At 37.9% G+C, this 72089-nt stretch overlaps 3 protein-coding genes across 3 annotated transcripts in view; all 3 read right to left on the bottom strand.

The window, feature by feature from the left end:
• LOC149841742 (uncharacterized) overlaps positions 1–311 on the bottom strand; it is a 3648-nt gene extending 3337 nt beyond the window's left edge. The window contains exon 1 of the mRNA XM_090001138.1: positions 1–311. This exon is cut by the window's left edge and continues 137 nt beyond it. Within this exon, the coding sequence (XP_089857264.1) occupies positions 1–310 (310 nt within the window). The 5' untranslated portion in view covers position 311.
• Positions 312–20205: 19894 nt separating this feature from the next.
• Positions 20206–23076, bottom strand: LOC149841741 (uncharacterized). The gene has a single exon (XM_089998679.1). The coding sequence runs from the start codon at positions 22908–22910 to the stop codon at positions 20460–20462; it is 2451 nt and encodes an 816-aa protein (XP_089854805.1). The 5' UTR covers positions 22911–23076; the 3' UTR covers positions 20206–20459.
• A 12832-nt stretch (positions 23077–35908) lies between these two features.
• LOC149841740 (aspartic proteinase 36-like) lies at positions 35909–68876 on the bottom strand. Its single transcript, XM_089998676.1, has 12 exons — positions 68400–68876; positions 68045–68165; positions 65893–66320; positions 65630–65786; positions 64168–64250; positions 63796–63892; positions 63551–63623; positions 62014–62223; positions 37079–37206; positions 36888–36989; positions 36683–36780; positions 35909–36397 (listed from the first exon to the last, which is right to left on the bottom strand). The coding sequence occupies exons 1-12, from the start codon at positions 68666–68668 to the stop codon at positions 36223–36225; spliced, it is 1941 nt and encodes a 646-aa protein (XP_089854802.1). The 5' UTR covers positions 68669–68876; the 3' UTR covers positions 35909–36222.
• Positions 68877–72089: the final 3213 nt, after the last annotated feature.

Genomic DNA, 72089 nt, shown 5'->3' with positions numbered 1-72089 from the left:
CCCTCGAGAGGAGCTGGCCCTTCATCCAATGCTGTATCCCCACCCACCCTTCCTTCCTCCCGGCCTCCCCCTCCCGCGACGCGTCGGTGTCCGGACCCTCCATGAGCGGCGCGAGCGTCTCTCCGAACGGCCGGAGGCTGCCGGACCGCGCGATCAGCGGCTCCGGCGATGGACACGGCTTCCTCCGGCGGAGCAGCGACGCCATCGGGGACGCGCTCCTCGCCGGGCTCTTCGCCCTCGACCTCGACGGCGAGAGGCCTCGCACCACTTCCTCCTTCAGCGCAGAGAAGAAACCCTGCTTCCTCTCCATCCCCACCCCCCACACCCTCCCCTCCCCTCTCTCTCTCCCCAAACCACTACCACCACCAACTATTACTACTACTACTACTACTACTACTACAGATACGAAGAAGAAGCAAGATTTGAGATACCAACGAAGGGGCAAGATCTCTTTCGCCAAGATCTTCCTTCACTGTTGCAGTTGAGAGAGAGAGAGAGAGAGTTCACATTCATTCACTCTACACACTAGTCTAGAAAAAAAGAAGGGGAGAGTATAGAAACTTTTTTTTCTATTTTTGGTGCATTTTATTTTATTAGATGATTAATGAAATATGGGAATAGAAAATGATGGTTTTTCTAAAACCGCCCCTACCAGAGAGAGAGAGAGAGAGCCTCTGTATGGTTTTCATTTTTTTATGTTTACAAATTTATTGTTTTACTATTACTGCTATAGTTAATTCGTTATACTGCTCGTAGAATTGAGGAAAGTCAAGCAGCCCCCATTTATGGTGTATGTTTTGGCTCCGTATACCACAGGTCCACAACTCATCATCATCTTTGTGTGATAATGGAAGGCTGGACCCTAGCCAAGCCCCAGTTTACCTTCTTTCTTTCTTTTTTTCACAGACAATCTCAGTGGGATTTGAACCAGAGACCCCTTGGTTAAAATAATGAAACTTAACCATCCCGATATATATATATTTTTTGTCATGGAATGTAAATAAGTAAATTCAAGACTCTTATTATGAAAGTGCAACTTTACCATCTTGCTATCTCATTCGAATCCTTATCATGTTTTGTTAGAATTTGTTGGTGGATCATATTTAATTTCACAATAGAAGCTGTTCAACAAGAAGTCGGTACTTGGTCAAATCATGAAGTGTTTGGGCTGTTAGCATGCTTCAAGTTCAAGTTAACTTTTTCCTTTTCTTTTATAAAAATAGAAAACTGCTTTATTTTAGTAAGTTCATTGATGTAAAACCTAAAGTTACCCTTTATCCACAAAGAAATAAGCTCGGTTACCCACCCAGGAATGCATCAACCATTCAAGCTGTCACTTCATCCAAAAGGTAAAACGTTACAACTATCTACAAGTTCATCTTCGCGCAGAAAAAACTATCTACATGTTTATCGATTCAAACCAACTCCATGTTATTTGGATTGGGTTCAATCGGATAAGTTCCCGAAAAACCCATATCATTCTTCTTTCTTTTTTTTTCATAAGCCAAGAGAAACCCCCTTTCCCCTTATAAATCATTGATCGCACCTGTTAATAAAGCCTTTTACATTATATGCAGCGACCTGTTAATAAAGCCTTTATATATAATATAGAGAACCGTCCAACCAAAGAAAAGTCCAAAATCTATAACCCGATAATCTACGGCGTTCCTTCTCTAACAATCAAGTTTTTTATGGGTCAAACTTACATATTGGATTTGTATCATATATTTTTGGATTATGAATTTTTGATGTTTAGATGAGTTTTTAAAAGCATTAAAAATCAACTGGCCACACTACTTTGTATTGGAAAGTTTTAAATGCATTGTGAGTTATCAAATTTTCACTTATCAAAAAACATTCCTATATATTATAAAATCTAGGCCTTCATCCTAAAATAATTGGGGTCGGTGATATGAACCAACAAAGAAAATCATTCTTGTCTTCCACATGAATCCTTCTCCTCCAATCATTTCTATCCAATGTGATGTTTTCGGTGAGGTTCAAAGCATTCATATTTTTTCCTGTCATCTTCATCCAAGTCTTCCTATGCCTACCCAACCTCTTTTAACTAATATATTTTCTCACTTCTTCATCCTTCTAACTGGAGCATCATTAGGCCTTCGCCGAATATGTTCAAACCACCTAAACGATTCTCTTTCATTTTATTTTCAATGGGGTTTGATCCATGAAATGATTAAGCAGCGAAGAAAGAAAACTGTCCGCTCATTGTTGAGTGTAGATTTTGAATTGTGACAGTCAGTTCCCACACACATATATATTTCTATCACTTTTCTGGCCGTGTGAAATTCTGTGGGCTTGCACCCTTGCTCTAAGAGAGTCACCACTCATTCTCTGATACGAGAGATGACACTCGTGAGATTTGAACCTAGACTGCCTGTCTAGTCGCTTAGGCCTATCCCACTACGCCAAACCCTTTGGGAGTCTCCTTTAAAAACAGCAGCGTTCAGAAAATAAAAGTATCTTCGAGAGTCCGAAATTACCATAATTGGCTTATCTTCTTCAAGATAGACGATTTTATGCCTTGACTTCTAAAATGAATGAAAGGGCATTATGACTGGCGTTTAATGGGTACAAGAACGCGGGACAAGGTACGGGCATAATAGTCATTTTATTCGCTGTTTGACGCCGCGTGACGCAGGAAAGAAGACGCGTAAACGCGCGCGTGTGAAAGAGCGTGAGGATTTTGGAAATTCAATTTTGTGCCTTGATATGATTAGAATGACATTTTTTTCTCTCTCATTGTCTTTGAATAATGGATATTGGATCGGACCACAATGTAAACCTCATCTATCTTACCGATCCTATGCTCCAAATTTATGGCTTTGGCAAAGTAAAATGTGGTCTTCATGGTAAGATATCAATAGGTTTGATTTGGAGCCATATGAATCAGAGTCACAAGAGGTCACTTATGATTTTGATTCTCACGAAAATGAGAAGTTGACCCTCATTTGCAAAGGCAGATGAGAATTCACTTATCACCACACAATTTTTTTGATTTTTGGTTAATCGAGCTAACGAGATTCATCATTTTAACCACGTTTGGCTGGCCATTCCGATGAGATTCTTTGTTGTTTTTTTTGCCAACATTTCATTGAGATTCGTTCTCAGGAAACGCTTCCCAACATGCCAGCAATAAAAAAAAAAATCTTAATAGGTAATTGCTTAATACAAAAATTGCTGTTTTTTTTAAAGAAAAGACCATAAATGACAAAGTTTGTTAAAAATAAGATGAAATAACCGTTTTTATACCTTAGGTGGTTACTTGAAATTCATTCAAATAAAGTAAGTAATCGAACCTAATAACCTAAATGTGGGGTTTTTGTAAAAGCTAATAAAATGATAGGCGAAGGTAAAAAAAAGAATTACCGAAAGTGTCATAGGACATGGGGAAATAGGCTTTCTTGAAGTGCTAGGAAGCACCAAAAAAATTGAAAAGCATGCTTTCCAATTTAGGAGAAGCTAGCTTTCTTCTTTTTTTGTATTTTTATTTTTATTTTTAATTTTTCCTCTTTTTTTCCTTTTCCTTTTCTTCCTAATTCGCTTCTGATTCGCTTTCTAAGTCGCTTTCGAGATGATTCCTTGTTCGCTTCTATGTCGTCTCATGATTTTTATTTTTTAAAATTTTGAAAGTGCTTTACTTCCCACTTATGTTTTCTGAATCTCTTTTCGCTCCTGCCTGGGAAAAACCCTCTATCATGGCTGTACCTTGCCAAAAATGTTTGAGGTCCCCTTCTACCCAAACGGGACTGCACCCATCATCAAACTTGTGGCAAGGGTTTCGAATTAGTGACGTTACCTCTTCTTGGTGATGTATACAAGTGGGCGAATTGGCGTTCTTTTAACCAAACTACAGGCCATATAGAAGGGCAACAAGGCTACGTTCTTTCTTCTTTAATAAATATTTATAAAAATAAGCATACAATATCACCAAATTACATATCTTTATGTACGGTGGTGCACAGCTAAGATTACGAGACAATTTATACACTACCCGTTTTTTCCTTTTTTTTTTTTTTAATAGCGTCGTTGCTTGAACGTGTTGTTTTTTATTGGTTATGGTATATTTATTAAAGTGTTTCATTGTAATTTTTTTATTAACTGTTTTATAAAGATGTGTCTAGCAACCTAACAATGGTTTAAGGAAACCGAAGTCGTCCTTCTCGGAGATTTGAACACAAGGACTGAGGTCAGCAGCCTTGCCCCTGCCCAATAAAAAAAATAGAGGAAATTAGTTGGTGATCAATAATGCGTGAATGAGAAATCATTTATTTGAAATTGATGAGTATATATAAACATATTGAATGATGAGTATATATAAACATTTGAAATTGATGAGTATAAATCCTCTAGAGAATGCAAAATGGCATATGTGGAGAATAAAAAATAACAAAAAATACAAGAGTAAGACAAGAAATTCCATCTTCTTGTGCTCTTTGTTGGGTGACTTGGGAGAAGAGAATTCATTGTTATAGAGGATTTAGTGAACTCAAAAGTGTTTGTTTGTGTTAGCTTTAGGGTTTCTCTTTAATGCCAAGAAGATGGATGACATATTAAACAAGTGTTATTGCTTTCTAAGAAATATAAAATGTCTTTTAGAATCCCTTGTCATGCAAACCAAAAACGAAAAAGAAGGATATAATCATTGCATTACATTTTACACCCTTAGGTTTCCTTGTGACCTACATGTAATTCAATGTCTGGAAAATAGAATTTGCGATGTAAATTTACCCATAGGTTAGCTGCCTTTGGATGGCTTTTTTTTTTCTATTCCACACATTTTGTCTTGTTGATTGTGCTTAGGATCACCAACTCTTGCATATTTGAATGAGAAAGGTTTGCCAAAGTTGTCTCTCACAAGGATATGGCTAAAAGGGAATGAAACATTGCTTTTATATATATATATATATATATATATATATATATATATATATATATATGTATATACTTCAAAAAATAGTTTTGAAGTAAAAGGAGCATGAATGTAATTATGACTTTAGGATTTTTAAGTATTTTTATTTTTGTAATTAGTATTAAGCATGAATCCATAAATAACGAAGGTTTGATTTTAGTTAAAATATTTGTGTTTTTTTATCAATTAACATAGATGAAAGATCTATGATTTTTGTTAGGATTTAGGTTTTTGATTTGCATTATTTCAAATGATATAAATGTCCAATTAGGGTTTTGATCATTTTTTTATTTTTTATTTTTAATTAGCAATAATAATCATTCTATATTTATTTTCTTTTCCTTTTAAGATTTTAAGGTTTTTTTTGCATGTTTTCAATTAACATTAATCATGAGTTTTTTTATAATTTAAGGGTTTTTTGTATTTTTGCATGACTTTTTTTTCTTTTTACTGTGCATTTGTGCCCATCCTATTTTAAATTCCTTGCTATGCGCCTTATAGTGACACGACTCTTTGGGAACCGGTGGTTGAGAAAAGTACACCGCCTTCACGGAAAGAGGCGAAGGGAAAGAGAGGAAATAAAACCCCATGGTTTTCCAAAACCCTAGGGTTTTACTACGTATCATTATGATTGATATTTTTAAGCTACGAAAACAATTCTCTTCACCCGACACACATTGACAGGCTTTCGGCTAGGGCTGGTAAATGTGCTGAGCTTAAAGTGTTCAAGCTTGACTCATTTCTTTTAGCAAAAATCTTGGTGAAAAAAATTTAATGATAATTAAATCAAAATTTTGTTTTCGAAAAAAGCCTGAGGAAATGTTGCATATATAAAAAATAAAAAATACAAAAAATATAATATATATCCATGAAGGCATAAAAAAATTAAAAGGCATTCTTATAACACAATACCTCTGCTATAATTTTAAAACAGGTACCAACAGGGCTCCGAGCAGCCAGTGCACGTCACCTTGTGTTGGGACGTTGCAGGTTCAAAACCCAATGGTATAGTTGTTTAACTGGTAGGGGTCTGCCTAACCCCAGCTTGCCTTAAATTTTTTTTTTTAAACAGGCCATGTTTTGAAAATATTGCATTTTTCAGGAATTCTATCTTCTTTAGAGTATATTGTGATAGAACTGCCATTTTTTAAAATATTACTAATATTTGCTACATGGATCTCAGTTTCTGGTAAGGAAAAGTGCTTAAATATATATAATGATTTTATAGTTTCTGCTATATATGATCAAATCTCCTACCATAAGCCAAAAAAAAAAAGAACAAAAGTGCAGGAGCAGCAAGGGGATTATTTTACAGATACATTACTATTCCTTTGAATTTATTTACAGCAAGACAATAATTTATTTGTTAAACCATGTCAATAACGTGCTGAGGAATTTCAATATGGGTAGTAGGTAGGAACTTCATGATATTTGACCTTAACTCGTGAGTAACCTAAAGTTACATATACTTTAATAAGAAAAAAAACAACTGGGAAAATGCATTTCTATGTCATCAATCATCATGTACTAACAGTAACAGTGTGATGATGAAAAATTTACGTTTGGCCACTTCAGGTTTCAAGTATTGATGACAAATGCCTAACCTTTTGAAAATTTGCTTACATAACTGACTAAATTGCTTTTTTATTCACCCGATTCTAGCTAACTTTTGAAAATGACAATTCTAACATTTTTTCCTTGAGATTACTAAATGTGGCCTTTGTGGCTCCATTCTATCATTCATCGGGAAAAGCAGCTCAGACAGTTATTTGAGGATTTTTTTTAAAGGTTAGGCGTCTATCTTAAAATTTGAAACTTGATGTAGTTAAATGTAAATTTTCCATATGTTAGCCACCTATATGCAAATTACCCTAAAATATGGAATTGTCATGGCTGCCATCATAATAAGCAAGTGGGCATTGACTTTGCAAAGATCTTGACCTAAATACACTTGATAGCTGATCGATGAGTTGGGAAAGATAATGGTAAACTTTTTTATTTTTCCAAATTATGAAAAAAAAAGACCCAAGACAATTTAAAAAGAAATCGTTAAAATTTTGATTGGGGAAATTGATTTTGAATTTATACCATGTGATCGTTGTTAATGGGGGGCAGCAAAATCCTGCCCTCCATCCTCGGGTTTTTATTTTAACCTCCATCCTCATTTCATGTCTTCTATTACCCGTTCAAATGGGTCAAGGCAGGGCTGGGCCCCATTTTTCTTCGATCCATTGTCATCTCTAAAGAAGGATTTGGGACAAGCCGAGGTGGGGCAAGGCGGAGATCGGGATGAGGCGGGGGAAAGTGTAAGTCCATCCTTACCTCCATCCCACATGAGTTTTGATTTTAACCTCCATCCCCGTTTCATGTCCTCCATCCTCGGTCCAAATGAGGCGAGGAGGGGCGGGGCCCTCCCGGAGGGCGGGGGAGGGCCCTAAATTAAAATAAGAAAGGACTTTTCAAGTAACTAGGAGGGTTATCTCACTTTCACATGGAATGGTGTTGACTCTTCAACTTAATTTTCCCTTTCCCACTTGATCCTTAGGTTGGTGGATTACTTTATGGGTCTGTCCTCTTTCTTTTGTATCTTTCTATTTGGTCATAAGTGGGGAGACTTAATGTTAACAGATGGCTCTAGCAATAATAGTAGCAGCAATTTATTATAGGTGTTGCTTTGTTAGAGGTACACTTCATCAAGTCATTGCTAACTTCATAGACGGACTGTGGGCCCCGCCATTTTCTAAATAAACAAGATTTTAATTTCAAGAATATGATTTCAGATCTGAAAGGGCTGAGATGTATGGGACAAAATATGGATCTCATTTGGTTCTCTGTTTGGGAACTCCCATCAGAACAAAGAAGTACCATTTGCAGGGTAGAAATGGACTATCGAGTACACTTTTGGGTTGGGAATTGCCATTGACTTCACATTGAAAAGGGTATGCTACCATACTGGATGATTTAAGGGTCGAACATTGCCAATTCCCACTTCAATTACCCAATTCCATATTTCTCTTGATACAAAGCAATGAAGGCTGTGTTTGGGAGGAGACATTTGGTGGGATTCGATGGGAGCTAGGGGGAAATATAAATACTGGAATTCAAGGGAAGTGTACTTGAATGGAAATATACATTTTCTTGATTGTTTGGAAGCACTTGTAATTACATTAAGCAATCCGGTTTACTAGTCCACTTGATTCCTTAGTCTTGTTTGGTAAATAATTTTACACTGCCCATCAAGTATCAACCTCAAGCTTCCTAATAATAATGGCAAAAAAAAACTTGCAAAAAACTTACATCTACAAGCTATAAATGAATTGGATGAGATCTGAATCCAATCATATATCTTAATCGATATATGAAACAAAGTCTTAGGTTTGGACCAAAGATTTGACCAAATCCAATCCATTTTAGACCCTATTATTAAGAATCCAAACAATTTAGATCCATTTGATCCAATTGAATGGATCCATTCAATTAGATTTGGTAAAAAAAATATCTGATTGATATTCAACCTAGATATGGATTTGATATATGGAACTTTTGTCCCAATATGACTCCAAATCCAAATAATTTATATCTGACCCGAGGTGATAATGTTACATAGCCAATAAGACGTGTTTATGATCCAAATCCAATGTTTGACCATTGTGTGGGATTTGGGTTACCTAGATCCAAACTGAATATAAAACAGTTAATATGAGAGAGAGGTGAACGTAATTTTGTAACTACTCGCCGAAATCCCTTCAAAATGAGAAGTTGAGCCACGGTTTATCGCTTGATATTGGGGATGTTGATGGTTCGAAAAGCGTGGGGAGCGTCCCTTGCCACAAAGTCCAAGCTAGTTGTACGCCCGGTGGTCAGAGGGGAGAACAAGGGTTTTACTGACCTCCTCACAATGTGTGTAATGATCTTTTGGAGAGGGTTCCTTGGCTTAGTAAAAAAAAAAGGTGAAAAAAAAGGGTGGAGGCTCCAATTACGTTGTGCAATTTTAGGCCCCATTAAATCTTTAATGGAGATTTTCTTGTATAATTGGCTATCGTAGGGTTGTACCCTATCCGTAAGGTTGTCAATTGGTCGAGAGTTTGACCCATCAGGGCATGTTTGATCTAGGGACGGCAGTGGACCCGGGGGAAGTGGGGGCCCGCCCCGCCTCACCCCGTTTGGACCGGGGATGGAGGCGGGGACAAAGGTTAAAATCCATCCCCGTTCGGGGATGGAGGCGGGGATGGACGTACCCTTTTCCCCGCCACAATCTCTGCCTCATTCCCGCCCCGCCCCGTCCCTGCCACTTTTCCCTCCCTCATCCCCTCCCCGCCACAATCTCTGCCTCATCCCCGCCCCGCCCCGTCCCTGCCACTTTTCCCCCCTCATCCCCGCCCCGCCTCATCCTCATCCCCGTTTGAACCGGGGATGGAGGACATGAAACGGGGATGAAGGCGGTGGTGGAGGTTAAAATCCATCCCCGTCGGGGATGGAGGTTCTAATCTTGAGGCGGGGCGGGGGTGGAGACCTTGTCCCCCGCCCCGCCCCGCCCCGCCCCACGCCACAGACATTGCTAGTTTGATCATGTTGTGTTGGATGTCGTGCCAATCAAATTGTGGACGTGGTAGATGCGTGTTACCGTTCTACCCCCATTACTCTGAGAATGGGGATGGAGGGAAACAAAGATTAAAAAGAAAAAAGAAATGTCTGACCCTCTCTCTCACACCCTTGTGCAGCAGTCGGGCAGCGAGAGGTCAGGTGAAAAGCTGACGATGGCACCCTAGTTCCTCTCTCTCCTCTGCTTCTTTCTTTCCCTTCCTCTCTCTCTTTATCTCCTTCTTTTTTTTTTTTTCTAATTAGGGCTTTGATTGGGACTTTGAATAAGATTTTTTTATTAGAGCTTTGAGTATTTTTATTTAGCTTGATTAAGGGTTTTTTTATTTGATTAAGGCTTTTTTCTTTGATTAGAGATTTAAATCAAATATCTTTAATTATAGCGTTTGATATTTAATTTGATTAGAGCTTTTCTTTGATTTAATTATAGTTTATTTACTAGAGATTTGAATCAATTTTTGTTTAATTAAGGCTTTTTATAGTTAATTTGATTATAGTTGCTTTTCTTTGATTTGTTTTATTAGGGTTTGAATTCCAATGAGCTTCCTCTACCTCTTAGGATCGTCTAATCCACGTGCAAGTGCCATTCACATGGAACCTATCAATGCTTGATATAGGAAGATTGTTTTCATTTACCACAATAATCCCATTTGTGCCATTATATTCTTCTTTGTTAGGTGTCATATGATGTGACACTCTATTATAGAGATACCAGTTTGAATATGTTATGTTGTTTAGAGCCATTGCCACTCTTGAAAATGTCATAGCATTGCTGGGTGGTATGATTTTTCCTTTGGCAAAATTGACAAATAACTTATGACTCACCATGGTTAGAATCATTGGATTTGTCATGCTGTCATTCTGATAAAAATTTTGGTTTTTGTGTTCAAATTTCTATTTTATCCCCAACAACCTAGACCACAGTAAAAAGTGCCACGACCTCTTCCTCTTTGAGTGAAGAAGGCTGTATCACAATTCTGATAATTAACAAGTGGCTTAGGCGCTAAGAATTTAAGCCTCTTTTCTTTCTTGGTTCAGCAACATTTCATAAATATTAATAAAATTCGAAAGAAGCATCATCATATAGTAGTGACAGTGGTTACAAAACTCTCGTACTCGAAAGATAAATCATTGAGAGTATAGCTAACAAGATCATCTTCAAAAACTTCATCATCAACGACATAACGAATCAACCAAAAATTTGATCTTATTCAAGAAATCGACCATAAATTTGTCATTTTTCTTAATGGTTTGCAAGTCTAACTTGAGTTGCAATATTTACAATCTTGAGTGCGAAGCATATGACCATTCAAGAGCCAATTCATGCCTCTAAGTAGTAGGTACGTGAATGATTCAGGACAGAACAAATTCACATATATTTGTCTTATCCAGCTTAGGGCGAACTGATTTGAGCTATACATCTTCTTAGACAACTTATTGAGAGAAATAGAAAGAGGAACAAAGATTTGCATATGGTTTTTATTGATTTGAAGAGGGCATATGATAGAGTACCTAGGGACGTTCTCTGGTAGACAATGATGAAGAAAGGTGTTTCTCTTAAGTACATTAGTATAACTAAAGATATGTATGAAGGAGTAGTAACCAATGTCTGCACTTGTGGAGGGGTAACAACCAATTTTCCTATAACGGTTGAGTAACATCAAGGATCTGCTTTAAGCCCTTTCCTATTTGCTATAGTGATGGATGAGCTTACGAGATCAATTCAAGAAAATGTGTCGTGGTGTATATTGTTTGCTGATGATATTGTTTTGATTGATGAGTCTAGAGCTGGGGTTAATGCTAAGTTAGAATTATGGAGACAGACATTGGAAGCAAGAGGTTTTCAGTTGAGTAAGAGTAAGACAGAATACATGGAATGTCGGTTTAGTAAGCAACGAAGTAGTGATGGGAGTGTAGTGATGCTTGGTGAGCAAGAAATACCGGCGGATGATTGTTTCAAATATTTGGGATCTATCATTCAAAAGTATGGAAAATTGATGAAGATGTAAATTATAGGATAAAGGTTGGGTGGATGAAATGGAAAAGTGCAACTGGAGTGTTGTGCGATCGTAGAATGCCATTGCGGTTGAAGGAAAAGTTTTATAGGACGACTATTAGGCCCACTTTACTATATGGTACAGAATGTTGGGCTGCCAAGAGACATCATATTCAAAAAATGAGTGTAGCTGAGATGTGTATGCTGAGATGGATGTGTGGAAATACAATAAAAGATAAGATTCGGAACGAGGAGATACGTAAGAAGGTAGGCGTTGCACCCATTGAAAATAAGATGAGAGAGAATCGTTTACGATGGTTTGGACATATTCGGCGAAGGCCTAATGATGCTCCAATTAGAAGGATGGAAAAATGGGAAAATATATTAGTTAAAAGAGGTCGGGGTAGGCCTAGGAAGACATGGATGAAGGTGATAGGAAAGGATATGAATGTTTTGAACCTCACCGAAGACATGGCATTGGATAGAAATGATTGGAGGAGAAGGATTCATGTGGAAGACCCAAAATGATTTTCTTTTTTGGTTCATATCGCCGACCCCAATTGTTTTGGGATGAAGGCGTAGTTGTTGTTGTTGTTTGAGACAAGTTAGAAACAACAAACTGGGCTGGAGCTTGGGACGACCCATCCATGAACTTTATCAGGTCCTGCAAGTACATGACACACCGGATCTGCAACCTCCACAAGAAGTAGTTATTTCGATCGAGTTTAATGGAGACTAAATACGAAAAGGCATTCCATTGTATGGCCTTATTTGGGATAAACTACCTGATAAATTTGCCGGAGACGCCGTAGGCTTTGATACCACGTGAGAGGATAATCAACCTTTTCATAGACTAAAAGAGTCACAGTGCAGATATGCTAGAACACGATAAGGAGGCCAAAAAAGAAAGAACACAATTAACAAAGTAAAACCCTTTTTATGTGGTTCGGCTGAATGCCTACTCCACGATCTCACTCTCTTATCATTCACGTGAGAGTGAGGTTCCCTTAACATATATGAGATTACAATTTCAAGGGAAAGATCTTTCCCAGATCATCAGATCCCCAATCGTCAGGCCACAATTTTTTGCTAATAAGGGTCACAATTCAGGATGTTCTACTTAGTCAGTTCCTTGATTCCACCAACCATATCTTCTTTTCCTTAGAATGTGGGCATTTGCTTGGTGGTCAGTTTTATCTTCGTGGATGGATATTGGCTGACGATAAGCCTTGAATCATTTGGTTTCTTCACACCAGATGGAAGCCGGGTCTTCTCTATCAGTTTCTTGTATAGAGCAGAGCTGAGCTTGAGTGCATGAAAAAGCCTGAGTTAAACGAGTCGACTACGACCTAGTTCATTTACAAAAAAAAAAAAGAATATTTCGGTAAAGACCGTCCCGTCGTGCTGGCCTATTGAAGGAAATAGGCCCGTGACAATTTCAGTATTGAAAATAATAGAATTTGAACCCTAAATCTATTGAGACAAGCTCCAACTGACTTATTTACAAAAATAAATAATCGTTTCAAACTTGTAAACAATAGAATTAAACTCTAAAGTTATTGCTTTCAAGCCAAACACTCCCACCATCTATAATCTATGATATAAAATACATGTAAAATATATTTATTATTGATTAGCGAATCTATATGAGCCAAACCAAAGCAAACTGTGGTTGTTTATGTTTGGCTTGCTGAGAATATTTCATGAGTTTGAATGAGCTCTTTATGAACCAAATATGAGTCGAGACATGACCGGTTCATCTGGTTTTGCAGCCCTAGCCTTAAGGAGCTAATGGCAGCATCGAGTTTGGTCTAGTATTCCAGGGTGCTGGGGAGAGCAGGTCAGAGTGTCCTAACCTTATGCCTTTCACAAGAAATGACCTCTTTCAGGACTTGAACTCGCGATCTTTCACCAGCAGCCCAAACATTTTGTCATTGCACCAAACAATAGATTTCATGAGCTATGGAAATCAAACCTGGTGGTGAATTGGATGCTTGAATTCTTTAATGCTAGCAGATGACAACTCCATTTATAACAATTTGCGTGTCCATACATGTATCTAAAAATGGACTCGTTACAATTTAAGATAGATCGAGGAAAAGAAAAATGAGGAAATTAGTAGCTTGTTTGGGAAGTGGACGTTAGAAAGAAACTTAAAGTGTCATGGTGCTTTCCAAATAATCGAGTATTTTCAAAGACAGTTTTGTTCTTTGGCAGAATTTTTTTTTGGAGAAAATGCCAAATTCCACAAAGAATCTACCCCACCAATTCATCCATTTGCTTTGCTTTGGATTCCTTAGCCAGAACTTTCAAAACTTTTGCTTATTTTTTAAACTATTTACTTTATACCGAACCATATTCTTTATTTTAGTCATTAATGTCCTAAACAAGATAGAGATTTCAAAAGAATTGGTAACATGAATCCTTCAAGGAATTACTAGGCATTCCCAACGGGGGTCCCGGTTGTCAGCTGGTGCACGTCACCTTGTATTGGGAAGTTGCAAGTTCAAAACCCAATGGTATAGTTGTATAACTGGTAACCCCAGCTTGCCTTAAAAAAAAAAAGAGGACAATGAACATAAGAGAGATGATTTTTCTGGTTACCCGGCCCGGGAATTGGGATTGGGTGCAATCACATAGCACAAAATTTATGCATTGATTAAGCACCTGATTGCCCTCCATCAGGTAGGGATGGTAGTGGACCGGGGGGAAATGGAGTCCATCCCTCCTTGCCCCGTTTGGTCCGAGGACGAAGGACATGAAACCAGAATGGAGGTGGGGATAAAGGTTAAAATCAAAACCGATGCAGGGATGAACTTACGCTTTCCCCCGTCTCGATCTCAGCCTTGCCCCGCCCCGGTCCATTGCCATTCCTCCCCAACATGGAGGGTAATTGGGTGCTTAATGCATAAATACTTGTGCAATCCATATTGCACCTCAAACCCCCACCCCGCCCCCCAACACACACACATCCCTGGTCAAGCTTGACCGCATGTGTGTAAAGCTATAATATCTTGAAAATGAGGAACCTCTCCTAGAACCAAATCAACAAGCGGGCGGGGGGGCTGCCCGTTTTCCTGCACAGTGCGTTTGTTTCATGTCCCTTCCACATCCAAGCATGTGAGATGGTTCCCATTCAAGCCCTTAAACCCACTTGCTCTTGCTTCACATTCCAAGACTGATTATACTAATACTGTCATAAATGCTAACCATGTAGCAAGACCATTATATATTTCAAATCATTTACACAACACTAGTACATATATTATTATAGCCTGACATCCATGACTTTCTATGTATAAGTGCTGAAGGGCAATAAACCAACCGTCTTGAAGTCGAACTGGTATGGATGATTGATTCAGCTCCCATGCATGCCCTTCATTTTAGATGAAATCAAATGCTATGTATGATTGATTGATACAGATCCATGTTCTTCATTTTTTATCTAAAGAAATCAAATGCTACAGCTGAATGATTCAGATCCATGTTCTTCATTTTTTATCTAAAGAAATCAAATGCTACAGCTGAATGATTCAGATCCATGTTCTTCATTTTTTCTCTAAAAAAATCAAATGCTACAGCTGAATGATTCAGATCCATGTTCTTCATTTTTTATCTAAAGAAATCAAATGCTACAGCTGAATGATTCAGATCCATGTTCTTCATTTTTTCTCTAAAAAAATCAAATGCTAAATATTTCTCCAAGGCAGCAGGGCCAAAGACTATGTTACAGGGATACGCCATTTTGACCATGCATCCGTGGTGCCACAAACTGACACGATGATTCAGACACCGATTCATACAGCCATTGTTTTTTTTTTTTTAATATTTCAACCGAAACATTTTTAAATATTAATTGGTTAAAAGAACTTGTGTCCCTTTTTTTAAAAAAAAATCGACTTTTCAAGTTAAACCTGCAGAGATCTGTATATTAGGATCTCTAATACATAGATTTTAGATCACTTTGGATTTGAGATCTGAATCAAGTAAATGCACCCTAAGATTTTCAAGCATAACTTTTATTTAATTGTCTTGTCTTTGAAAAGGAGTAAGGTCGAACAGCATCGGACACGCAATCATTCAGCAGCCGTTGCGGAAAGTTACTTTTAGCGGCAGTCAAGGGCGGCTCAAGAGAAGTTGAGGCCGTAGGCATATTTCATTGGAGGCTCATATTTCCTCCGTTGGAAGCCATCAGCATGAGGCACATGCATGTTGTTTCATTGGACGTGAAATATAAGTGTTATATTTTTTTTTCACTTGAGGTCTTAGGTGGTGGCCTCAAATATCAAAGAGGCCTTGCGCCGCTAATTGCACGTGCGATCAGCGGTGAAGGGGTTCCGGGTTCGGTTTTTGGTCGAACTTTATGGGTGTTCAAAACTCTTAACTTAAGGTTCTAAATTAACAAACTGCGTTATAAATGCTTGTAAATTTAAAAGCTTATAAAAATCACCATTTTAAAGCATGCCCAATTTTAAAGATGAAAGAAATATTACTTGAAACGAGTTTGAGTACAGACTAGGTCCAGGTTTGGGTCATTTAGTTGACGAGTCAGCTCGGGTTTGGGTCCGCTCATATTCAGGTCTGCCATGACCTAATCCAAGCTTGATAGGCCCGTACCTGAAAAGGAGTAAGGTCGAAGGGTAATCGGATTTGGATATCAGTGGCTATTGTTTTGCCTTACCAAGTCCAACTAAATGGAGTCGATCCAATCCACTGACATACCACCTGTTTATGTGATGTGGTTCTAGCCTTCTAGGGCTGTCAATGGGTCGGGTTTGTATCAGGTACATGACCAGACTCGGACTTGAATTTTAGGGTATGGGCACAAAAATGCTGAACCAAATAATATTCAGGTCGACTCGAACCCAGCTTGAGCAGTATGTACACCGGGTTTGCATTTTGCCGGGAACCCGACCACCTGGCTTTTTTGCTGGGTATCCAATCAGATCTAAAGTTTTTACAGGTATTTTTAAGTAAAACTAAATTTCTGAAATTATACAGATCTGGATATGAAATTTCATTTTCATGATCAGAGAAAACTCGAACCCAAACCCGAACCCAACAATTTGTTATTTGGGCGGATTCCTGTACACCCTGATGGGTCGCATACCCGACCCGTTTATGTGCACTATTTAGCTTCATATGGGAAATATAATTTACAGTTCGTAACTTTGGTCATTATCGGATAACCCACATCGAGAACCTTCTCCGATACGATTACCCTTTCCTGCCCGGTTCTCGATCCGAACAATGACGAAAGAAGGCAAGGTTCATTTTGAAAAGTGAGAAAAAGGGGGCAAAAGACGTTAGAGATCTTGAAAAAAACAACAACATCAAGATGGAGAAACGCTACTCCCACCGCCTTTCCCTTCTTCTTCTCTCCGCCTGCCTCATCCCCTCGGCGACGCTCCTTCCGGAGATTCAATCGCCGCCTTCTCTCTTTCCGGAGAGCTCTGCTTTAAGGTCTCTCTCTCTCTTTCTCTTTCCGGAGAGCTCTGCTTTAAGGTCTCTCTTTCCGGAGATTCAATGGTGGGTGAGCATGTTTTGCTTAGATCGATCTGCATTGTGGGGATCGGACCACAAATTTGCATCAGGAACGAGGTGAAAGGAAATCGAAGGTGGTGAAATTGTTATTTCGCTTGCCCCACATATTGATCTGTATAATTTTGTTCACCTGAACGAGTTTTTGTCGCAAAATTGTTGCCATCAAGAGGGTTTTGTGATTTCGGTATTGTCGGTTTCCTGTAGAATGAATGTGGGCCTGTTTATATGAATCTCTTATTGTGATATCTCATCTGAATGCATTTTGTTCCTGTTCTTGGGCTAGTCTTGATGCATTGGGTTATCAAAATGATGGATTCTGCTGAAAACAAATTGCGAATTTGTTAGTTTTTTATGTTTTTTATAGGCTGGTTTCAAGGTTAACATAATTGAACTAGGAAGGTAGGAAACAGTTGTCTAGGAGAAATTGTTGCGAGGTGAAGGCGGCGTGTCAACCAGACCGGAGAATCTATATATTGCTTGCAGGTAGTGCCCCATGAAACGGAGGCGCAAAATTGCTAACAAGATCATACAAGTCATTGGGGCAATTTAGAGATTTCTCTTTCGATACATATTTTTTTCATGGGACTATGTGAACACTCCAAATTTTCCAAAAAAATAAAAAATTCTCTTTTTACCCCTGGCCTCGATCTTCTGAATAATTGGGTCGATTTCTGATAAAAATTCCATTTATTTCTCGGATTCACTGGAATCCAAATTCAAATTTCACATCTGATCCAATTTCATATCCAAATCGGATTTTAGGATCCAATTCTGAACCCGGATCTTCCACTTTTCTAAAAATTTAAAAAAAATCAACTATTTGTATTTTCTCAGATATTTTATCTGAATCCAGTCTCAATTTAGGATCCAAAATCAATATTCTCTCAAAACTCCGGATCCAGATCCGTTTTTTGAAAATTCCTGAAGTTTAAACCCTATATTTTCAAAAAAAACTTCTTTGTGAAAAACTTCAAGTTTTAAAAACAAATATTCTACAAAAATGTTTCAAAAACTCATCCCTTGTTTTTCCCTCACATTTTTAGAGTTTTCTTTCAAAACACAAAGAAAAGAAAAAAAGGAAAAAAGAGAAAATTCAAAAAAATGGCTTAACCCTCTTTTTGAAAGCATTTTCGTAGTTAAAACCCCTTTTGAGAAAAGCCTTTTGTAAAGAGACCACCATTTTGAAAACTTTCAAAACTTAGGGGAACCCGATTTGTAAAATTCCTAACAATCTCTCGTTATAAAAGAGACCGCAGGGGTGCTTCTGAGATCATCCGCCTCTCACCTCCCCATTGCTTTTCTTGTCTCCAGAGAACAACCAAACGTGTTTAGCCGTTCATCTTTGAACGAACAAACCAGTTTAGTTTTCCAATCAGTTCAAGCAAATGAAATACATTTGCCTCATTTTCAACCACTTTTGCACGATTCTGAAAGAATATTTTCCCCAAATAAACTTTCTCACGAGAAGGACTCCTCCCAATTAACCTCATGTTTTAATGCCTATAAATAGAGCCCACCCCTATGATCAAGGAGAGAAGAGAATGCGTCTGAACGGTGGCACTGAGAAGAATGAACGCAAGACCACCGACACCCGTCTCTTCAATCTTCCTTACTTGCGCGGAGGTTTTGCCGAAACAATTGCAAAAAACCCTCACTTTTCGGTGAAAGTGTCGTCAAATAGACGAAAAAAACTCAAAAGCTTAAAATGGATCCCGGGTCCGAAAAAGGTAAGTTTGTTTCCCTTTCCCTCCTTTTATTTATTTAATTTATTTATTGAGTTAATTTTATTAGTTTGAAGTAGATACTTATACGTTTTTTTTTGTTTATTTACATCATCCACTGTGTGAGTTGCACTACGGAATCAAAAGGCATGCTCCGGCTTTAGCTTTCCTTTGGCGAAGGATGGTTGAAGTTCGAACGGCATCCCCACATCTTTTTAAAGGAGTATTTAGCAATTTAAAAGTTAAGCCTCAAATTTTTTTTACATGTATGGACATACATATAAACATATGTATGTTACATTATATATACATTAACAGGTCGACCCCTTTATTGTAAGTTGCTCTCATTCACGATGTGCATTGAATAGAACATAAGTTCTCGCCTTTGTGGTGAGTCTCTTCTAACCCTAACCCCTCTCCGTCCTATTTCTTTACATTTCTAACTACTTCTATTACCTGAACAGCTAAAATTGTAAAAAATGCAACATGCAAGAAATGTTACTGAAATTTTGGTAATTGGAAGCACTTCCAGAAATAAAACACTGTTTTTCAGAATTCTGCTATGATTTCAATCTGTTGGATAGCTTGGACCATTTGCATAGGCCTGAGGATATTATGTCATTCTAGAATAATTGTGAGGGATAGCGGAATGACGCATTGACTGGAGTTGTCATCTCATTTTGCATTTCTTTCTGGATAATTTGTAAATGCGGAGCTGTAGAAACCAGGGGAACTGGGTTCAATTTTTCCTCATGCCAATTACAAGATTTGCATATCTCTAATCAAACTGAATTTTCATGCTTCTTATTTTTTTTATGTTTGTTTGCAGCCCTTCCTATCAGAGCGACGGGTGCTGGATTTCAGTGGCTGTGTCACCAGCACCAGGGCAAAAAAGTGCTAGAGAAATTGGTGTACCAGCCAGTTATTCATTAAAACTTTCTAGTTCACCTGCTCGTCCAGTTTGTTCCCTGGGTTGTGTGTGATGGGATGTTATTATTGGGAACATATTGTCTTTGTAATGTAATTTTGTTGCATAATTGTCAGGTGTATATGCTCATGGTTTTGCATAAATGTGGGCATCTGCATGGTAGTTTATTAAGTGCCTGGGTAATGACACCGTGCAATTAGCCAAACATCTATCCGTTGCAAACATTGTTGTATTATTTCTTAATATATAGTAAGAGTTGTGCAATGTATTTCCCATGGTCCTCTTGAGTTGACAGCTAGATCCATTCCTGTAATGAGGCCTTATCTAGAAAATTTAACTTGAACAGAGGTCAGAGGGCCATTTACATTATTTATAGCAAAAAATATCAAAATGGAATGTGACCATTTGGCATATAAGCAGGTCGCAAAAAAAAGTTATTACCCTCTACGCCCAACTCAGAACAATGTTAAAGGGTATAAACATTAAATTGTGGTCTCATATAAGCACCTTTATCATTAAAAGAATCACTTCAACTCATTACACAACAGCTTAACAGGATATACAAATAATAGAGCTTCCAGCTACATATGGAAGCTTTTTTTTATCTAAGATACATGCATCTTATCCAACAGTAAACATGTCATTCAACCTCATAAAATTTGAGGTGCTAACCTGTGGGATTACATCCTTTAACAGAATGGCCATGAAAACCACCTAATACCTTTAGTGAAGACGCCAGCATTAGGCTGCCTTCTTTTCATCAAAGACTGATCTTGTCTTCTCATGTATTCTCATAGTCAGTTTTCTTAACAATTCATCATAAAAAATGTGATCCATTTCCCTAATCTTTGAAATGAAATCAATTGCTTCTCCATACTTATTTGATCTACAATAATTGTCAACAACCATGTTATAGGTTAGTTCGTTAGGTCTGCAGTTTTCCTTGATCATATACTCAATCACATTGGTTGCCTCTGTAAACATGCCAAGCCTTGAGTATCCACTAACAAAAGTATTATAGGTGATTATGCAGGGAGATATCCCCACATTTGTCATCTTTGAGAGGAGACTGCAGGCCTCCTGCATGAGGCCTTGCTTGGAAAATGCTTTGATTACAGTGTTGTAAGAGACAAGATCAGGTTTATATTGGGAGTTTTTCAGTCCTCTGAGGACCTCTTCTGCTTTCCAACAGTCACCTCTTCTTGCATACATGTCCATCAAGATATTATATGTCATGAGATCAGGTTCCAGGCCACTATGATGAATCATATTCAGCATGTCATGGGAACGATCGAACATATTGTGCCTTGCATATACTGAAATCATGGAGTTATAGATGACCAAATCAGGTTGGTACCCATTTCTTATGAGCTCCTCGAATGCTTTCTCCATACCATTCAGCTTTTTGCATTTGAAATTAACAAGAATTAGGGTTCGCAATAGAACCCAACTGGAAAAAATTCTGCCATTGTACAGTTCTGCTTCAATTATGTGAATCCCTTCAACATTTCCTCCTCTTGCATAAGCTTGTAACATCAAAGAGAAAGATGTCTCGTTAGGCTTGAACCCCTTCAGCTTCACATCCTTCATGACAGATTCTGCTGCCTTCCAATCTCCCTTCCTTGCTAACACATTCAAAAGAGAATTGCAAGTTGATAGATTAGGAGTAAAGCCAGCACTGATCATGTCATTGTACATCTTGTTAGCGTATCCTCCCATTCCACATCGTCCATATGCACTAATCAATGTATTGAAAGTATCACGATCAGGATCGAACCCACAAAGCTTCATCTCTTCCAACACTTGGTTGACATAGTTGTGCCTACCTTTACTGCCACACATTGCTAGCATCGTGTTCCAAGTCACTCTGTTGGGGGGACATCCTCTTGACTTCATCTCATAGAAAATCTCCATCATCCCTTTCAATCTGGACTTCTTTCCAAGCATTCCAATGATGGTGTTGTATGTACACACATTAGGCGGGCACCCTGATTTTTTCATCTGAATAAAGAGTTCCAAAGCCTTATCTTCTTTACCAGCCTTACCATATGCACTGATAAGAGTTGTATATGTTATGACATTAGGCATAACTCCCTTGTTCATCATGGTACCAATCATGGCAACACCTTCATCATAAAACCCCGCTCTTGCATATGCTTGAATCAGCTCATTGTATGTCACAATATCTGGAGGGCAATTGTTGCCTTCCATTTCTCTCAACACATTCAGTGCATCAGAGTACCTCCCAGTCCTTCCATATGCATTCAGCAAAGCATTGTGAGCAACCCGACCAGGACTGTATCCCTCCAATTTCAGTCCTTCAAAGAACTCGATGGCCTCTTCGCACAAACCTTGCCTACTACAAGCAGATACAACAGTAATGCAAGTGAACTCATCGAAGCGCAAGCCTTTACTTCTCATTTCATCCAGAAGACCCAAAATTTGATTCCAAGAACGCCCAATTCTACCATAAAGATCAAGAACCACATTGTATGTGACCAGAGTTGGGTCAACACCCTCTTTTTTCATCGATTCGAAGAGACGAATTGCATGCTCAAATTTACCAATTCGACCGTATGAATGAATTGCACAAGTGTAAGAATGGGCATCCAATGCGTAATCCTCTAAAGGAACTCTATCGAGTAGCTTGCAAGCAACAGAATGTTGGGATTCTTTTCCCAAAATCCTAATTATCGATTCAATCGAATGTTTGCTCAAATGGGTATCCTTCCGATCGACGACCCACTCAAAAATACTCAACGCCAGACCCCAATTCCCAGAACTTTCCAAGAATTTCAACACCCCAACTAAATCCTCCCCAAGAATCTCATCCTTAGCAGAAGATAAAAAACCATGCAAGTCAACACCATGGTGTTCGATTAAGGATTTGAGAATGGATTTACCTTTCAAGGAGAGATAGCTCCTCTCGACGACACCCAAAAAATCCTGTTGCTGGATCGATGCAGCTGGGCTCGATTCGTCGCAGAACTTTTTGGGCATTTCCGATGGGAGGGGAGGAGAATGGTGAGAAGAAGACAGAGAGAGATGGAAGAGATTATGGAGAAGAGAGTCCATAGGGACGGAATTGGGTGGTTGTGGTGGTGGTGGTGATGGTGCTAGTGGTGGTGGGTGGAAGCGTGGCGACGGTTGTGTGGGGAAGAGAGGGCGGAGATGGAGGAGTTCTGCTCCCATGGAGGAATGAAGGAGAGGCAGGATTCAGTGTTACCCACAAGAGACTTGAGTGTTGCACAGGAGAAGGCACACACTCTCACTCTCTCTCTCTCGTGCGCGCCCACACGCACAAGCACACACACGTTGAGAGGAGTGAGTGGTGCGGGGAGTTGGTAGACGTTATCTCTCTTCTTTGAACCTTTCATCCAGGAGGTGAGGAAGAGATATTGCAGTTTTTTTTTTAAACGGCTATGAGCCGGCTTTCTGGATCACTGTGAATTATTATTTTTAAAAAAATCGAGGGAAAAAAACCATTATTAACCGTACATTAAGTACACCTAGCTCTGACCTTGTGACAAGTTGAACAACTTGTGATAGGGGTGGCAATCGGGTCGGCGGGTTGGCTGGTCGGGTCGGCCGGTCAGCATACCTCAACACGAACAAGACCCGTTTATTAAACGGGTCGGATGTGGCAAACACGAACACGACCCATTTATTAAACGAGTAACTCGACACGGTTAACCCGTTTAATAAATGGGTCTCGGCCGAAGATTCCGCTGTCGAGCTCTGCATGAGCCTCGCAAACACCTTCGACGTTGGTCCCTCTGTCCGCCTCTCGTACCGCCCCAACGACCCCTCCAACGCCTTCTGCCTCGTCGTCAAGACCGGCATCGGCCCCTTCAGCTCCACCGCTGCCTCTCTGCTCTCCATGAGCACCGAGTTCGACCTCCTCCGCGGCGGTCGCGACCCCAAGTTCTTTGTCCAGTTCAACTCCCGGCCCAACGATTTCTCCATCAAGAAGACGGCCAGATCGCCGCTGATCGAATTCTCCGATGATCCTGACGCCTTCTTTGACTGGAAGACGGGCGAGGGTTTGGAGGTAAACAATCTCTTGGAGGAGAACGACGGTGGAGGATCGGCCGATCGTTTTCGGCTAGGGTTCTGCGAGACCGGCTTGATCGCCTATTCTCTGGTGTCGAGATCCGCACGAGGAGCGCCTTTTCGGTGAGGAAGCACGCCGTTGTCAGCTTCGAGTGGGGGATTAGGGTTCCGGCGGGGCTGTCATCGGCCAGAATCTCGCTCAGGAACCTACCGGTCTTGGTGATGGGACCCGATTACCATAGTAGGATTCATGTTCGTGTATTTGGCAGGACTCGGGTTGACGGGTTCGTGTAAACGGGTTGACCCGCCCGCCTAACCTGTTTATTAAACGGGTTGGCATACCCCTAACACGAACACGACCCGTTTAATAAACGGGTTAGGCTGATCGACCCGTTTACGACACGAACCTGTTTAAGCTAAACCCTAACTCGGCTAAGAAGCGGGTTGGCGGGTCCCGTTAATTTGGTGACATTCACAAGTAGGGATGGCAGTGGACGGGGGACAACGGGCCCTCACCTCGCCCCATTTGGAACGGGGATGAAGGGCATGAAACGGGGACAAAAGCGGGATGAAGGTTAAAATCTATCTCCGTGCGGGGATGGACTTACGCTTTTCCCCGCCCCATCCCCGTTCCCGTCCCAATCCCCGCCTAACCCCACCCCGCCCCATCCTGAATCCTTTAAGGGATGACTATAGACTAAGGAAAAACGGAGCCCCGCCCCGCCCCCATTTGGACCGGGAATGGAGGCGGGGTGGAGGTTAAAATCCATCCCCGTGAGGAGATGGAGGCAGGGATGGAGGTTCGGATTTTGAAACGGGGCGGGGGTGGAGACCTTGTCCCTCGCCCGGGTCCACTGCCATCCCTGTTCACAAGTCGCCCCTACCAGATAAGCAGATAAGCCCACCCCTAACATGTGTTATTATGGGCATACCCAAAGCTCATGCTGGTCAAGCTGAGTAGAACAACCCTTGCTCAATGTCAGATTGTTTAACATAATGCGCTTGTAATAAACTGAATAAAGCTTTTTAATGAGTTGAAACAAGTTAATTACTGCATTTGGGACCGAAGACCTGATCACGTTAGTCTTAACCTGCCATACCTACAGTCGCAGTCCCGAAGGTGTAAAGCTCTGTGGGTACTAAAAAGATTAGTTAGAAGCCATGTCTAGTAAGTCATTAAAGCTGAATCTTCAGCTCAAACTTTTTAATTAGGAAGTTTATCAAATGCTCAGAGGAAAAGCTTTCTGAGCCATGTTTGGACGAAGAATTCCATAGGGTAATTTAATATGTGGAACCGACTAAGCCTGTTCAGGAAAAACAGAAGTCAATCTATGCGGGTTAATCACGTTTTAGAATGTAGTAAACAAGACATCTTGTTAAAAAATGTGGAATTAACCAATGGGAGAAAACATCAGTCAGTCAATACTGGCTGACTTTGTTTTAGGTTGTAGTTGGAAACAGAAATAGAAGAGTTTTTGTTGAAAACTGAAGATAGCTAGAATAAGCATGGAAAGTGAAATCTGTATACTGTCTTGGATTTTATTGCCAGTGTTCACAAGATGAGTGAAATGCACCAAACTCGTTGGCTTCATGTGGGCAACTGGGTACCAAGTTCAATGCTTACAGCTTGTGCTTAAGGAAGTTGCACCTTGGGTTCACTATTAGATAGGTGAATCAGGTTGGCCAAAGTGGGTCAGAAAAGATTGGTGCACAAGAAAGGTTCCTGTTCTTTGATGAAGTGATACACATTGCTTGCAAGCTAGAGATGGGGAAAAAAGCAAAAAGAGACCGTTGCCATATTGAGTATCACAAATTTTTGGTTATATTAAAGATGAATAGCATGCCTACAAGGGATCCGCTCATTTGGTAGAGGCTACTTGTGAACAGCATGGAGTCGACGGGATGTCACAAGTTTGAAACTCATAGGTACACGTCTTTTGCTGTGAGGCTGAAGCTGGGTGTACCAGATGAAAACTCATAAATGATATAACCAGAAGTTTGGTGAACAGGGAAAAGTTGCTAGCTTTAACTCAAGTTGTGACTGTCAAATAGGTGGTGATCAAAGAATGCAGAATCATTGTAAAAAAAAAGAAAAGTAGAAATAACATGGGCTTATTTGGTTTGCGTTTGCCTTGTCATCTCTGTAGTGTGTAGGGGGGAGGTTGGTATGAGAGTGAAAGGAGAAAGGGTAGGGATGCTAAGTGTGAAAGGGTACCCGCATCATGTAGGGTGTGTGTTTGTGTGGCATAAGTTGTGTGAGATTCCCTACTCTGAAAGGGTGATAATATAAGGCTTACCCCCTTTTACAAGGTATCCTATTAAAAGTAAAGTTAAATAAGCATGACAAGTTCACTTTTTTCATTTTCTAATATTTGCTGCTTAACAATGTAAAAGAACAAGAGAAAAAGATACCTGTGCTGACCAACTCAATGTGAAAGTAGAAGGGGTCATTTCCAAAGTTTTTATCTTCTTATTATGCGCCTTCATTTTCTCCATTTAAGTATTTCACTGGCAGCCCTTTGCAAAGTAGCTTATCTTAAATGAACCAGTTTTATTAAAAAAATTAAACTTATGATATTGGGCAGATAAATATGTCTCTAAAGTCTTAAGATCTCCTGAAGGGTCCCTATCTTAAAAGTTGTTAATGGCTCATAAAGCTTTCCTCAATATATAGACATGGCTTTTTTTAGCAGAGGGCATGCGTATGCAAAAGATATTACATATGCAAGCATGGTACTCCTTTCTTAGAACTTTGCAGTACTGATACAGCCTTTGCAGTAAAGGGGAAACATCACCACATCCCCTCGTAATACCTCCGAGATACAGCCTGCTGCAGTTTTCTCAATTTGGCACTGACACACGGCTGGCCAAGCCTGGAGATCCGAACCACTTCTAGCAAAAGGACAAGACGCGAAGCTTCTACCCTCCTGCTTGCCATTACCATGGATGCCTTCACGTGACACCATTTAGGACCCCTCTAGAGTCTTGACCATCCAATCCCCAAACCCCTGTCAAACACTTAAAAAAAGTAAATTTTTATGAAAACGAGTATATAGTTCACATTTGTACGATCAAAATTTCGACATTTTGTAAAAGAAGTACTATGTTTCATTTGGCACGGTACCCATTTTGTAGGTTTTTATTTTCTTATATATATATATATATATATATATTTGTTGTATACATGTATATGTATAGAGACTAAGAGACTGATCATATTACATCAAATGCCGATTAACAAAGGGCTCCCGTGGTTGATAGGAGCTGTGGGACGTTGCCTAACCCCAGCTTGCCTTTCTAAAAAAATGCGGATTATACAATATATATATATATATATATATATATATATATATATATATATATATAGAGAGAGAGAGAGAGAGAGAGAGAGAGAGAGAGAGAGAGAGAGTAATCGGCCCCTTCCAACTCTTGTTTTTTTTTAAATGCAGTATAAACTCTCGCTCTCGCTCGCTCTCCAGGGTTGGCGCGCAATGCAAACCTCATTTCTTGGGGTCTGTCAATTGGCGGTGGCCAGCACATTGCACACTGACCATCTTTCTATAAATAGCCCTCTTGCTCAGACTTCCCCCACCCACCTTTGGAGTTAAGCGTGAAGTTGTTATCTTCCTTTTTTCTTTGCCTAGTTCTTCATTGCCCGCATCCCATCTCTTTTTTTCGTACCAAACCCATTGAAAGATGAGGACTTCTGCTGTTGCCATCTTTCTGCTTGTTCTATTCTGTTTAGCTGTTTCTTCTCTGCAATCATCAATGGTCGATGGTTCGTACTCACTTTCTATACTTATTCATCAATTTAGACACATCTGTTTTGTGGGTGTATTGTTGGTTGCTGGGGCGTGAGTGTTTTAATGGTTTTCTTCTTATAAATATTTTTGCTTTTACGGTTGTGGCTCAGGCATGTGTGGCAAGTTGTGTAGGATGAGGTGCGCAAAGGCTGCAGTGAAGGATCGCTGCATGAAGTACTGTGGGCTTTGCTGCGCAGGGTGCAGGTGCGTTCCCTCTGGCACCTACGGCAACAAGGACCAATGCCCTTGCTATAGGGACAAGAAGAGCCGTGCAGGGAAACCCAAGTGCCCTTGAACTTAGAGAGAGATGACATGTTCTCTCTGATACTTTTAGAGAGAGAGAGGGAGGTGTATGCTTGATGTCTTTAATTATAGTGTATGAATAAAGGGTACCATCTTGGTCTCGTTGATTGTATGGATGGGTTTAGATTAAGTGTTAGATTATGCTTCTTGGGTTTTCCTTGGTTTAGTGGGTGTCTAGTTTGTAGAGCTTAAAATAAATAGAAAGAATGTGAACTTCTTTATCAGTGGCTCTTAATTTTCTCAACTCTCAAGTCTCGGTAATGGCATTAGGTTCTTCTGTTGTACCCCAAAAGTATGGGTGCATTGGACTCTTGGCCTTCGGACGGTTGATCTTTTGAGATGAACGGTGGTGATGAACCTGGGGGGGGGGGGGGGTGTTCCATATGATATGAGCCCTATTCTTTTATGCTTGAGTTATCATTTATAGACATGAGGGCAAGCGACGCCTTGTCGTGCTTGTGGCGTTTGAGTTTAATAGTGTAATAAAACCTGACAAGGGTCAAACTTTTTACTCAATTGCCGATGGCATTGATTCCCCTGTCCAAGAAGGACAAGTGTGGGCAGAGAATAATTATATTAGTTTTGCAGAAAGGTGCCTAACTAATCAGCTATTTGCAAATAGGCGCCTAATGTTTCAATTGTTACGTTTAACCGCCTGATTTAACAGTCGTAATTCAATAAAATGTATTTATGATATTTTAATAGTAACATTCATTTGGAAATAACATTTAAAAAATATTAAAATGTTAATATAATGGTTGTGCATGTCATGTCCGTGTGCCCAAAATGACGTGTCCCTGTGACATAGTTAGCTGGGTGTATTCCCTACCCTTAGTTGGCAAAGAGGACCTAAGGATTTATGCTAAGAACACGGAAAACAGGGCATACGTCAACCAATTATACCTTCTTACAGGCAAAATGGTGTTCTCATCGAACTACAACACCCCCCTATGCCCTTCACCGACGAATTCTTGCTATCCTAAGGCTTACCTGCTGTGTCACAAAGGTAGATAAGAGGACACTTGACTCGAGTTTGACTCATGTTTTAAAAAATTCTGAAAATAAGACATGAGGACATGATTTTTTTTTTATCAATACAAAATTATTTTTTATGCTTTTAATAATAAAAATAATAGTTTTACTCGAATAATATTAAAAATTAAAACATTAGTACAATGGTCGTGTGTGTCAGTGTTTGAGTCAGCGTGTCCAATCATGTTACCAGGGACACAAAAAATGGCGTGTCCCTGTGTCATAGCTTACCTGTTTTCATACATGATTTCAGAGAAAAAATTATGATAACCACATGACTTTGCTATTGTATTTTACGATCATATACATATACAATACATGATTATTATATAAATAACACTGTTCAATGGAGGCATATATTTGTATAGAGGTCTACCTTAGTAATAGTCTTTTAACTTTGCCCAAGGGTGACATCACTTGCCCCAATGTTCAAGGTGCAACTTGTGAATTTCACCAAGTTGATGGGACGTCACAAGTTCGAAACCCACGGGTGGCATCCTTTGCCGCAAGGTCCATCAGTAGTCCATGTTTACTCAAGGCTTTCCTGTTGTGTTACAAAGATAGGTAGGTAGATAGGAGGACATGTAACGCCAGTTCGTCTCGCAAGTTTAAAAACTTTCTGAAAATAAGACACGAGGTCAAGAAATTTCTTACTTTTTTATCAATAAAAAATTAATTTTGATACTTTAATAGTAAAAATAATATTTTTACTCAAATAATATCAAAAAATTAAAATATTAATATAGTGGCCGTACGTGTCAGTGTTTGAGTCAATGTGTCCAATTATGTCACCAGGGATAAACACCCAAAATGGCGTCCCTGTGACATAGCTTACCTGTTTTCATACATAATTTCAGAGAAAAAATTTATGATAATTCCAAGACTTTGCTATTGTATTTCACGATCATGTACATATACAGTATATAACACTCTTCAATGGCCGCATATAATTTTATAGAGGTCTACCTTAAGGGCTCCGCTCTTCTGGTAGGGTTGACTTGTGAATGTCACCAAGTTGACAGAAGTCATAAGTTCAAAACCCATGGGTGGCATCCCGGCCGCAAGGTCAAAGCTGGGTGTACTCCCCTGTGGGCAGGAGGGACTTCAATGGTTTGGTTTTAGGCTAACCAATGTGCCGTCAGTGATGGGTTAGGCTGGTTACGATCTATGTAACTATGTTCAATCTTTGTATATTGATTCTGAAATTAAGGCATGTGGGTTACCATATGGTCACATGCTGTGTCAATAAGTACGGCAATATATGCTCCCAGGACAGCAACCATTAAGTATGTGTGGCAAATCCAGTGTGGCTAGGTCTGTGATCCTGGTGGGGTTTCTCCTTGTAAATATTTAAAAGAAAGTAGTAATAGCTGCCAGTAGTTTTGCATTCAACAGAAGAAGGTGCAGATCTTTAGGGGGCTTTTGATAGTCCGAACCCACTTTGCATGGGCCCCATGCATCCACCCAAAAGCGGACGCTGAAATAGCGTCTGCCACCTTTCCGCACCCCCCGCACACATTTCATCAATTGCAAAAAAAGAAAAAAGAAAATGACACTTGTGGACAGGGCGAGCCAGTGCATCCACACACACCCCGGACCAGTACAGGACATCCCTGTCTATGAGCATCCCCGATTCAAACACCCCAGGGAACAAACACGGTAACTGCACAGATGGCGGCAAATAGCTGTAGGAACTTAATTTAACAGACACGAGTCGAAAGACATCATATTTCCAAACAAAAAAAAGGTTTTATTTTCTAGTGGTTACTGGTAGTATACGAAGATTTACCAGGACGGCTTTGGAGATACGGTGACAAGGTGCACAGGGAGCTTGAGGACATGGAAGAGTTCATCTTTGGACGTGATTGGGATTGAGCCCTTGGATTATCCTAAAAGAAAAGAAAAAGAGAAAAAAAGAGCATGCCCATTAAAGGTTTCATTGCATAAACTAACCAGCCAAGTGTTGGGAGTTAAAAGAAAAAAAAGAGCATGCCCACCATGTGTATTTTTATCCTACTTTCTTGTTTAATTAGGTTACTATAATCAAAGAAAGAGGATCAGTTGATATCAAGAACTAAAATCAAGAAAAGATGATAAGTTGATATCAAGGGCACACGGTTACTAAAATCATGGAAAAGCGGGCTAATAACACAATGGTTACTCAAATCAAGGAAAGAGGATCGGTTGAAATCAAGAAAAATCATCTAACACATTTTTTATATTTAAGATAATTTTGTAACGATATATATATGTATCATCTTCTACTTTTACTTTGATCATGTGAGAATAAAATTCAATCTCATATTCTCGAATCAACTCTTCTTTTATGGTATCAGAGCATTCAGGTAACGTCTCGATATAATAAATAGCAGAAATGAAAAAGCATCAAGCCAAAATTTTGAAGAAATGGAGAGTTCATTTTTCCTCCATCACTCAGACAACCCTGGCATGTTGCTAGTATCGCAGCCATTAACTGGTGACAACTATACGAAATGATGTCGTGTTATGACTATGACACTCTTTGTAAAAAATAAATTTAGATTCGTAAATGAATCCATCAAAAAGCAGACTTCTCTCATCAAATTTGTTGCAGCCAGAGAATGCTGCAACAACATGATCCTATCATGGCTCCTCAACTCATTGCATCTAAATTTATTCTCAAGTGTCATCTATGTTGAACCGTTGTTGAAGTATGAGCAGAACTCTGATAGATTTTCTCAATCGAATGCCCTGCGCATATATCAGATCCAGCAAAAGATCATAAATTTCAAGCAGATGCAGACCGTGGCAGCTTATTATACAAAAATGAAGGGCCTATGGGATGAGTTGTCCACATACATGGCTAGTCTGCCGTATTCATGCGGAGCGGTGAAGGCCGTCCATGAGCAGCAAAACTTGGAAAGACTAATGCAATTTCTAATGGAATTAAATAAAAAATATAGTGCCATAAAGAGCCAACTGCTCTTGATGACACCATTGCCGAAGATATCCAAAGCATTCGCACTACTAGTGCAGGAAGAAAGGCAACATAATCTTAGGGTCACGACTAACCAAGAATCAGTGACAACAATCGTAAATGGATCTAATACTAAGATCAACATAGATTCAAGTAAAAATCGACAAAAACGCATTAATTCAAAATGCGACCATTGCGAAAAAATTGATCATGTAAAGGCCAAATATTTCTATCTCTATGGGTTCCCAAATCGATCTGGTACACTCTCCAATGCCCGTCAATAGAGTCAAGCTACCGCTAACTCTGTCTTCCGAAGGCAACAAGTTTTTTCCCCTCCAAACCTCTCAATGACTTACCTAAAAACAACTTGACCAAATAGTCGCTACGATAAATCTAGGTAATTCTAAACCAGCACCTGCGGTCAATCCAACAGGTAATCTTGATACTCTTTTTGTCGGTTCCATATCGTTCAAAATTTGGATCATAAACACAAGTGCGACAAACCACATTACAAATTCTTTGTCAAACCTGATATTTCCAATTCTCACCATTTTTTCCCCATTAGATTATCAAACGGATCCTCTACACATGCGACTCACATGGGTAGTTTCCGATTTGCGCCAAACATTCTTCTTTCGAGTGTTTTTTTTATTCTAGAATTCAGATTCAATCTTATTTCTCTGAATAAATTAATTCAAGATCTGAAATATGATGTTTTCTTTTATGATGATCATTGTGTTTTTCAGGACTATCTCTCGAAGAAGAAGATTGGGGTGGGTAAAAGACATGTTGGACTCTATATTTTTTAGATCGGTGACAACCTTTCTTTAAGTAGTTCATATTTTGATTCTAATATTTGATACTTGAGGCTTAGATATCTTCCAAATTCTATATTACAAACTCTCATAAATTGTAATAAATTACGTGGTTGTGTTCTTCACAATCATTGTGATATTTGTCATATGGCTAAACAAACTTGCCTTCTTTTTCCTACCAGGTCGATCTCTTCCTCAAAACATTTTCAATTAATTCACTGTGATATATGAGGTGCATATCAAACCACTTTATTATCTAGAGCACAACATTTCTTGATCATAGTGGATGACTACTTTAGAACTACATGGGCTCATCTCATGCGGCATAAATCAGAAATCATAGTATAGATCAAAAAAAAATTCTTGCTAGTTGAAAAGCAATTCAATTACAAAATTCTAAGTCTTAGATCTGACAATGGTATTGATTTTTTTTTTTAATGACATGCAAAACTTTTTAAAAGAAAAGAGGGTTAACACCAACATAGTTGTGTTGCGACCCCTCAACAAAACGGAGTGGTTGAGCGAAAGCATAGATATTTACTTAATGTTGCGAGAGCCTTGAGATTTTAAGCCTCTTTACCCATTAAGTTTTGGGGAGAATGAGTTCTTGCAGTTGGATATATCATTAATCGCATTCCTTCCAAACCTTTAATGGGCAAGATGCTATATAAGTTACTTCATGGTAACTACCATGTTTATGATTATTTTCATGTTTTTGGATGTCTGTGTTATCCTCACAACATTCATTATTCTCATAAATTTGATAATCAAGCATGCAAATGAGTTTTCATAGGCTACCCATATGGTAAAGTTTTATGAAAATGTATTTTCATTTCAAGATCATAATATTCCAGATAAAGAAGAAGGGTGAGTCCTACCCATATTCATATTCGAGCCTCAATCTTATGAGATCAAAGAACCTATTAGTATTCAAGAAAATGAGATTCATAATCCTGGTCACCATGATCCAAATCCTGAACCTCTTAATCATGGAACCCTTAAACCCACTCAAATCCATGTCCGAATATCCAAAAGAATCTATCAACCACCACCACATCTCAAAGACGTTACACGGTTGCCCTCATACTACAATCAACTGACACAAGAAAGAAGGTTCGCAGCACAAATCATGAGTTATCCCAAGTCATATGTTATGATCATTTTTCAAAATAACATCATTTTTTTTAAGTGTCATTTCCCAACACTCAGAACCCAAAACCTTTTCTCATGTCATGAAGTTTGAAGTTTCAATGTTGGTGTGATGTTATGACTTCAGAGATTAGAGCATTGAAAGATAATCATACTTGGTCGATTATGGATCTCCCTGTGGACAAACACTCTATTGGTTGCAAATGGGTGTACAAAATTAAACATCACTTTGATAGATCTATTAAGAAGTATAAAGCTCGCCTAGTGGCAAAGGGCTACACTCAGATTGAAGGGTTGGATTATAATGAGACATTTTTTCTTGTTGTCAAGTTGGTAATCATACGATGTTTGATAGCCATCGTAGCAATAAAAAAATGGCATCTATATCAAATAGACATCAACAATGCCTTTTTCACGGGGACCTAGATAAAGAAGTGTATATGAACTTACCACCAGGTTTTGTCTGTTCAGGGATAGCGTAAAGTTTACAAGTTGCACAAGTCATTATACGACCTCAAACAATCTTCTAGAAACTGGTTTGCCAAGTTGTCAACTCGTCTATTTCAAGAAAGATTCTCACAATCTAAGGCTGATTATTCATTTTTTTAAAAAGCTACTAATGGAGCACACATTTTTGTTCTAGTTTACGTGGATGACATTATCATTGCAGGAGATGATGTTGCATACATAAAGCAACTTAAATTCCACATCAATCAACAATTCTAATTGAAGAATCTTGAACGACTCAAATATTTTCTCGGCATTAAAGTTGCAAAATCCAAAAGTGGTATGTTCTTATCTCAACAAAAATATGCTCTCAATATTCTACAGGATATGTGATATCTTAGGATAAAGTCAAGCCATTTTTTCATGAAACCACATATCAAACTCAATAATGAAGATGAAGATTTGTTGGAGGATCAAGGATCGTATAAGCGCCTAGTGGGTCGGTTATTATACCTGACTATAACCCGACTTGATATTGTATTCGCGATCAACATTCTAAGTCAGTTCAATAGTAAGTTGTGATAGCCTCATATGAATGCTATCATGAGGGTCTTTCGATATATCAAGAGTTCTCCCGGACAAGGGATTCTAATGTCATCCACCAGTAAGTTTCAAGCCATTGGTTACTGTGATTCAGATTGGGCCTCTTGTCCAATGACCCGTAGATCCACATCTGATTATTACGTCATGATTGAGGAAAACCCTATTTCTTGAAAAAACAAAAAAAAAATCTACAGTATTATGATTATCGACCGAAGTCAAATATCAATTCATAACTTTAGCATGTTGTGAACTCACATGGATCAAATATTTGTTGTTAGACTTTGGAATTGATCATTCTCAACCCATGACACTGCATTGTAACAACCAAGCAGCACTTCATATTGCCACCAATCCAGTATATCATGAGCGTACCAAACATATCAAGATTGCTTGCCACCTCATGCGAGAGAAGATTCAAAGCGAACTAATTCAGACACAATTTGTTCCTACGCATTCACAATATACAGATCTTTTCACAAATGCGCTTGTCACCGATCAATTCTCTCATTTCAAAACCAAGTTGAGCGTACTCAACCCTCACACTCCAACTTGAAGGGAAGTAAAAAAAAGAAAATGTTATTTACCATGTACATTTATCATGTGTATTTGTATCCTACCTTTCTTGTTGTATTCGGTTACTATAATTAAGAAAAGAGGATCAACTGATATCAAAGACTAAAATCAAGGAAAGAGGATAAGCTGATATCAAGGGCACACGGTTACTAAAATCAAAGAAAAGCTGACTAATATCACAACAGTTACTCAAATCAAGGAAAATCGACTACCACATTTTTTTTTATGTTCAAGATAATTTTGTAACAATATATATGTATCATCTTCTACTACTTTTGATCATGTGAGAATAAAATTCAATTTCTCATATTCTCGATTCAACTCTTCTTTCAGGAGTAAACCTCAAAGGACTCGAACCCAAGGCCCCTTAGACACAACATTTTCTTAAGCTTTTCAACTAAGAACATATTATGATTAATAGTCGGAGGCAATGGACAGTCATGAGTAAACAATTCATCAACCATCTGTTAAATCTATTAATGATCAAAGCCAGTACTTTTGGGCTGAACAAACCGAGTAAAACAAAGTATTCTAACGAGTCCCTCTGCTGATTGCAATCTACCCGGAAAAAATGGCATTTTTCGTTATTATGCATGCTAGTGTCAAGTTGTACAACACATACCGATGTTGGAACCCTATCAAACGACACCCTCTTTTTCATATTGTAAAGGCTGTTTCTTCCCGAACCCCAAAATCTCCAATTTTGTACACCATTCATAATGCTAGGAGAAATAACAAAAGTATACCTCGCCTTAAAAGCTGAAGAAAAATTACAAGGGTTGGAGCTCTTGCTCAGGAATCACAGCGCCCACAGGCTTGTAAGTCCCCAGTGTTTCTTGTGCACGTCGCCTCCAAACATACCATCCAATAAGAGCTGAAGAAACCAGCATCACAGCTAGCATGGTTGCAGCAATGACAACCAACATGTGCCGTTGCAGCCACGTCCTACATTATAAAGAAAATAAACAGAGAAAGGTTCTAGACGCATCAGCAAGAATAAATAGATATTCTTGTCAGACAGCAAAATGGATAAAAATGCTGCAATATCACCTCTAGAATGAAAGTAAGGTCAGAACTCAGAAGGAACTCTGTGATTTTGGTGCAAAATCATACAACTAGTTGTAGTAGCAAAGGAAGTTCAACCAGCATAAGGCACAAGGCCAAGATTTGAGTTTTGACATAAATAGTGGATAATCCTTATTATTTACTTGTACTAATAGAAGCATTTACCTTTCAGAAGGCTGCTCAACTTTCCAACTAAGCAGCCGGTAGTTCCCAAATGTACTAGGAAGGTTCATATGATGGTCACTTAGTAGAGAATGTACGCGCTGCAAATAAAATGCAGTTGTAGCATGTAATTGTACAAATAATAATCATGATACGTTGAACTGTTTATCATGCATGTCCAGATATTTGTGCAGAGGATAAATATTACCTCTACAGTGGCATTGGATATGTAACCAGTGGAACCATCTGGATATATTGTGCATGTAACAACAGAACCATTACTATCACTTGTAAAATTTACTATGCGAACCTGAGGTCATTCATTAAGCAATCAGCAGAATGAATAGCGTGTTAGGGAGTCTGAAAATCTAATTTAACAAAGAAATATTGAAAATCCACCTGATATACGTTTACTCCTAACTCATGTCCAATGCTCTCTCTCAGTTCTGGAATGTGAGGGATGAGGTCAGAAAGCTTTATCGCCAAATGAAGTACAAACTCTATGAATCCAACTCGTGGAATGATGCCTGAGCAATACCAATCAATAATTTAACATTAGCATATGACAACATGCAGAACGCACATACGAAATACTATCCTCAGCATAACCGAGTCCTAGATATAGTAGAGAATTGAAAGCACTTTCATTGATTACTCGATTTAACACACCTAAAAGATTATAAATTGGGAGAGATAGATAGAGAGAGATAGAGAGAGATGCAATGCACAAGAAACCGAATCTTGGTATTTCCTGCAGAAACAAGCACCCAGAAGTGCAAATCATCACCAATACATTGAAAACATCTTCATAATAGTCAAATTGATAACTTGCATTGTCTAGAATATTCCTAGCAGTTATTTAGGCACAAGAAATGATGACGTTGAAGGTTTAATAAAACCAAACAAGTCTCTCATCCATACTCGATTCACAGTGCAGTACACCTTTGTGGTTTTACCAAGTCTACCATATGTTATTACCCTAGACAAAAAAGAAAGAATGCAGAGAACTTCAGATGTAGAGATCAAGAATGTAATGAAACACGATAAATGTGTGCACAATACAAAAGCAACTAAGTGCTACACAATAATAAGGGTGTGCACAAATACAAAGCCACTAAGGCAAAACACAAAAGGCCACTAAGGGTTTATACAAGAGCACAAGGACATTCACAAGCACAAGCCACTAATGGGCAAGAAAGCACAAAAAATATGTTTTTTTATTAATGCAAAATGCTAAGAAGAAGCATAGAAGAAAATATGGGACAGACCCCATATACATAAACAAGAGAGAGAGAGAGAGAGAGAGAGAGAGAGAGAGGAGGCAAGGCTCAACTAGCTGTTGGGCTAGTCCAACGCATAGTTACCGGATGTTTCTTGCCACATGGGGAAACTTGCTTCCCTGGAAGTGTGAAATATGCTGTTGGAAGTTGTGTCCTGCACAAACAAACATACAAGAAAGAAAAGAGGAAGAGAGAATCTGGAAAACTGAATAGACGTCTTCTCCAATCTACGATGGCATCTTTTTCTTTTTATATTAGTGTGAGGTAGTTTACAATATTGCCCCTTTACAATAGGATAAGTACAAGAATGGTACAACCTTAAACGGGTTTGGATTTGGACCCGGATCTAGTATAATCTTAACACGCCCCCTCAAATTGTGTATGGTTAAAGACCATGGACAGCTTGGACTTCAAATACCAATGACGATGTACAATAAGGGCCTTAGTGAAAAGATCAACGACTTGGTCTTCTCCTCTGATAAAAACTGGCTGGATTTCTTTGGCCTTCACCTTTTCTCTGACAAAGTGTTGGTCTATCTCCACATGTTTCATCTTGCCATGTTGTACCGAATTTGTGGAGATAGCAACTGCACTACGATTATCACAATATAACGAGTTGGAGATATGTTGACGCAAACTGAATAAAATATGTTTGGTCCATGTAACTTCTGTAGTGACTGCGACCATTCTGCCTCAGTACTTGAACAAGTAATAATCTTTTGCTTGCGACTGGCCCAAGATATAAGATGTGAACCTAGATAAACTCTATAACCAGTGACTGATCTTCTTGTAATCGGGTCATGAGCCCAATCAACATCAGAATATGCAATGATCTTAATGGATACTTGAGAGCATACTGAATCAAGTTTGACATATATAAGACCATCTAAGAGAATACCTTTGATGTATCGGAAGATTTCCTTTACGGCGTCCATATGTTTCACCTAGGGCTTATGCATAAACTGTGAAACCTGATTCACCAAAGAAACCAAGTTTGGTCGAGTAAAAGTCAAGTATTGCAAGGCTCCAACAATGCAACGATATTTTTCTAGTTCCGGAAAGTCATCATTATCAGAGGATACATTGCCAAGTTGAGTATGAGCAGCCATAGGAGTGTTTACGGGCTTGCATTCCAACATACCACTGCGCTGAAGGACATCTCGGGCATACTTGTGCTGCGATAAGACAAGACGATCTGGTTGTTGGTCAACCTGCACTTCCAAAAAGAACCGAAGAAGACCCAAATCTTTCATGTAAAATCAACTATGGAGCATAGATTTCAACTTGGATCCATTATTACCCGTAATGATTATGTCATCCACATAAACCAAAACAATGGACAAGCAAAGAATAGTCACGATGACTTCGCTCAAACCTAAGAGAGCGAACGACAGTGTTGAATGTATCAAATCAGGCCTGTGATGCGTGCTTAAGTCCATATATAGCTTTCTTTAACTTAAGCACAGTGAGGTATATGTCTCCCGCAGGATATCCACATGAGTGATCCATATACACCTCTTCATACAGATCACCATGGAAAAAAGTGTTCTTGACATCCAGTTGAAACAAGTCTCATCCATTGGAGACAACTAGAGATAAAATGATTCGAATGGTGCCCATGCGAGCGAATGGGCTGAATGTTTCATCAAAATCCAACCCATGTTCCTGAGTATAGCATTTGGCTACCAACCTTGCTTTGAATCATTCAATGTTGTCATCAGACTTTCGTTTGATTTTATACACCCAACGACATCCAGCGACATTCTTAACTGCAGACCTAGGGACAACATCCCACGCACCACATTCATGAAGAGCTGCAAGTTTTTCATTCATGGCATTTGTCCACCGTAGATTTCGACGGGCTTCAGCAAAAGATCTCGGCTCTTGAATGGTATAAAGTGTTGTAGTATAAACCTGAAAGTCCAAGGAAAAGGCTTCATAACTAACCCACCTGTTGGGAGGATGTCGAATTCTGTTTGACGTGCGTGTAGAGACACTTTGCTGCGGAATTGGTTCAACATGAGTAGGACCATGAAGAGATGACGCTAGGATATTTTCAAATTCACATGGAACCTACTCATGGATTGGATCAGCAACAGTTGTTACTGATTGATTAGCCAATTCACTATACAGGGCAGCATGTCCACCCCGGGCAGTAGGCTGCGATGTTTGTCTTCTACTTTATACCTGTTGAAAGAAAGGAAAAGGTGGTTGCTTGGCTGGCAGAATCGCATGAGTTAAAGGCAGACCTACCTGGCACGCTAATTCAGCTGCAGTTACATGATGGGCTGCATGTTGTATTTTATGTGTGGATGGCTAGAAGGGCTGCAGCGAAATGTTGTTAGAGGGCGAAGATCCGTTTTCGCTCATGTTCTTGAGAAACAACATGGCATGAAACGATAATTTTATTTCTAACATGATCAAAGCATTTGTGGCTCATGCATTCATCATCATATCTGATAAATTGGCATATGATTGCCCTAGGAGACAACTTATCTCATTGTAGCATCAATATGAACAAAGCATCGACATCCATATACCCGTAACCAAGAGTAATTAGGATGCATTCCATACAACAAAAAGTAAGAGGATTCGCCACCAAGGTTGGACAAAGGCATTCTATTAATCAAATAAATTGTCGTATGAAATGCCTCTGACCATAAAAGATTAGCATAATACATCATGGTCAGGGTTGTCTCCATAATATGTTGATGCTTGCGTTCAGCAACGCCATTTTGTTGAGAAGATCTGGGACAACTCAACTCACGTTGGATTCCATTATCATATAGAAATCGTGTGAGTTTATTCGATATGTATTTATCACCACCATCGCTACGTAGCGCTAGGAGTTTATGAGAAAACTGAGTTTCGACATACAACTTGAATCTATGGAAAAAAAAACTTGATCCTTGGATTTTAAGAAATATATCTAAGTGAAAAGATTGAAATCATCTACAAAAATTACATAATATTTGGATTTAGACAAAGACACAAGGGAAGGCCCCCAAACATTATAATGAATAAGCTCAAATGGAAAAGAAGCTCCTTTATTCGACCTGTAAAATGAAAGTTAATGACTCTTACAGATACGACAACTAACACAAGAAGTAGAAGGAATAGAGTTTTTCTTTTGACATCAATCAATCCTTTATTACATAAAAGATCAAGGAAACTGGAATTATAATGGCCTAATCTACGGTGCCAAACATCGACAACTTTGTGAACTTCTGGACTTGATGATGACGCGAACAATGAATGACCAGCTAGTGATGACATGGACTTCAGAGCTTCATTTAAGACACATAAGTTCTTGCATCTTCTTCCCTTAGCAAGAGTCTGATTCGTGTGAATTTTCTTCTCAGAAACAAAAGACGAAAAAAGTAGACACAAGAATTAGTATCACGACAAAGTTGGGAAACAAAGATAAGATTTTTTTTAATATTGGGAACAAGCAAGTTATTAGACAAATAAAGGGTTCCTCTACTAGTAGGAATGACAGGAGTCCCTACGTGGGTGATGTAGTGATGCTTTCCATCTCTCGGAATCACAATCCCTCTACCACGATAAGGCACAGCATAAAAGAAAGTACATGAATCTCTGGTAACATGATGTGTTGCCCCTAAATCCATGAACCAGTGAGACGAAGTAGTAGAAGGCACTGCTGAAGATGAAGAGTGCATATTCACATCCCACGGATTTCTACCAGGGTTATGATGTTGCTGCTGCTGAAAATTAAGTTGTCCAAAGCCTGGACTGATAGCCTCTAGATCATGAGAACCAACAATTGAAGGAGAGTACGGATTGGTAGCGGCCTTCATAAAATTTGTTGGAGAACTGCATAAAGTTTATTGGAGCACATGAACCGGAACCAGTCGATGGATGAGCCGCAATAGCCAAGGCCCGAAATCGAGCAGGAATGGGCACGATGGGTGGCTGATAAGTCAGGACATATCACCAATAACAATTCGAGCACGTATGACCCTTCTTCCCACACATTTGACATATGATATTTGAAAAGAATTGTTTATGGATCTGGATCCAATCCAGACCCATATCCATATAAGGATTGTGTTATGTTGTAATTTTAAACATTCATTAAAGGGTATTTATGTACCCTAATCTTTGTAATCTTTATATACATATGCTTTGAATAGATCAGTCACGTGAGAGAGATTCAGCCGTGGCCTTCTGCAGCGCCCTCTTTTATCCTTTACTCGTTTTTCTCCTTCACGTAAACCTGGAGTTCCCCTCTTAACATGGTATCAAAGCAATAGCCTAGGATTGTTTCTCTAAAAGGGACTGTCCAAAGAGATCTTAAGTTCCAAACCGAGAAATCTATGAGTTCAATATATCTCATCTGTGTCTTCTCCAAAACTGTGTTTCCTTCAATCTGCGTTCTTTTTCTAAACCCAGAATCAATATGCGTCTTCTCCAAAACTGCATCAGCTTCAATCTGCGTTCTTTTTCTAAACCCAGAATCAATCTGCGTTTTTCCTTTTTTGAATCTTCTTAAACCCAGACCTCCAATCAATCTGCGTTCATTTTCTTAAATCAGCGTCTTCTTAAATCAGCGTATTCATGTTTCTTTAATCGTCGATTTCTGAAACTTTTTCTCTAAAATCAAGAACGCCTCTCTCCACTTCAAAATATTGACTTCTATTGTCTTCTTCTGTTGACAGCAATCTTTGATCTTTAAAGGGATCATCGATCTGCTGCGAATCTGTTTTACTTGAAATTTTTTTGTGTTATCTATATCATTCTTGCTATTCGAGATTACATGATTTGTTGAAGACTAGCTATATCCATTCAACAAGGGATTTTTTTTTAATCAATCTGAAACCGATTCAGTGTTGACAACATCAGACCTCTTATGTTTGTTGACCACGACACGATATAATTTTCCTGGTTAAACTTCTGCAAAAAAAAAAGGCAGAATATTAAAAGTGGTTGATTCTTGTATCTATTGACTGAATCTGGTCCGAAAATTCTCCTTTTCCTTTATTCCCAATCTCTTGTGTTACCCTCAATGGATTCCTCATTCTCACAAACGCCTCTTTCTTCTAATTTTCTTAGTCAACTCGTCTCAAAGAGGTTAAACAATAGCAATTTCTTGAGTTGGAAAAGATAGATCGTCTTTTTTATAAGGAGTCGAGATCTCTCTGGACATCTGGATGGGTCAATTCCAACCCCTCCAGAGTTTATCTCGCAGGAAAAGGAAGATGATAAAGGGGCATCTTTTACTGTGCTTCTCAGAAATCCAGATTATATCGCGTGGATGAAGAGAGACCAAGCATTGGTGGCATACAACACCTCTACATTGTCGCAAGAGGTTCTTGTAGCCATCCCTGATGATTGTTCAGCCAGAGAATTGTGGGATAAGTTACTTCAGACATATTCGCAAATATCCGAGGCTAGAGTTATGTTTCTTAAGCGATAATTTCAGATGTTGAAGAAAGATTCCATGTCGATCATGGAATACTTAAATAGAATGAAGAGTATCACGGATCAGTTGGCTATCGTGGGATGTGTGGTTAATGACAAAGACAAAGTACAACAAACTCTAAGCGGATTGGGGTTAGATTATCATGTTCTGACAATGTCCTTATTGTGTCTCCCAAAGCTTCCTAAGTTCAAAGATCTACGTGCAAAATTGTTACAATATAAGATGAGTCTGAAGGGGTTTTCTGAAGAAAATCATATGCAATCTGGGACTCAAGAAGTTCTTGCTACAGGGTTGACTTATGACAGAGGAAGAGGAGGTGGTGCTTTTCGAGGCAGAAGTGGACAGGGAAGACCTGGTTTTGGGGGTCGTGGGCTACTTCCAACGCCCAATGTTTCTTCCAATCTGCAAGGTCAAAGGCTCATTCCTACTTGTTTTTTATGTAACAAAAGGGGACATATTGATGGATCAATCCCCAAAATAAAAGAAAATCTTTGCAATTAGAAGCCAAGACAAAAAATTCAAAGGTTGGGGGAGAAGTAGAAGAGTTACTATTGGCAGTACTGGCAGGGCTAAATATGAAGCAAAATGATAAAGGCACTTGGTATGTTACTCAGGGGCAACAACCCACGTTTCAAGTGATGCAGGTAAACTCTTAAACCTTATTCCTTATGTTGGCAGAAATAGCATAGTCACAGGAGATGGGACCCATCACTCTAAATCACACATTGGAAATGTTGTTATACCCATGTCTAAGTCTTCCCTTCAACTTTCAAATGTTCTTCATGCACCAAATATTCAGAAAAATATTGTTTCTGTGTCAAAACTTGTTGATGATATTAATGCTTCAGTTGAATTTACTCCCTCTTCTGTTTATGTCAAACATCTTCACACGAGGGAGACATTCGCTGAAGGAAAAAGACGAGGCAATATGTACATTTTTCAAGAAGATCCCCCCTCCACAGTTCATTCCACTTGTTCATCGAAGCTCTATCAGCATCCATCATTAGTTTCATCTGAGTCTATGTTTGTTATTTCTGAATGTAATAAGCCAATCCTTTGGCATAGTCGATTGGGTCATTGTGGTCGTCATTTCATTGAAAAACGTGTCTCAAATAATTTGATTCCTAAGTCTAGTCTGGGTTCAGAAACAAATGAAATAAAATGTCCGAGTTGTCATTTATGTAAGAGTCATGTTTTACCCTTCAATTCAATCAATAAAAGAGCTTCAAGGCCGTTTGAGACCATATGTTTTGATGTTTGGGGCCCTGGCCCAATTGCTTCTGGTTCTGGAAGTAGATATTACCTTATCTTTGTTGACAACTATTCATGTTACACTTGGATATTCTTCATGAAGCATAAATCAGAAGTCTTTGAATTATTTCGAAAGTTCTATTCCTTTATCAAAAACCATTTCTTTGAAAACATCCTACATTTTTAATGCAATGGAGGGGGAGAGTTCTCCTCTAGTGATTTTATTGAATTTCTCCAGCATAATGGAATAAGGAGGAGAGTATCTTGCCCACACAAACCTCAACAAAATGGGATTGCTGAGAGGAAGCATCGACATATTGTTGAGAGTGCAATGAGCATGATGCATGATAGTAATCTCCCTATTACTTTATGGACAGAGGTTTTTCACTTTACAGTGCATGCGATAAACCGCTTGCCTATGTCACTGTTGGAAAATAGATCACCATACTTTACACTTTTTGGCATCCATCCTGATTACCATGAATTACGTGTTTTTGGATATATTTGTTATCAAGCTGCCAACTCAAAGAAGTGGATTGAAGCGATGAATGAAGAAATGAAAGCTCTACATGAATGTGGTACTTGAGAGGTTGTTCCCAGAGTCCCAAACCACCAAATAGAAATGTAGTCGGATCGAAATGGGTGTACAAGATTAAATATAAACCTGATGAGAGTATTGAAAGGTACAAAGCTAGACTTGTTGCCAAATGATTCACACAAGAGCAAGGGCAGGATTTTGATGAAACTTTTAACCTGTGGTGAAAATGGGGACCATTCGAATTGTGCTGGGTCTAGCTATTGAACATAGATGGATATTAAGTCAGCTAGATGTTAAAAATGCCTTCCTGCATGGAGATCTCAAGGAGGAAGTTTATATGGAGCAGCCCGTAGGATATGCAGAACAAGATACTGATCAATACGTGTGTAAATTGAAACGAGCGATATATGGTTTGAAATAGGCATCTCGTTCTTGGTTCGAGAGTTTTTCGCTTGAAATACAGAGACATGGCTTCTCTAGGTCTCTTCTTGATCATTCATCACTCATCTACAAGAAGCAGAGTGTGACCACACTCCTATTGATATATGTAGATGACATCATCATTACAGGTAACTGCGAAACTCATATTGAGGAAGTAAAGAAATTGTTAAATCAGAGATTTAAAATGAAGGATCTCGAAGATCTACGATATTTCCTTGGGGTGAAAGTCGACAAGACATGTAATACACTTACTCTCACTCAACACAAGTACACAGTGGATATTCTCAGTAGAGCGGGTATGATGAATTGTAAACCCTTGGCAACCCCAAGTGTCATGCATCAAAAACTGAGCTCTAAAGAGAGAGACTTATATGAAGATCCTACTAGATACCGCAGCATAGTAGGTATGTTACAATACCTAACATTCACTCAACCCGATATAGTGTATTCTGTCAATCAGGTATCTCAAATTATGCATGAACCTCGTACATCACATATGAAGGCAGTTAAGAGAATACTAAGATATCTAAAAGGCACTATCGACGATGGACTTGTGTACAGAAAGAGTGGGCTGAATCAAGGCGCACATGAGATCATTGTTTATGTTGACGTTGATTGGGTAGGGGATCCAGATGAACGCCGATTGGTATCTGGTTATTGCAGTTTTCTTGGGTCAAACCTAGTTTTTTGGAGCAGTAGAAAGCAGAAAGCCATAGCTAGATCAAGCACAGAGGCCGAATACAGATCGATGGCTTCCACGATTGTAGAGGCTACATGGATAAGACATCTCCTCACAGAGATAGGAGAATCGATTGCTCGATCACTTTTACTATGTGACAATCAAAGAGACATCAAGATGTCCATCAATCCTATTTATCACAGTTGAGCAAAACACATTGAGATAAATCAACATTTTGTAAGGCAAAAGGTCGAAGAAAAAGAAATTGAGCCTAATTTTGTCTAAACAGAAGAACAAGTTGCAGATATATTCACAAAAGGATTAACAAAGGACAAGTTTTGGATGTTAAAAGGAAAGTTGTTCATGATCCAAGATCATGCACAACTTGAGGGAGGGTGAAAAGAATCGTTTATGGATCTGGATCCAATTCAGACCCGTATCCATATAAGGGTTGTGTTATGTTGTAATTTTAAACATTCATTAAAGGGTATTTCTGTACCCTAATCTTTATATACATATGCTTTGAATAGATCAGTCACGTGAGAGAGATTCAGTGACCTTCTGCAACCCTCTTTTCTCCTTTACTCGTTTTCCTCCTTGCGCAGGTAAACCTGGAGTTCCCCTCTTAACAATATTTGCTTGATTAAAAGAAGATGAAAGTGTAGGTAAGATAACTGTCCCACATCCATTAAAGTTGCACCCACGGTCACGTCCTCTTTTGCGGGAAGAGTTATTTTGGGCAGCAACCATAACTTCAGGATTTACCTCATCCTTTTGAGTCCTAGAAGATATATGTTGAACATTGCTTCATGTTCCAATAACATGACTCAATTTATCAAAAGGTGGACGAGGCGTAGTGTTGGTGTAAACCGTCACAAACGTGTTGTATTCCAGTCCAAGCCCTTTAATCGTTTTCGTGTATATGTCTTCATCTAACAAAGGGGAACCTAATGGCAACAAGCTGATTGACAAGAGTCTTGGTCCTGTTTAGATACTCCACAAGGTGGAATCACCCCTTTTCAAATCGGCAAACTTCGCTTTCAGCTGAAATAGGAGCGAAAATATCTTCGTACCACTGATGCAGTATATCCCACAACGCTTTTGTTGGAACTCCTGATCGAATATGTAAAAGAACCTCACGGGAGAGCATGGCTGTAATAAAAGCCACTGACTGACTAGTCACTCTTTTGCCATGCAACAAACTATGGATTTTTTAATTGCAGTTTTCGAAACTTTCTCTATGTTTTCTTCTTGCACTGAAGCTGTTTGGGAAACAAATTCTAAGGACATAGGGATCGATCCATCGAGGTGTCCCATCAAATCATGGCTGCAGAGAAAAGGAATAATTTGTTTCTTCTAAGTGATGAAGTTAGAAGAATTGAGTTTTTTGGTAACTAAATGATTCGGGAATATGACAAAAGGAATGGCAGGGAAACAAAAGAATGATAAGAATATCAGGACAAATAAGGGAAGCAATACATTGCAAACATTCTCTATGTTCTCTGTTCTTTTTTGGAACAGAGAACAAACACAATCAGTCACTCACTGCAGATCGAACAGAATATGTATTCAATATGATGGCCCCATAAAAGGAAATTGAAAATAATGCAAAGAACAAAGGATTACGTCAGATCTGGTCTGATGTGATTGGGGAGACTGATCTAACGTTATGTATTGTCAGATTATATATATATATATATATATATATATATATATATATATATTAATACCACTCGAAATAAAAGAGAGTTTCCAGATCTGATGCAAAAGGAAAATATTTGCTATTATATATTTTGTTTTGGTCAGATCTGTAGAATGAAAGGTGGTTTTGAAACGAAACAGATCTGGAGAGTAGAAAAGGAGAACCAGATCTGTTTTGATAGGGCAAAGGTTTTTAGATCTGATTTTTTGAATCATACCTGTGTTAGAAAGTGACGTTGAATACATTAAGTTCAATAAAGAACCCATACACATGCACATAAAGTGCGAATAAACCCATTAAAGGGAACAACACAAGCACATAATGTGCTAACACATAAACCCACACAAGGGGCAAAAATATGACATAAAGCCATAAGTTGAATATTATTGAAGAAGAAGGGGGTATAAACCCCATACAATGGAGCATAAGCTCCTCTAAGGAGTCGAGAAATACAAGGGGGGAGACCCCTATTTATAACACAAGAGAGGAGCCACAAAGGGGGCTCCCAAAGGAGTCGTTGGGAGCCCCCAACGGTCACATTTGTGACCGTTGGGGGCTCCCCAACGACTCTTTGGGGAGCCTCCCTAGGTGGCGCAAACCCAAAAAAGAGAAAAATAAGAAAAGAAAAAATAAAAATAAATTACAAACATATTCCGAATGGAATATGCGTAAAACTGTGAAATGTCTAAACTACCCCTATGCCTATAAATAGAGAAATATATATTTTATATATATAATTAGGATAATACATATGCATATATACCATATATGAATATGTATTATACTTTATATATATATAATATATATAATATTACAAATGTTGAATGATACATTTTAACACCCCCCCTCAAGCTTTGCGTGGGGGAACGAAAAGATTGAAGAAAGCAAGAGGAAGAATCTCAAGGCTTCAAGAGCCATCAGTACGAATGCCATTGCAAATGTCTTCCTCCAATGTCTTTAACGATGAGCATCTTCCATGATCTATCTTTTCCTCTTATCTTCAAGATCCTGAGGAACAACAAAGAACAAGTAAAAAATATCTTTGCACTTTACTCAAAATGGAACATTCCTAACAAGGTGCAAAATTTATACTAGAATAATTACTTTAGCATGAAAAAGAAAAATTTAGAAGACCAAAGTTTCAAAAATCAAATATCATGTTGAAGAGTGAGCGGAAACAAATTATGCGGAAATGAATTGCAAGAATGCATTCATAAGGTCCAACATTGGACAAACATAACCCCATAATGAGAAAAACACAATGGTCCCCTAAGGGACACCACAGTAAGCCTACGAAGAGGCATAAACAACATATACTTTATTGAATGAGATCTTAAAAGGCCATAAAGAGCATATGCATATATTATCATGAAATGAATTAATACGTAAAGGAATCATTAATGAATATGCTTCAAACATGTAATGAAGTGCCAAACAAGAGAAACGAAGTCTCCAAACATACTTTAGACAAAAAAAATAAATACAAGAGTTCACAAGGTTATAAATTCATTTACGAGGCAAAACGAATAGTGTTATTTGAGTAGAGAATCTTGCCCATTTAGGAAAATCTCACTCAATTGACAAAAATGACACATTTTGCATACAAAAGTGACCAAAATACCATAAGCACTTAATATATAGATTAAATGCCAAAAAATCAACTTGATTTTAAAATATGCATATCAAAAATATGATTCACTTGAATATCTTTAAAACACAAGTCATGAATGAAATTTTGCAAATTTCAACAATAGTTCATTCATTACAAACAACTACCTCATTAGTCCTCCAAAACCCATAAATCAAGTGTATAAGCTACTAGATCAAGAATATAAATATAATGTCATTAAAGGCCAAAGACACACACAAATGTGTACAAAAGAATCTCTTGTCTACATATAATAATACTTGAAATGAGTGCATCTACGACAAGAACAAGAGAATACACGCCAACATGGACCAAAAGCATCTCTTGTCTACGTAAAAATACACTCAAAACCAAGTATGTTCAGCTACTATAACAAGAGTAACAAGCCAACCATGGGCTAAAACACAATACATCTCTTGTCTACATAAGATGGCACTTGAAATGAGTGAAATAAGCCAACCATGGGCATACATCTCAGCGACTAGAGCAAGGACACAAACGCCAACATGGACTAAAATCATACACTATGGTGTGAATCAACGTGCCTTGTCTACATAAAATAACACTCAAGACAAGTGTGTTCAGCTACTAGACCAAGAGAGCAAAAGCCAACAAAGGGCTACCAACACACGAAGGTGTAACAAAATTCTTGTCTACATATGATGACACTTAGATAAGGGGCATAAAAGGAAAAGACTTTTGAGGTAATCAAACTTGTAATGACAAACATATATATAAATCAAACTTTGAATCAATAAAACAATATTCTTCAAAAAAGAATACCCATAAAAATAACATTTTGGAATAAACTATGTAAAAGTATCTTCAACAAGATACAACAACCGATAGAACAATATTCTTGAAAATAAATGTGTGAACATAAGCACACCAAGAACATATGGAACACTTGTGCACAAAAGCACAAAATCACAAATGTGCAAATGCACTCATAATTTTCATAAACAATGAAAGGTTGGGCAATAATCCTTAAAACCTTGATTTCAATATCCTTAAAACATTTTAAGGTTTCAAACATCATATATCCATCACATTTATATATAAATAAGAGCATTCATAAGATCAATGGCCAACATCAAACTAGTGACACACTCATATACCAAATCATTCTAGAGTCCCAAGGTGCCCATAACTCACCTCAACCCCCATCTATAATATGGTAAGTGGACAATCTAAAAAGACATAACAACGAGTGTCACACTCATAATTAGAGATCATATACCAAATCATTCTAGAGTCCCAAGGTGCCCATAACTCACCTCAACCACCATCTATAATATGACAATTTGGACAATCTAAAATGATATAACACGAGGTGCCCATAACTCACCTCAACAAACATCTCTAATAAAACAATAATAAGGCCAAAACAATGATGCATTAAAGAAACATGTGATGGACAAATATAAATGCCACAAAAAGGCAATAAACACTTTAGGAATCATTTTCAAAGAAAAGAGGACCGATTAAAAATTGAATCAAAGGTCCAATATAATCAATCACAATAATATGCTTTATAACAACAATTTTGCATAAACATGAATTATGCTTAATCTTCAAAAGAAGTCATTTATATAAAAAAGACTTATTATGCAACTAACACAATTATGAAATATTAAGCAACATCATGCGTAAGAACCGATTTGGAATAATCAAAAAGTCAAAAACAAACCTCAACTATGATAGATATAAAGTGCAATTAAATGCACACCAAATGATAATAGATGCACTTTTATGCAATGCAAGATTTTTAAATGACAATAATCTTGAATAAGCAAATAACAAACTTAGGCCAATATAGGCATTCATAAAGATGGTGAAGTTTGAAAAATCTTATGAAATCCACTATTGTAACTTAAAAAATGATGCTCACAACCAATCTCAAAAGATCCACAAAGGGTTACAAGTATTAATGAATCGTTGAAGGATATTATGCAAGGAAAAAGATACTCACAAACAATCTTCTCACAACAACCATGAAATCTTCATAAAAGAGTATATACTCACAAGAAGATTATAAGGACCGAAAGGCTCCTTAAAGAGAGCTCAAAACACACAAAATTCCCAAAGAAGGGGGAAACTCCACTAAAGTGAAAGAAATTCCAACAAAGAAGAATAATAGATTTGTTAAAAAAAAACTTTATGATAAAGTAAGATTGTACTATAGCATAAATCTATAAAATTAAACATTTATTGAGGAAAAATTCAAAAGCTTTTAAGTTTTATCAAAAAAACATGACTTAATAGGTTATTACGAACTCCTAATGTAATAAGTATGCAACAAACATTAGTGAAGACCATAAATTTTATAATGAGACAAGCTCTTTAAATCAAATTGAAAAATCTTTTAAGAGTATAAAGATGCAAAGAAAATCACCATATTCCATAAGACTATTTTAAAACTTAATTCAACCGGAATTATATAAAAAAAACTTTCTTAATTAAATGTTGCTCATATAAAAAGGACACATTGGGTAAGTGAATCAAAACTTATTAAGGAATTTAGCATTTTTCGAAAAACTACATCTCACAAACATTTTAATCTTAACATATTCTTATAAACAAAGTTAGATTTAAAATATAAATTCAAGGCTCCAATGGTCATAAATCTTTACCGACCCATTAAGTTTTGAGCAATCATATATCTAATTTTTTTTTTCGCCAAACAAGTTAGCATTTTCAAATTTTTCAAAGAAAAACATACGAAAAAGTATGTATACGAAAAAGATTCAATAGAGTATCAAGTAACTCAAATTTTTATAAAAGACAAAATGACAAAGAGTACACATAAAAAAAACATATTAAATTCTTCATACAATACTTAAGGAAATAGAATGCATACCTAATAACTTTAAGAAAGAAAAGAGAGAGAAATAAATACTTCACCATTTTTCTTTAAAAATTTCTTGAATACCACGCTTCCCGATGCACCAAAGAGCAACTCGATCTCAACTTGGCTTTGATACCATGTTAGAAAGTGGCTTTGAATACATTAGGTTCAATAAAGAACCCATACACATGCACATGAAGTGCGAATAAACCCATTAAAGGGAACAACACAAGCACATAATGTGCTAACACATAAACCCACACAAGGGGCAAAAATATGACATAAAGTCATAAGTTGAATATTATTGAAGAAGAAGGAAGAAGGGGGTATAAACCTCATACAATGGAGCATAAGCTCCTGTAAGGAGTCGAGAAATACAAGGGGGGAGACCCCTATTTATAACACAAGAGAGGAGCCACAAAGGGGGCTCCCAAAGGAGTCGTTGGGAGCTCCCAAAGGAGTCGTTGGGAGCCCCCAACGATCACATTTGTGACCGTTGGGGGCTCCCCAACGACTCTTTGGGGAGCCTCCCTAGGTGGCGCAAACCCAAAAAAGAGAAAAATAAGAAAAGAAAAAATAAAAATAAATTACAAACATATTCCGAATGGAATATGCGTAAAACTGTGAAATGTCTAAACTACCCCTATGCCTATAAATAGAGAAATATATATTTTATATATATAATTAGGATAATACATATGCATATATACCATATATGAATATGTATTATACTTTATATATATAAAATATATATAATATTACAAATGTTGAATGATACATTTTAACACCCCCCCTCAAACTTTGCGTGGGGGAACGAAAAGATTGAAGAAAGCAAGAGGAAGAATCTCAAGGCTTCAAGAGTCATCAGTATGAATGCCATTGCAAATGTCTTCCTCCAATGTCTTTAACGATGAGCACCTTCCATGATCTATCCAAGGTACTTCTTTACCTCTTATCTTCAAGATCCTGAGGAACAACAAAGAACAAGTAAAAAATATTTTTGCACTTTACTCAAAATGGAACATTCCTAACAAGGTGCAAAATTTATACTAGAATAATTACTTTAGCATGAAGAAAGTGAAGGTGTTAATGTCGTCTCAAGACCGGGGAACAGTGTTGTTAAAAACGCGCCTCAAGGCGCAAAAAGCGTGCATCGCCTCGAGGCGAGGCCCTTTTCGCCTTGAGGCGCACTTAAAAAGCGCAACAGCCTCAAGGCGTACGCCTCATGCGCCTTGAGGCGTACGCCTTGAGGCGTACGCCTTGAGGCGTACGCCTTGAGGCGAGGCGCGCCTCAAACTGAGGCGCGCATTAAGAAATCGGATGGCCCGGACCCGAGATCGACCCGGATCCGGGCCCGTATTCTCGAAAGATCGAGAACATGTCTTTAAGAAAGACAGACGCTTTCCCTCGCCCCTTCTCTCTCCACTCCGTCCCCTCTCGTCCCCCGCCACTGCTCGCCGCCGGCCACCGCTCGCCGCCGGCCACCACTCTTCCACCTTCTTCTTTCCTTTGCTGAGAAGCCATCGGCGACCCGCCGGCCACCACTCGCCGCCGGCCACCACTCTTCCACCTTCTTCTTTCCTCTGCTGAGAAGCCATCGGCGATCCGCCGGCCACCACTCGCCATCGGCCAGCGACTCACCACCACCGCCGTCCATTTCGGCGACCTCTGCGCATTCCGGTGACAGGTAAGATCTGTGTGTGGTAAGGTCTGTCTATTCAAATGCATTGTGAAAGCAAAGTGAAAAGTAGGGGTAGCACATCCTCGGGGGAAAAGTGATCCTTTCAAAAGACAAACAAATTTTGCAAGCAGTGCTCCCAAATTAGCAGGAAAACTCAAAATGGAAAGAATCACGATACCAAGATTCTTTGAAGCACAAAGGAGAATACCACTATCATCACAATAATTAAGCTATTGAAGGTTACTAACTAGGATTAGCCAAAGATGGGAGCAAACGTAGCGTGCACTCAATATTGTGAACTAAAAGTTCCAACAGGGTTTGGCACAATATCGAATAGCATCAAACATTATAATGGTTTACTCCACTAAGGATACAGATAAATGTACGCTTACAAGGGATTTTGAAATTACAATGGAAAAACCAAATTATTGCAATGGATTTTAGGAATGTTAAACAGACATGTCCTTTAAGCTTATAGCAGCCATGTTATTAGTAAAAACAAATGCAAAAATGTAATATCTTAGTGCATATGTGCATAAAACCAGGCATTGCAAGTTCCATCTACATTATATGCAAAACTGAGTGAAAGAACATGTAAACAGAAAACACTAGCACAAGGGTCATAGTCAGGGTGTCCATTGCACGAACACAGTATATACGAAAATAGAATACCTGCAGCAACCAAAATCATTCATGATTTCAACATACTTGGCTAGATGAGATCGTGTAATAGGGGTGTGATGAATAAGATGGATATAGACTCCCATGGTGCACATGGAGCGTGTTTTTTGACCAATTAATAAGCACTCCCTTGAGCTATTGGCCATTTATATGTTTTTTGGGACTTTCAGTTGTAATTGTGAATGTTAACACTCTCATTTTGAAGAATTCTGGACAAATACATTAACATTTGGTTGTTAATGTTAACATGCATTTTTTAATTATGACATGATGTTGTTAGTGCTAATATGCATTTTGTTGTTAATGTTAGTTTTTTATTGAATGAATGCTCATATTTATGCAATTAGATACTTATATAGATCAAGTTGTTGCATTAATGCTACTTTTACATGTTAATCTCATATTTTTTTCGTATTTATTTGAGATTTTTTATTTCGTGTTGGTTGGCGCTTCATCAATAAAGCATTTCTTATTTATTTATAATTTTAGATCATTTTTATAGTTTTTTTTAAGTTAAAAAAATTTTTTTTTGAGGCTTACGCTTTGCGCCTCGAGGCTTACGCCTCGCCTCGGATTTTGGTGGAGCGCCTCGCTACGCCTCAACGCTTTTAACAACACTGCCGGGGAACAACTTAAGAACTTACAAGCTTCCCCACTTCAAGAATCAAAGCCAAGATACAAGTGGTTAAGGCGGAAAGAGAGATTATAGCAAATTTGTATGCCACTTTTGTAAGGAACCGGGACACATCAAGCCAATTTGTTCAAAGTAGGAGAAGTTGTTAGCTATGGGTACCACATCCCAACCTCAAAAAGAAGAGTCTATGATTGTTATGAGTCGTCAGTTTATAGATAATGTAGTTGAGGTGCGTAGGAAGGGTGATAGAATTTTACTTATTAAATTAGTATTAAGTACGGATATTATTAATATTATTAGTGTTTATGCACCTCAAGTAGGTTTAGATGATTCCATTAAGCATCAATTTTGGGAAGATTTAGATGGAGTAGTACAAGGGATATCTTATGGAGAAAAGTTTTTCATCGGCGGTGACCTTAATGGACATGTAGGCATTAGTAGGGATGGATTTGAGAGTATCCATGGAGGCTATGGTATAGGAGAAAGAAATGAAAGTGGAGAAAGGATTTTAGATTTTTGTTAGTCCTATGATATGATCTTAGCAAACACTTGGTTTAGGAAGAGGGAGTCTCACCTAGTAATATTTAAAAGTGGGGTTAATACGAGTCAGATAGATTTTTTCCTACTTAGAAAGAGAGATAGGGGTTGTTGCATCGATTGTAAGGTTATACCGGGAGAAAGTGTAGCTACACAACATAGAGTCTTAATTTTAGATCTTAGAATTAGACAATGCCGCAAAAGGGATAGACATAGGATAGATCCTAGAATTAAGTGGTGGGCACTGAAAGGAGCTAAACAAGGAATGTTTGTAGAGCAGGTAGTTAAGGAAGTTGATTGGTGTCTCGAGGAGGATTCAGAATCAATGTGGAATAAGATAGCGGGTGGCATGAGAAAAGTGGCTAAGGAGGTATTGGGTGAGTCTAAAGGCGGTGCACCAATAGGTAAAGATACATCATGGTGGAACGAGGATGTCAAATTAGCTATTAAGGTTAAAATAGAGTGTTATAGAAATCTAAGTAAGAGTCGTGATAGTGAGAATTTGGAGAAGTATATGATAGCAAAGAAGGAAGCTAAAAAAATAGTTCGAAACGCGAGGGCTAAGGTATATAAGGAGGTTTATGACAAGTTGGATACCAAAGAAGGCGAGAAGGATATTTATAGGCTTGCAAAGATGAGAGATAGGAAATCGAGGGATTTGGGTATGGTTAGATGTATCAAAGATGAAACGCAAAGGGTTTTAGTCAAAGATGAGGAGATTAAAGAGAGATGGAAAGATTATTTTGATAAGCTATTTAATGATAGTCATGCTCAAGATCTTGGAGACTCTTCTCCATTCCTTTTCATGAGATAAATCGTGACTTCATGCGCAAGATTCAAAAGAAAGAAATTGCAGAGGCTTTGAAGAAAATGAAATCAAGAAGGGCAGTTGGCCCAGATGGTATACCTATCGAGGCTTGGAAATGCTTGGGAGAGAAAGGTTTAGAATGGTTGACATATCTTTTTAACTTGATTTGGCGAACAAATAAGATGCCTAATGAGTGGAGGAAGAGTACTTTAGTGCCTTTATATAAGAATAAGGGTGATATACAAGATTGCACAAACTATCGTGGTATAAAACTCATGAGTCATACTATGAAACTTTGGGAGAGGGTGATTGAGTCTAGGTTGAGGAAGGTTGTCATGATATCGGAGAATCAATTTGGTTTTATGCCTGGAAGATCAACTATGGAAGCTATACATCTTCTTAGACAACTTAGACAAAGATTTGCATATGGTATTTATTGATTTAGAGAAGGCATACGATAGAGTACCTAGGGACGTTCTCTGGTGGACAATGATGAAGAAAGGTGTTTCTCTCAAGTACATTAGTATAATTAAAGATATGTATGAAGGAGTAGTAACCAATGTCCGCACTTGGGGAGGGGTGACAACCAATTTTCCGATAACGGTTGGGTTACATCAAGGATCTGCTTTAAGCCCTTTCCTATTTGCGATAGTGATGGATGAGCTTACGAGATCAATTCAAGAAAATGTACCGTGGTGTATGTTGTTTGTTGATGATATTGTTTTGATTGATGAGTCTAGAGCTGGGGTTAATGCTAAGTTAGAATTATGGAGACAGACATTGGAAGCTAGAGGTTTTAAGTTGAGTAAGAGTAAGACTGAATATATGGAATGTCGGTTTAGTAAGCAACCAAGTAGTGATGGGAGTGTAGTGAAGCTTGGTGAGCAAGAAATACCGGTGAATGATTATTTCAAATATTTGGGATCCATCATTCAAAAGTATGGAGAAATTGATGGAGATGTAAATCATAGGATAAAGGTTGGGTGAATGAAATGGAAAAGTGCAACTGGAGTGTTGTGCGATCGTAGAATGCCATTGCGGTTGAAGGGAAAGTTTTATAGGACGACTATTAGACCCGCTTTACTATATGGTACGGAATGTTGGGCTGCCAAGAGACATCATATTCAAAAAATGAGTGTAGCTGAGATGCGGATGCTTAGATGGATGTGTGGAAATACAATAAAAGATAAGATTCAGAACGAGGAGATACGTAAGAAGGTAGGTGTTGCACCCATTGAAAATAAGATGCGAGAGAATCGTTTACGGTGGTTTGGACATTCGGCGAAGGCCTAATGATGCTCCAGTTAGAAGGTTGGAGAAATGGGAAAATATATTAGTTAAAAGAGGTCGGGGTAGGCCTAGGAAGACTTGGATGGAGATGATAGGAAAGGATATGAATGCTTTGAACCTCACCGAGGACATGGCATTGGATAGAAATGATTGGAGGAAAAGGATTCATGTGGAAGACCCAAAATGAATTTCTTTTTTGGTTCATATCGCTGACCCCAATTGTTTTGGGATGAAGGCATTGTTGTTGTTGTTGTTATTTGTTAAATGTTGGATAGAGGATCGCCGGTCCGGGAGGTTGATTGGAGAAGGCTCTAGGAAGGGAGATTTTTACTATGTCGACTCCCTTCAAATTCCAAATAACCCTTTTTGTAATGTTGTCCAAGAAAAGGATATTAATGTATGACACAAGAGACTTGGACATCCAAATGTTGTAAAAATTTCCTACTTACCTTTTGTTACACACCTATGTAAAAATGATTTCACTTGTAACGATTGTATTCTTGGGAAAAATGAAAAAGATACCTTTTTGTTAAAGATCTATGTTTACAACACGACCTTTTGAAATTGTACATTCGGATGTATGAGGACCGGCACCAATTTTATCAAAAGATGGTTTTGCGTATTATGTAATTTTTGTTGACGACTACACAAGATATTGTTGGATATTTTTTCTTAAGCACAAATATGAAGTTTTTTCGACTTTCAAAACCTATCATATGATGATTAAAAATCAATTTAATGAAAACCTAAAAATTTTCAGAACTGACGCTGACGGAGAATATCTTTCAAGTGAATTCAAAATTTATCTTGAAAGTCATGGTATTCTTCATCAAAGATCTTGTTCAAAAACTCCTCAGCAAAATGGATTAGCCGAAAGAAAGCATAGACATATAATAGAGACAACTTGAACCCTTAAAGCATAAAATCAATTTTAAATGATAGATTTGAAATGTCTGATTTGGGATTTCTAACCTGTTTTCTGGGTATTGAAGTGGCATACTCTTATAGAGGGTATTTTTTATCTCAAACTAAGTTTGCCGCCTATGAGATTCTTGATAGGTCAGGTATTACAGATGATAAAGTTTGTGAGACTTCTGCTATAGTAGGAGCCCAAATGAAGATTGATTATGGCATTCCCCTCACAGATCTCACTCCCTACAGACAACTTGTGGGATCATTGATGTATCTAAGTATTACTAGACCAGATATCTCTCATGCAATCCATACTGCAAGCCAGTTTCAGCATGCTCCAACATATGTTCACATGAGTGTCATTTTTGCGGATCATCAGATACATAAATGATACATTAAATAAGGAAGTATTCTTATCCTCTTCCTCTAAATTGAAATTAATTGCTTATACTAACTCTGACTGGGGAGGTGACCCAAATAACCGTCACTCTACCACTGGTTTTTGTGTGTTTCTAGGAGACTCGCTGATCTCATAGAGATGTAAGAAGCAACAAAAAATATCTTTATCATCTACCGAAGCTGAATATCGAGCCGTGGCAACTACTACCATGAAAATTGTATGGATTCATCAGGTATTAGAAAACATAGGGATCAATGTAGAAGGGCCCACCAAGCTTTGCTGTGATAACAAGAGTGTAATTTATATTGCCAAAAATCACACATTTCATGAGCGTACCAAACATATTGAGATGGACTATCACTATGTTCGTGAAGCATATCTGAAAGGCGTCATTGATCTTCCATATGTAACTTATGTGCTCCGTGTTTCAACTTTCTTTTTGGCAAACTTTCGGTCATCTTGCCCTAAGTTTGAGAGGGGGTGTTAATTTATATTACTGAAACCTTGTAATATTATATATTTGATATATATAAAGAAGGATACATATACATATATGATATATATGTATATGTATTTATCTTTATATATATATATAATATATATATATTTCATTATTTTAGCCATAAGGGTAGTTTAGTCATTTCTACAGTTTTACGCACATTCATTTTCATGAATGTGATTGTAATCTTTTTTTACTTTCTTATTTTCTTTTCTTTTTATTTTTTAACTTTTGTACCAAAAGGTACCTTGGGGGGCCCACTCAAATAGACGTTGGGCCCCTCCAACGACTACATTTGTGACCGTTGGAGGGGCTCCAACGTCTATGAGTGGAGCCCATCCAAGGCTCCTTTCTTGCTTGTTATAAATAGGGGCTCTCCCCTTGTAACTCTTAAGGCTTTGGGTCAAAGCCTATGTGTGATCTAATAAATTTTTTCATTTTTTTATGCATTAGTGCATTTGTGAGATATTGTGGGTTGTGCCTTTGTGCACAAGTGTTCTAAGTGTTCTTATTGTGCATTTGTGCACTTGTTTTCCATCAAGAACATTGTGTCTTGATCATAGTGTCTTTTTAAAGACACTTTCACAAGAAGATGCAGTCAAGATCGATGGAACTTACCACTTCAAGGCTTCGATACCATGCGAAATATGATATTGGAAGTTGTGTCTTGCACAAACAAACAGACAAGAAAGAAAAGAGGAAGAGAGAGAATCTGGAAAACTAAATAGATGTCTTCTCTAGTATAGGGTGGCATCTTTTTCTTTTTATATTAGTGTGAGGTAGTTTACAATATTGAGGTAGTTTACAATATTGCCCCTTTACAATAGAATAAATACAAGGATGGTACAACCATAGTCGGGTTTGGATCTGGACCCGGATCTAGTATAAACTTAACATGAAGGTCACTTTGGAAGCGAAAAACTCTGCTCTTCGTCAAAAGGAGGGAAGCTTTGGGAAACCTGCTTCCGAAATATAGGAAACTTGATTCTCTTCAGTGAGAAGCCCGCTTCCTTCTCGTTTCCTCAATTGATTCCCTTTCGCTTCTTTAACATTTCCCTCTCACTTCTTATCACTTTTCACTTGTTTTCCCCTCAAGTCTTATGTTTTTTATATTAGAAAATTATAATTTTTTAATAACAATCTTGCATATTGGATTTATATTTGTGTTTGTGTCTGCCAATGTTTCATTTTGCTTTCTACGTGTTTCCTTTTCATTTTTCATGTGCTTGCATAAACGCTTCACAATTGTATCCAACTTCCTACTTCATACTACTTTTTAACACTCGCATCCCCGCTTCCGCTTCATGCATTGCTTCTCGTATCGATTTTGTTCCTGGTAACTATGGTATCTAGCCGTTGGACTAGTTTAATAGCTAATTAGGCTGGTCGCTATGGCTAGAAATCCAAGGATGGAAATGCCCCTAGAGGGCATGACCTATTACACAAAATAAATAATAAAAAACAAAAAAATTTACATGAGATTTAAAATTATATATATGTATACTAATACATATACAATGTATATACATATTAATATATATATATATATATACACAAAGAAAACAAAAAATGAATAAATAAATAGATACATTTTAACACAAGACGTACATAGTATGTCAGTTTGCCTACAGAACCAGCAAGACCAGAACAGAAGTAGAAACCAACACACATAAATTAAATGAAATACCTTTATGAGTATCACTGCTCTAAACTGTACAATGTTCCCGAATTTTTGTTTTGGCTGGAGTACGTGGCAAGTGTCGCTTCACTAGGAGTAAATATGAACTTGCATATGCAAGAATACAATATTATGTATCACTTTGCAGTATGTATTTTGCATACAGAACAATCAGGGACCTTTAGAACTTCAACATATTGACAGAAACATTTACAACAATTATAATAACCAATATATAACCAGCTGACAGTAAAGAAATAAATAAGTGCATTGACTTGGAAATAAGCTCCAGCTTTTTCTTTGGAACTTATTTATTTAATCAGCTCTTGGTGTAGCTGCAAAACAAGGCAACAGAAAACATGAGCCATTTGCACACTAGAAGACCTGAAGCAGAAGAAGTTGGTGCTTCACTAGGAGGCATAATCGGTGGTGAGCCTGGCAAGGTTGAGTTCCTTCCAGACGATGGAGGGGGTGCAGGTGGAGGTGCTCCATTCAGTTGAAGTCTGTCCCACAACTCTGAGCAGTTGGTCTTCCAGAACCCAATCTTTTCACTTGCACGATCATAAGTTACTAGTGTGTTGCGGACAATAATTCCTGCATGATATCACATTATCAATCATCAATATAATTTCAGATTTGCATGAGGGTTACTTAGTGATGCCTTAATAAGGTGAGGATGCAAAGGCCTTGATTATACAAAAATAAAAACCACTATATTTAGCAAATTATAAGGGAGGGCAACAGACCAAGCCTCTGAGAGGCTTAAGCTTTGTTAATAAATGAGCTGAGCTAAGGCTCACAAAAAGCTTGTTAAGCTTATTACATTTTTGTTAAACTGCATAAGATAAAAAGATTTTTATCGCAACAAATGATATCGATGTAGTGGGATACATACTCTCCTAAAAATTAGGTGTGCACTTGTCTGCCCCTGCCTTGAACCAATCAAACAGATGACCGTATGGTCAAGAAAGCCTAATCAATATTATCTACATGGTTCGTTTAGTAAAAAAACAAAAATTGAACTATATTATTGCAATCTGTCAGACGGATTTTGAAGGGATGCAAAAATCAACAGCCCACAACCTACCAAACTTTTATGGCTCAAAAGATCATGATTTTACTTCAAAAAACACAATCCAAGGAGTGATCCCTAGGGAAAAACCATTCTGCACGCAACTACAGGGTTAAACCGAGTGAAAAACAGAATTTTGAGTGAATACCTACCAATCACTATATATATATATATATAGAGAGAGAGAGAGTATAGAAATGTGTAGTAGAATTTTTCAACAATAATAATTTTGGAATGGGATGGGATAGATAACATCTTGAAGGATAATATGCCCTCTACAATTATCTGGCTGTTGGAAAATAGTAGTAGGATGACTTTTTACACATGGTACTGAAAGGTGCTAGAGTATATCACTTGGACGATAAATGTACAGAAACATTTCAGTTATAAATAAATAAATGTATATATATATATATATGTTTGCTAAAGCTTAGCTAAGTCATACTTGCACAAATTCAATGAAGCTGAGCTTCAAAACAGATGTTCAAGCTTGGATAGAGCTCAATCCTTAATATATATTATATTGATTTATTGATTTATTTATCATACCAAGACACAAATAGCTCTGGCTACAGAGCCACAAGCAAATGGAACAATGGAAAGAATGACAGAGTAATGCATGTATAGCAAATTCTAATGCTAGACCAGATAATTTCATCAAACGAAAAGGCCTTATTTTGTAGGAGAAAATTCAAAGACTAGAATTAAGAAGTTGCCTATAGAACAATGGAAAGCAAAAGACAGCAATGCATGTAGAATAGCCAGACCTTAAGTCTAGCCATCTAATATTATGTTTGCAAATTAGTTGTTAATGCTGTAAAAAAAAATGATGTATGTAGATAGCAGTACCTCCCAAAAGAGTCGTAGGATCTTTCCCGTTTTGAAAAACTCCCAGGCAATAGGCGCCATGTACCTTTGAATGCTTTTGTTCAGTACAAAAGAAAAAAAGAAAAGAGGAAGAATCAGATAATAAGGTTCCATATTGTAACCTGGCACTACTACGGACATAAAAGAGCAGAATATATCAAAGAAACCAATGATAAACCATATGGTAACAAAGGATGGGAGTATATAGTGATAAAAAGAACAATCACCCTGAACAAGTAGTTTTCAGGAGATAAAGATAACTTCTGCCCATTGCTGAATACCATATTGACCAAGGGAAACGTCTCAGAAAGTTGAGAGATGTCACTGACAGCATTACATGAGTCCATTAGTCAAGATTCAACTTCAAAATATAATAATAACATAAGACAACACCTAGAACCCCATAAAGGAGTATCCTTGAGACATATTGATTCATCTCCATTAGTAACTGAAAAGCAGAGAGTGCAAATTAAAGCAAGACACAGTTGGAATTCTGTTGCAGTGTTGCACACAAAAACTCATTCATATCCAACTTGGATCCACCATACTCTAAAATCCTCTAAAAGAATGAAATTTGAATAAGATGCAAGGTCTATCACCTTCCAGCTCCAGCAAAACAAATGTCATGATATGAAGTGTCTGGACCAGCAACCCGTTTGAGAGAGTGAAGGCTCTTAATCAACTAAGCATTGAGAAGAAAATAATTAGGGCAAGCATTTTATTACAAATTATTAGTATTTAAATTCAATAACTACTGAAAAGAGTCAATTTACTAGAAGAAACATTCTCAGAGATATTACTCAACAAGATGAAGCACTAGTCACACCTCAATATAAGGGAATCTTCACAACCATTTCAAAGATAAAAAAAATTAAGCTCTTAAATAAGATTAAGACATTTAATCATAAACCTTGTAAATAGCTAGTGTGTGAAGGCATGCACTACAATAAGAAGTCACAAGTAGCTTCCAGTAAGAACAGGCCAACTGCTTGCAGGTAATGCAGCTTCGTGCTGTACCTGCTGGTTTGTTTCCCCTTTAATTAATTGAAGTAGAGCCTGGCATAACACTTGTAGTTCGAGCTTGCACACACTTGGATAAGCTCCTGTCAGTAAGCCTTCTCAAGATATGGCACACCTAGGTTTTTTATTTAGTTATTCACGGAAAGTACAATGCTGGTGTGTTGGCAGTACCAATCTTTTTGCATAGAGGCCATGGGTTCAATTCCCATGACTCCTCTCTACCATTTAAAAAAACAAGCCCAGCCTCGAGTTCAGCTCAGGTTATTTACACGGTTACACCCATCAGGAAAAAATCCCATGAAATTATCAAGTGACATGATGTGGAAAATTTCATACATCTGGTCCTAATCATCATCAAGGGTTTTATCACATTATCAGAAAATATATACATATAAAATAAAACAAGGAAAAAACACCACTCGCTTTAGTTCCTGTCATTGTAACTGCAATTTTTCAAGATTTCTGATTTAGAAAGGAAAATATTTATCAATTGCAAAAAAGTTGTTGGAAGTTGGAACTATCATGATGCCATCCAGCTTTGGAGTTTCTAAATGCATATGCACTATGCACATAATTACCTTATCATGTCCATGGCTACGGACACCTTTCTTATGTCCTACAAACTCCACTTGTATATTAGAGTGCACAGAACATGCTTCACTATCTAGGTAACTTCAACCTGCATAAGGTTCTACATATTCAAATGTTTTAGCCAAAAATTGGAACAACACATATACAGCTTTCCCCTGACACACCCTTTTTCAACACACTTTGTGCAGATGACAAAACAAAGAATGCATGCCATCAACTTGCAACCCTAATGAACATTTTTATCAATATTGCAGCCCTAATGTATATTTTACCATATTGGATTTCAAGATTCAAGATTTTACCGAGATTTACAGAAAATGATAATACATCCAGAAAAATTGCCATGTTGAGATGCAGCTGAGACATATACATGGGATTATGTTGTACACTATATACATATAATTATATAAACACACTATTTATTTATTGAGAGAGAGAAAGAGAACTTACAGCATCTCTAAATGCAATAAATGCTGTCTCAGGTAGGTAAGCATATGTAGTACCACTATCCAGCACAGTCCCATGCTTGCCATTGAATATACTCGGATTCAACTGCAATTTGTTTCCGGCTACATGTATTTCCCTCAGCTCAATATTGTAATAGGGACTGTTTCCACCCGAAAACTAGAGTAAATGTGCCATATTACTACTAAATGTATTTGCCAGGAAATCGAAAATCATGATAAATTATGAAATTTAAGCAAAAACTCTACCTGCGACCAGGATCTGATGGAGAAAACACCATCCCAGAAGGTGGAGGAATTCCACCTAGCACCATTGCACCCCCACCAACCTCCATTCCTCCATAACATAAAGAAAATGAATCACTAATTACACCCTTTTCAACAAGTTGATCCATGATACTAAGTTGGCCTCGTCCCAGCCCCATAATGCCATCAGCACGCTGACTGAACAGATCACCAGTTTCCGAATTCTCACAGCCAAAAACAACACGCTGTGGTGCAAGAGAACTTTCATTGCCAAGGGACACAACATCTTGACCTAGCACCCCACTACTGGAGCTCATTTCTGCATATTGTCTTTCATAAATGCATTGCACATTATCTTTATCACAGGTACAATCAATGTTACACTTTACTGGCTCGTAGGTGCTGGACTGGTCAGGTTGAAACCTAGGATCCTAGCCACCAAAAAAATCAACAGCATTTAATAGTTGATGGAAAATTATGACAAAAAATGCCCTATGAGCAAAGAACAAATGAAATAAGATGTGGAAAACAAATCAATATAAAGAGAAACTGCACACGGACATTATACAAACAGATAAAGAATAGAAGGAGCTTAAAAAGAGGCATCAGAATAGCTTGATTTCTTAATATTCTCAATGGTGAAAGTGTCAAGAGGCAGGCAACATCAGACACGGTATGATATGCCAAGACCTGTCCGAAAATGTCCACTTTCTGTTTGTTCAGCCCTTTCTCCATGTGTTTATTATTTGTGTATGTGATGCCACAGATCCAATAAGTCGTGCACAAACAGATCCATTAATTCAAGAAAAGATGTATGTTATCCATCTGTAAACCACAGCCTTAATTACACACTCAGGAATAACAACCAGAACCTTCTTTTTTTGCTACAGAACCCATGTCAACATAGGAAAAAAACATAGCAAGTACTTGGAACTACTACTCGCGCTGTTTTAGTATGAAGATTGCTCAAAAACTCATTGACAATTAGGTTTCAAGATTTTTTATCAAAAACCTTTTCCTGCCAACAAAAATCAGAAAAACACATTATAAAAACAGTGACAAGATCTCACCACAATAAAATACAAAAGCAAAAATAAATAAGCCATTACTAGTGGTCTTAATGAACTTGAGATTCAAATCATGACAAATCCCCCAAGGCTATTTAATTCAATAAGGAAACTATGACACAGAGAAATCCATTTTACTCACATGCTATGTTTTCCTTAATAGCATTCTTAACAGAATAATCCACAAAAATAACCATTCCCATTTCCCATATCTGCATCCATGTGAAAGATGGAGCAAATCTGACCTGCTTAGTGCAACCTTCAACATGTTTAAAAGTAAACCTCACACCACTACATCTTTACTAATCACAAAGATTACCAGAACCATGTGCGGAAGTAATATTACAACCAAACGCTTCATGTGGAACTTCAATTTGGGTTCGTCACCCCGATTCCACCGGAGGGAAAATCACAATTTTAAACTAAAAATGCAATGAATCTATTTTGCTAAACCCATACAACCACCATCAACAAGAAATTCTTGTAAAACTGAATTGACTCAATAGAGTCCAACCACAAGTCAGGTAGACCAGTCCCGAACAAGTCTTATGAAATCCAAAAGAATTGTTAGGCCCTAATGTTTGAAAAACTGAACTATAGAGAGAGACACTTGAATGTTTGATTTGGTTGAAAAGCCGTCCAACCACTGGTCCAAGCCACTAGATTAACTGGTTACAGGCAGCAGGTTGTATTGTCTTGAACAAGCCTTATTTTCTAAAATCAAGCTCTCTCAGTTGACCTTCTTCTTTAAATCAATCTTATAAGGAATTCAAACATTGATTGCGGGTTCCCTAATCTCCCACTAAAGCAGGAGGACTATGAGTATACGGGCACGGCAAAATATGCTGCCACATAACCAAAAAAGAAAAATCCATTTCAGCCAGATCACACTTAGAATTCAAGATTTAATATATCCTTGGCCTGATGATTTCCACATTGTTTGCAAGCAAAGCAAGGGACATAAGCAAAAGTACTGCCCGAATTGACTACAAATACGGATATAACACAAAAGAAAAGGAAATTGCAACCAGAATTTTCATTTCAATTCAAACATGTCACTTAGAATTCAAATTTCAATCCATACTTGCCTGATGAACTCCACATTGTTCACAAGTAGAGCAAGGAACATAAGTAACTGTACTGCCTGAGTCGACTATAAGAGCGAATTCTTGCGGAGGCGTTCCAATCCACAGCCTAGTCGTGTAATACCTGAACGAAATAAAACCCAACACCGATCATTCGCCCCCATTCCAATGCCCAAATCCAAATACAATTAACCCCAATAATCGAAACAACAAGAATTCCTTTCCGAGAAATTCCAGAATCACCACCTAAATTCTGATCTAGAATCGTTTCTATCCCAGAACCCATTTCAAGATACAGGTTTTACTCTCCGATGCCCATCACCCAAAAACAAAATCTAAGAACAACGCAAAGAATTACCCATTAGCGAGAAGATCGTCGTATAATTTCATGTGGGCATTCGGAGTCCGATGCGGGTCCGATCCCTGCGCCTTCCGACGGGGCCGCGGAGAATTCGCCGGCGACAGAACCAGCGGCAATACCATCGGCGACCCTCGGCCGCCGGCGACCCTCGGATTTCTATTCCGGCTGGCGACGCCGCCAACACCATATATTTCACGGCAGAAGCAGAGATCGCCAAGAAAGAACCCCAAGCAAACCAGAAGGTAGAGACGCGAAATCGACGCCATGGACGGAGGGACCCACAACAGGAAACTAGTGGACGAACGCTTCCCCGACTCGACAGAGCTTCAGAAGAAGAGGAGGACGGAATTGGGAGACATTGTGAAGGAGAAGAGGGGGTTTTCGGGAAATTGGGAAAGGGGAAAGGGTGTGGGGGGGGAAGATGCCACCAGAAGCGATTGCATTTCGGAGATTTGGAGAGGGAGGGAGGGCCGTAGACGTTGGTTTATAGGCTTCTCTGCGTCTGCGTGTGGGGAGAGCGTTGACCTGTTTCAAAGAGGTTTTGGGTCAGTGTTTCTGAGATTTACTTTTCCCTTGCTTTCTAGGGACGATCGCACCCTTTGAGGTATTTTTCCCAAGTGATTCATATGTGATCAAACGACCCAAAATACCGGGTGCTCTATTTAAAATTATGTAAGTTTGGTTTGATGGGCAACAGAATCCAAATCAAATTTGGTTTGGTGAATTGCTCCTTGTAATTCGGATTTCCATTTTAAATGATAAAGCAACTCTCATTTGTAAAAGCAAATGCGAGTCCATCATCCATTTCTCACCACTCGTTTTTTTTTTAAATGTTTTTTAGCCAATGAATATGATTCACTCTCATTTGAATGAGTATGAGACTCAACCAAACATCCCTGAGGGTACCTTTTAAAGAGAGAAAAACTCTCATAGGAAAAGAAAGTTTTGCCTATGAGAGTTTTTTATGAGTTCTCCAAAAAAAAGTTTTTAGCTTGTTTGTGTAACATAAGAAAAATAGAGTAGAAAAATGTAAAAAAAACAAGAGAGGGGAGGAGGATGGTGGGTGGTGACTGGTGAGGAGTGTAAAAATAATTTTTTTTCTGGTAGAAAATATTCCTCCACCATAAAAAAAAAAAAAACTCTATGAAAAAGTTTTTAGATTAGAAGGGTAAAAAAATCCGTACAAATTTTCTATTTTGCATCACTTTTTTTACATCTTTCTCTCTTTCAAACGTGTCCTAAATGTTGCCCACCAGTCTCCACGTGAGATTCATTGGGTGAAGGCCATTTGTAAATGTCATCAAGTTGATAAAACATCAAGTTAAAGTTGGGTGAAATTTTCCATGGGCAGTCTATTATAGGAGAGTTTTTTCTTGATTTGACATATATATGGTATCGATCGATACAGATACACATCTTATCGGCAGAAAATCGATATGCCGCAAGCCTGAATTAGCTATTTTTTAATAAATGTAAAAATATCAAAATTATTTATTTAATATTGTTTTAAATTGTTTTAATGGTTTTAACACGTGTCATGTTGTGATTAACATGTAATAACTTTTTATTATTTTTGGGTTGACACAGAACTATTGGCTTGCTTATATCGGCCGATACAGCTGAATCGGTGGCCAAATGATTCAGGGTTGGTACAGATACTGACAACATTGGTTAGTCCTACCTGGGTAAGAGGGTTTTTACAGTTTTGATTTATAATTTTTTTATTTTCATTTTTTTTTAGACTTTGATTTTATAGATGCGGTCTGCATGGTTTGTTTAATAAGAACGAGTTTTTAGATCACCGAACTACAACATGTGAGTTGATTTTTATAAGGCTTCAAAAAATCAATGGTTCAACATTTTTATAAATTTTGAAGCTCATAAAATCATATGTTTTTTTATTAACAACCAATTCCTGAAATCACTTTTGTTTTTTCAAATTATTACTCAAAGAAACCACACCTAGTATCAAAGACCTGGTCATGTTTGCACAGCCTGCAATACTTACGAGTGTCACCCCAAAGGCATAAAACTTTGATGTTAGGACCCTTAACATAAGGCTTATGTTGACACCCACAAGAATCAAACCTTGATTGCCCATCTAACAGCAGGAAAAACTGATTCTCTCTCTCTCTCTCTCTCTCTCTCTCTCTATATATATATATATATATATATATATATATATATATATATATATATATATTTATAGGAAAGGGAAATCATCTAATTAAAAAAAGTCTAAAATCTACAACCAATGACAGACAAACCTCATATATTTGTTCTTTATAATTTATTTAGTAAGAAATATGTTTTACACATTTACGATATATAAACATGTTTTTCGAAATGTGAAAAATTGATGGCTCGCAATGCATTTAAAACGTTACAATACAAAGTATTGTGGGTCATTGATTTTTAGTGCTTTCAAAAACACATCTAAACATCAAAAATTCATAATCCAAAATATTTTGCTCACTAAATCAATGATAAAAATCCAATATGTAAAGTCTGATTGATGAAAAACCTGATCGTTAAAGAAAGAACGTCATCAATTATCATCAGTTGTAGATTTTGGACCTTCCTTTCGTACGTCCCCCCCCCCCCCCCCTCTCTCTCTCTCTCTCTCTCTCTCTCTCTCTCTCTCTCTATATATATATATATATATATATATATATATATATATATATATATATATATATATATATATATATATATAAAGTTTGTTATATTCGATTGTGAATACAATAGACTTAGCAAATCCTTTTTTTGTCACATGTAACAATGTTGATCTACATGTTTTATTTAGTGGGAATTGGCTTTTGGATGGAATCCGTCCTCTATACAAGTTTTTTGGATGATCCAAAAATTGACACTTAAGAATTCATTGATTTTTTCCAACTCAAAGAAACATGTTCTGACATTGAAAAAACATGATCCAAAGGTCAATTTCCACTAAATCAACTATGTTGAAGACATCTCATGGGCTAGACTGAGTCAAAACAACTTGCATCATGGGATTCCAACTGGATTATAGGTACAATCAATTATAGCAAATATATATATTTATATGCATTTATTTATTTACTTTTTGCAATTGTTTATACATGCACTAATTTGTTAGAATTTCTTTTTGGAATTTTGTACTTCCAAGCTTAGAGATCTACATAGTTTATTTAGTCAAAAACAAATTTTGAATCATGTGTTTGCAATAGGGAAACAGTTTTTTCAAGGGCATTAAAAATTAACTTCTCACAACAAACAAATTCCTCATAACTCAACAGACTATATTTTTGCATGAAAAAAATATAATTTAAACCACAATCCCTAGCAAATAAACCATGCCCAACATATCTATGAGATCAGATTGAGTAGATAAAGCTTACACCTATAATTTCCCAACTAAATTTTGCAGGCATAACATAATAGCAAATATATATAGGTAATCGAACTTCATGGATGCTTTCAACAAACATGGTTATTAGCTTGGGACTACACTTTCAATTATGTTTTTACGACAAAATTGTGTTTTTCTCTTTTTTTTAGCCATGAAATTTTCTAAAAATGTAGGTTGTTGATTTTTTTAAGTATAAAAGCTTGCTTACACATTAGGATATGATCCAAAATCCTTTTCCTACTAAACTTTGTAGATCACATATGTAGTATCCAATCTGCCAATACGATAAAAAG

This window comes from Nuphar pumila, chromosome 3, assembly GCF_984573655.1.
Source record: "Nuphar pumila chromosome 3, dmNupPumi1.hap1.1, whole genome shotgun sequence".
Taxonomy (NCBI): Eukaryota; Viridiplantae; Streptophyta; class Magnoliopsida; order Nymphaeales; family Nymphaeaceae; genus Nuphar; species Nuphar pumila.
This window is presented reverse-complemented; position numbering and strand designations above follow the sequence as displayed.

Coding starts and splice junctions, on each gene's coding strand:
- LOC149841741 (XM_089998679.1), bottom strand. CDS start 22,910: ATGGGAGCAGAACTCCTCCATCTCCGCCCTCTCTTCCCCACACAACCG.
- LOC149841740 (XM_089998676.1), bottom strand. CDS start 68,668: ATGGCGTCGATTTCGCGTCTCTACCTTCTGGTTTGCTTGGGGTTCTTT. Junction 63,893..64,167: donor TGTTTTGCTGGAGCTGGAAG/GTGATAGACCTT, acceptor TAATGCTGTCAG/TGACATCTCTCAACTTTCTG. Junction 36,398..36,682: donor GTTGAGCAGCCTTCTGAAAG/GTAAATGCTTCT, acceptor TTTATAATGTAG/GACGTGGCTGCAACGGCACA.